This window comes from Gossypium arboreum, chromosome 4 (assembly GCF_025698485.1).
Source record: "Gossypium arboreum isolate Shixiya-1 chromosome 4, ASM2569848v2, whole genome shotgun sequence".
Classification (NCBI taxonomy): Eukaryota; Viridiplantae; Streptophyta; class Magnoliopsida; order Malvales; family Malvaceae; genus Gossypium; species Gossypium arboreum.
The window spans coordinates 98532022-98604110 of NC_069073.1; the positions used below are offsets into that span (position 1 = coordinate 98532022).

The 72089-nt window shown below is 35.7% G+C and overlaps 3 non-coding genes across 3 annotated transcripts; 2 read left to right on the forward strand and 1 right to left on the reverse strand.

Moving 5' to 3' along the window:
* The first annotated feature begins 9161 nt into the window (after positions 1 to 9161).
* LOC128292119 (small nucleolar RNA R71) lies at positions 9162 to 9268 on the forward strand. The gene has a single exon (XR_008282104.1). It is a non-coding gene; the product is annotated as a small nucleolar RNA R71 (small nucleolar RNA).
* Positions 9269 to 35589: 26321 nt separating this feature from the next.
* On the forward strand, positions 35590 to 35696 carry LOC128291991 (small nucleolar RNA R71). Its single transcript, XR_008281975.1, has one exon. It is a non-coding gene; the product is annotated as a small nucleolar RNA R71 (small nucleolar RNA).
* A 15351-nt stretch (positions 35697 to 51047) lies between these two features.
* Positions 51048 to 51154, reverse strand: LOC128292121 (small nucleolar RNA R71). Its single transcript, XR_008282106.1, has one exon. It is a non-coding gene; the product is annotated as a small nucleolar RNA R71 (small nucleolar RNA).
* Positions 51155 to 72089: the final 20935 nt, after the last annotated feature.

Sequence of the window (72089 nt, forward strand, 5' to 3'; positions counted from 1 at the left end):
TCTAGACGAGATCGCGATCGACCCCGTGAGCACACGAGTCACTTCGATCGACAAGTGTTGGAAATGACCGTCGAGATGAAAGCGAGAATGCCGTGATTGTGGTAAATGGCATTCGTGGAGTTGTAGGTTCCATGACCGCTCTGTTACAAGTGCGGGTCAGCTGACCACTTTATCAAAGATTGCCCGAGATTGTCTGAACAGAATGTAAATCAGAGTGGGAAACCGAGTGCTACCACTGCTCGGGGTAGACCATCTAGGATTACGGGCAATGCTAGCGGCGGTCAGAGAGGATCTAGAGATGCTACCACCGGATCTGAGGCTCGTGCTCCTACTAGGGCTTATGCCATATGCGCATGCGAGGATGCTTCCTCGCCAGATGTTATTACCGGTACTTTCACTCTCTTTGATACTAATGTGATTGCTTTGATTGACCCTGGTTCTACTCATTCTTATATATGCGAAACCTTAGCATCCAGTAAGACTCTACCTATTGAGTCTACTGAGTTCGTAATTCGGGTGTCAAATCCCTTGGGTCGTTACGTGCTTGTTGACAAAGTGTGTAAGAAATGCCCCCTAGTAATTCGAGGTTCCTGTTTTCCGGCGGACTTGATGCTTTTGCCATTCGATGAATTTGATGTTATTCTTGGTTTGGATTGGTTGACCGTGCATGATGCGGTTGTGAATTGCAAAAGCAAGACTATTGATTTGAGGTGCACAAATAACGAGATAATTCGAGTTGAGTCTACGGACTTAAAGGGGTTGCCACCGTAATATCGCAATGTTGGCCCGAAATATGTAAGAAAGGGTGCGAAGCATACCTTATGTATGTACTTGATGACAAGGAATTGGAAAAGGAACCCGAATCTGTGCCGGTGGTTTGTGAATACCCGGATGTTTTTCCCAAAGAATTACTAGGTTTACCACCTGTTCGGGAAGTAGAGTTTGGTATTGAGCTTGTACAGGACTACGCCAATTTCGATAGCTCCGTGATCGTATGGCACCAACCGAGTTAAAAGAATTGAAAGCTCGGTTGCAAGAGTTGACGGATAGAGGTTTCGCCGACCAAGTTTCTCACCTTGGGGTGCACCAAGATTGTTTGTGAAAAGAAGGACGGAACCATGGGTTGTGCATTGACTATCGTCAATGAATAAAGTGACGATAAAGAATAAATATCCGTTACCGCGTATTGATGACTTGTTTGATCAACTAAAGGGAGCCTCAGTGTTTTCAAAGATAGATTTGAGATTGGGGTATTACCAGTTGTGAATTCGAGATTCGGATATACCCAAACCGCTTTCAAAACGAGATACGGCCACTCACGAGTTCTTAGTGATGCCGTTTGGGCTCACTAATGCCCCTGCGGTATTTATGGATTTGATGAATCGGATCTTCAGACAGTATTTGGACCGGTTCATAGTTGTGTTCATTGACGACATCTTGGTCTATTCAAGAGACGAGACCGAACATGCTGAGCACCTGAGATTAGTGTTGCAAATTTTACGGGATAAGCAATTATATGCTAAGTTCATGAAGTGTGAGTTACGGTTAGAGAGGTTAGCTTCTTGGGTCACGTGGTATCCGTGATCGGTATTCGAGTTGACCGAGCAAAATTTCAGCCATACTTAATCGGAAGCCTCCAGAAATATTATCGAGGTTCGGAGCTTTTTGGGACTTGCTTAGGTTACTACCGACGGTTTGTAAAGGTTTCTCGATGATAGCCACACCCATGATGAAGCTACTTCAAAAGATGTTAAGTTCGAATGGACGGAAAAATGTCGAAAAGTTTTGATCAATCGAAAACTTATTTGTGGAAGCTCCAATTTTAGTGCAACCCGAATCGTGCAAAGAGTTTGTCATCTATAGTGACGCCTCCCTACTTGGGTTAGGTTGCGTATTGATGCAAGAAGGTCGAGTTGTGGCCTATCGTCGAGACAATTAAAGCCACATGAGAAAAATTATCCGACCCATGATCTCGAATTAGTCGCCATCGATTCGCTTTGAAAATATGGCGACATTACTTATTTGGTGAGAAGTGCCATGTATTTTCGGATCACAAAAGTCTCAAATATTTGATGACTCAAAGAGACTTGAATCGGGACAAAGGCGTTGGCTTGAGTTGTTGAAAGATTATGAGCTGGTCATTGATTATCACCGGAAAGGCTAATGTGGTTGCGGACGCCTTAAGCGAAAATCTTTGCTTGCTTTACGAGCAATGAATGTACACTTGTCTGTTTCTACCCGACAATGTGTTAGTAGCCAATTAAAGGCCAAACCATTATTGATTCATCAAATTCGTGAAGCTCGTAAAGTCGACGATGAGTTGGTTGCAAGACAATTTGAATGTGTTCGAATGTGGAATCGGAGTTTCAAATTGATGATGACGATTGTTTGAGGTACGAAATCGGTTGTGTGTTCCAAGAAATTCGAACTCATTTCGATGATTCGAACGAAGCTCATTGTAGCCGAATGTCAATTCACCCGGGAGTACAAAATGTACCATGACCTAAGACGTCGGTTTTGGTGGCATGGTATGAAACAGACATTTTCGATTTTGTTTCAAGTGTTTAATATGTCGCAAGTGAAGGCGGAACATCAAGTGCCTACGGGTTTGCTCCAACCGATCATGATACCGAATGGAAATGGGATCGAGTAACGATGGATTTTGTATCCGGGCCGCCAAAGGTGTCGGCAAGTAAGAAAGATGCGATTTGGGTCGTTGTTGATAGATTGACTAAGTCGGCTCACTTTATCCCGTACTCACGGATTTTTCAATGGATAAATTAGCTGAATTGTATGTTTCTCAGATTGTGAGATTACACGGGGGTACCTATTTCTATCGTGTCGGATAGAGACCTGAGATTCACCTCACGATTTTGGAAGAAATTGCAAGAAGCTTTGGGTACCAAGCTGCATTTTAGCACCGCTTTTCATCCACAAACAGATGGTCAATTCCAGCGGATAATTCAGATACTTGAGGATATGTTGAGATGCTGCATCCTCGAGTTTAGTGGTTCGTGGGAACGGTATTTACCTTTGATTGAATTCGCTTACAACAATAGTTTTCAGTCAAGTATTAAGATGGCACCTTACGAGGCTTTGTACGGTCGAAAATGCCATACGCTATTGTTTTGGACCAAGCTCGGTGAAAGTAAAATTTTCGGAGTTGATTTGATTAAAGATGCTGAACGGAAAGTAAAAGTAATCCGTGAAAGTCTGAAGGCAGCCACAGATCGCCAGAAGTCATACGCGGATCTGAAACGGAAAGACATTGAGTATCAGGTGGGAGACAAAGTGTTTCTTAAAGTTTCACCTTGGAAAAAGATACTCAGATTTGGGCGTAAGGGTAAATTGAGTCCGAGGTTCATCGGGCCATATGAAATATCCGAACGAGTTGGTCCAGTTGCGTATCGATTGATTTTGCCCCCTGAACTTGAAAAGATTCACGACGTCTTTCATGTTTCGATGCTTGACGCTATAGATCGATCCATCGCACATAATTAGTCCATCGAGGTCGAAATTCAAGCCGATATGAGTTATGAAGAAGAACCGATTCGTATCCTAGCTCGTGAAGTGAAGGAGTTGCGAAACAAAAGGGTTCCATTAGTAAAAGTGTTATGGCTCAAACACGGATGGAAGAAGCTACTTGGGAACCCGAGAACTCTATGAAAGAGCGATACCCAAACCTATTTACGGTAAGATTTTCGGGACGAAAATTTCTTAAGTGGGGAGAGTTGTGACAGCCCTAAAGTGACCCTAGTCGGAAAGCGGTTTGGACCGCTAAACCGAGTCACCAAATTATTTGAATATGATATCTATTGTCTAAAATATGTGATTATGAATGTGTGAAGGTTTTAAGCTTCGATTTAGTAAATTGCATGTGAAATTAGTCGATTGGACTTATGTGTGACACTTTTAAAATGTGATAGGTAAATCTATAAGGATCTACTAGTGCATGTAATCAAAGGGTGGACTTGCATGTCAATTTCCCCTTTTAATTGCTAGTGGCCGCCATGACAAAGGGTGATGGGCAAAACATGTCATAAAACATGTTGTGACAATGGTGTATGTTAGGAAAAAATAAAATAAGGAGTATGGGTAATAAAGAAATGGGGAAAAAAAAGAATGGTGTGAGTGTTCCCCCATTGCCGTGAGTTGAGGAAAGAAGAAAAAAAAAAGTGTCCATCATTTTTCACTTCCTTTGGCTGAAAATTCTAAGGAAGAAAGAAAACAAGTTGTGTTCTTTGGTTCTTCTTGGCTGATTTGAGAGGAGGAAGAAAGGAGTGAAGCAATCGGTCATCTTAGGTCGATATTAAGGTAAGGAAGTTGATACTAGTTCTTGAAATCCTAGTTGATTTTGAGTGAGATATCAAGTTATTATTGGTAACCCATGTTGAAATTGTGGTTTTGGAATAAGTAAGGTTTTCGGCTATGGAGATTAATAAGGGTGATGGTTGTGTTTCATGCTAAATCTTGATGATTATGAGTTCCTTTCTTGGGTCTACCTTAGATCCATGAAGTATATTTTTATTTGGTGTTGTTGGAAGTATCGGCCATGGTATATCCATAAGCATGATTTATGCTTATTGCATGATAGGTAAGATTTGTGTTTTGGATATATGTTTATATTTGGTTAAAATCAACTTGTGATTCGGCTCTTGCACATATATATATATATATATATATATATATGTTTGCACATGATGTATTGGTATGACATATATACTATCTCAAGGTATATATTTACATATGATGATGTTTCGGTTATGAAGTAAATGATTGATGCGTATTGAGTTACAATATGTAATGCGTTAGTTAGTAAAATGTATGCCATTTATGTGTGGTATTAAGTATAAAATTGGCCTCAACATAGACATGCATATTCGACCACATGAGGTGGATTGGTGTGCATGCATTCGGTTAGAGGCAAGCATATTGATGCCTTATCTTGGCTTAGATAATCGGCTAAAAGAGAGTGTGGACTATTGTGTTGAGTTAGATTCATGATTTCGTACATATGTGACTTTAATGTCTAATGAATATATATGGGCTAAGTACCTTGAGTTCCTCTTTTTGATACTCAAATGATTAAATCAATTTATTTGTCAATTTAAGCTCAAGAGCAAAGGGGAACTAAATCCGATAAAGGGAAGGAAAAAGTGGTCGAATAGCCATCGAAATCGTTCGACAACATCCGAGGTAAGTTTTCGAGTAATGGAACTTAGATTACGATTTGATTAGATCATGTTTTAAGCAAATCAAAAGCATGCTCTTTGTGTGTGGCTATTGAGCCGAAATTGCAAGTGTGAAAAGTGCCTTGTGTTCGAGTTTTGCTAATGAAAATGAAATACGAATGTGTCATGATTTATTGATAAATGTGCATGGTTATTCGAATGATGTCCGGCTAAGTCCCAAGGCTTTGTGCTAAGTGACTATATCCGGACTAAGATCCGAAGGCATTCGTGCGAGTTACTAAATCCGAACTAAGATCCGAAGGCATTTGTGCGAGTTACTAAATCCGGGTTAAGTCCCGAAGGCATCTGTGCTAGTTACTATAACCGGGCTATGTCTCGAAGGCATTTGAACGAGTAGCTATATCCGGTTAAACTCCGAAGGTACATGATTCGGGAATAAATGAACTTGCTGTAAAAATTTCAGTTAATACGCTTGTGAAATCCCAACAATGAGGTATGTTTCGTATGTGCTTTGAATTAGTTGAGCCCTTACAAATAAGTATTCGCTCAGCTGATAAATGAGCTACCGGCCTTTGGCTAAGTTGATCTTTGTGTATGAATATAAGGGTTGGTAATGTGAAGTAAGTATGATATTGAGAATTTGTGCATATGAAATTATCTGGTTAGCTACATGAATGCTATACTTTGGTTGTGTTTAAATTCATGGCTCCAACTTACTAAGCATTAAATGCTTACTCCGTTTTCTTTGATTTTCTGTTTTATAGATTTTGGTTCTTCAGCTATCGGACTCTGGATTTTGAAGTCAAGTCGCCCACACTATCAAAGCTCCTTCTTGGTATACTATTTTGGTTGAACTTTGAAATGGCATGTATAGGACTACCCTTTTGTTGTAGGTCATGTACCTTTCGGTTTTGTGTAAATTTGGATAGCCATGCGAAAATGGCTTAAGTATACTTTGGGCATGGTATTATAATCATTGTATGTTGTTCATTAAGAGGTATGGAAATGTTTGGAAACGATTAGCCATTGGGATGGTTAATCATGATCATATTTTGTGCTATTTATGTTAAAGGGCTAGTTGAATCATGGAAACTATGAAATAGGTAAAGCCTACCTTAAAGACAGATGCTGACAGCTGCAGTGACGTGGATGTGAAAAATCACTAAAAATAGTAGGAATAGAATTAAATAGTGAATAAATTATGTAAACGAACCTTGATGAATCTATTTTCATAGGAAAGTAACGAAACGATCATATGAATAGTATGTTAAGAGATATTTAAGTTTTCGAGAGACAGGGCCAGAACAGTTTCTGGATTCCTAGTTCTGACTTGGAAATTCATTATAAATTAACCAGAGATAATTAGAAGTCATTCCATATATTTACAGATTCCTTTTTGAGTCTAGTTTCCTTAGAAGCAAACGGCATCAGTATTGAAGCCCTGTACAGGGAGATATCCAAGTCGTAATGCGCAAAGGTCAGTGTAGTCGATCCCTATAACATGGGAGACTTTAACTAATAAACTGTACTAATTGGCCCGACCAAAAATTCTAGAAAAAAATTTGTAGATGCATATATGAGTCTAGTTTTAGGGAAAAATCACGAAACTGATTTTTGAGTTGTGGAACTCAAGATATGATTTTTAAGATGACAGTGACACAGTTAGCCGGCTGTCTGGAAATTTTTAAAATGAACTGTGCAAGTAAGTGGATTAAGCCCGTTAACCCCTCGTGTCCGACTCCGGCGACAGTCTCGGGTACGAGGTGTTACAGGATGTCAAATTGAATTTATCAAGTTAAAATGTTTCAGTTTATTAGCTTCTGTTTGTCTCTCGTCAATTTCATAATTATTTTCTTGTTAATTTGATTCGTTTAAAAACATATTCTGTAGCGGAAGCTTTTAAAAATATGATATTTAAAGGAAACTGTTTGCATTAAGGTAAAATTTTCTAATTAAACCGAGCTTTTGTTGAATTTTGCAGTTTAAAAGTCCATGAAAACAATTTAAATCCAAAATAAAGGCAAACAGTCCAAAAGTCCCAAATTACATCAAAAATAGGAAACAAAAACCATAAATGAAATTAAAGCAGTTCAATAGACATGTGGTCGTCGTTGAGTCCTCTGCTGCACCAATCTATTTAAGTCTGGGGATTACCTGTACAGATAAAACAAAAAGGGGTGAGTTTACGTAAACTCAGTATGTAGTCCCTACAGAAGACATGCATACAGTCAAATAACAATTGTCAGTCAAACGCAGTCTGGGGCCTAAGCCCATAACATATTCAGATACAGTTTAGACCTTAGCCCATTTAGATATAGTTTAGGCCATAGCCCATTTAGCTACAGTTTAGGCCTTAGCCCATTCAGATACAGTTTTAGGTATAAATTAGTGCCTTAGCCCATCTCAGATACAATATGCATACAGTAACAAAAATCAGTATCCTACCCACCAGTCTCTACACACCATTTTCGACCATCCTTACACACCATATGGGGTTTAAATCACCCACCTAGCCTTACACACCAAGTCTTACTGAACGCGGCACATATCAGTAATATTGCAGCTGAGTTGCCAGATAATAGGCATGAAAGTCTTTTAGTACACTTCCTCCAATAATCAATCCTCCCACCCAAATGTAGATGCAACTAAACATGCTCAATGCAGACATACAGAAATACATGTTTACATGCTAGAATTCAATTATCAGTCATACATGCGGATTAGTAAACATGAAAAAATTTTAACATGCTCAATACATATATTATATATTTAGGTCACACGATTTATGGTCTAAGTAGCACTTACCAACCATATAGTAGGTCCACAGTCGACTTGGGCAACCCGTGCATCCCTAGGAAACATTTTAGCTAAATGGGCCCATACGCGCATGTGATTTGCTTGAGTACGTCTAGGAACTTCTTGAATTGAATCTCCTGCATCTGCATTTGAAGTCTTTGAGGGTAGGGTGGTGGAGGCTTCTTTACTGGAACTGGTTGATTCGTCTTCTATGGCAATTCTGTATCTAATGGATTTGTTAGTTGATCAGAATTAGCTGGTTCTGAAATTTCCTTATCAGGTTTTGCAGTTTTTGATTCTTGTAAAACTGGAATTTCAACACTCGGTTGAACTTCCTCTGAATCTTGAGCGTCAGCTTGCTCCTTTTTAGTTTTGATGGTGTTGGGCTCTACTGTCTTTCCATTCCTTAATGTCAACGCTTTGCAATGCTCCTTCCCCGGATTCCTTGGATTCTCTGTATCATTGGGTAAAGCACCTGGTGGTCGGTTCCTAAGTTCAATAGCAAGCTGGCCCACTTGATTCTCCAAATTCCTTAGAGTGGTATTATTTTTCGCCATGTATGCCTTTAATAAATTCTTTAAGCTATTGGATGATTTAGCTTGAGCTGGTTTCTAAACTTGTTGGGGGAAACTAGGCTGCTGGGTTGGTCTAGGTTGGGCGTAAGTGTTACTAGTTCTAGCCCCTTGGTTACTCCAGGAAAATTTGTGGTGATTTCGCCACGATGGGTTATAGAAATTGGATTGCAGTCCTTGCCTCCCTCAATTTTGGTTCTGGTTACCTATGTAGTACATGGATTCTGGGTTTGATGGACATTCTTCAAACAAATGTCCTTCCCCACAATAGACACAGGTTATATTTTCAAATTGGTTAGGTGGCTGTGCTGCAAAACTATTAGATCGATTAGTAGTAAGATTTTTTAACATTGAGGATATTGGTGATACTTGAAATGCGAGTAAAGTAAGAGCGTCTACTTCATGTATTCCAGCAACTCGTCTTCTTGACACTGCTTGATTGGTTGGCCATTGGTAATTGTTGCTGGCAATCCTCTCAATGATTTCATAAGCCTCGTTATAAGACTTAGAAATAAGAGCACCGTTAGCAAAAGTGTCCACTACCATTCTCGTGTGAGCATTGAGACCATTATAAAATGTCTCAAGTTGGATGCAATGTGGGATTCCATGATGAGGGCATTTTCATAATAAATCTCTGTATCTTTCATATGCCTCATACAAGAACTCATCATCCACTTGTTGGAAGGCAGTGATCTCATTCCTCAACTTAGCATTCTTGCTAGGCGAGAAATACTTCATAAGGAATCTTTCTGCTAACTCTTGCCATGTGGAAATTGAGTTCAGTGACAATGAGTTCAAGTAGGCTCGAGCTCTGTCCCTCAGTGAATATGAGAATAGCTTCAATCGTAATGCCTCTTCGGGTACTCCAGCTAACTTGAAAGAATCACTCACCTTCATAAATAGTCTTAAGTGTAGGTGAGGATCTTCGGTAGGCATTCCACTGAATTGGTCCATTGTTTGAAGCATCTGGAACATGACTGGCTTTAGCTTGAACTATTGTGCCTCAATTTTGGGTCTCCTAATACTAGGGTTAAGATCATTAAATACTGGCACGGCATATTGTCGTAAAGCTCTATCCCTATCATCAGTAATAGGGATAGGATTTTGAGCAGGGTTTGCTCCATTTCCTTGGATCGGATTTTTGAAGTTCATCTCTTCGGTCCTCATCTGATTTGCTTGTTTTCTTCGCTGTCAAAAAGTTCGTTCACTCTCGAGGTCTACAGGGAGTAGTTAATAATTCGGTCAGTACTTATAAACACCTGAAATAATCACAGAAAAATTAATTAAGTTAAAAAAATAAATAGAAAAAATAAACCAAAATGCAAAACTAACAAATTCACAAATAATGACTTTTTAAAACAGTCCCCAGCAACGGCGCCAAAAACTTGGAATGACGGAAATGTGCAAGTGTACACAATCGCAACAAGTAATAAAGTGACAAGTAAATGTCGAGTTATCGTACCCACAGGGACTATGAAAAGAATTATCCATGAATGCAATTTAAAACATTTTGGTGAAGAAAAATATTTTGTTGAAGAGGGTGATTAAAAACTAAGATTTTAAACTAAGTAGCTAAAGAAATAAATCTCAAATGCACGATTTCAAAATATGATTTAATCAAGATGACATAATTGTGTTGATTTAATTACATTTCTTTAACTTAGAATTATTAAGCTCATCCTTATGTTATTACGAATAAATTCATGGCAACTCGGTAATCTGCTAACTTATGAACATATTCACCTTCACACATCCATTCATCTATTAGCATATCCCTATGTTAATTCAAATGATTAAACATATTTTAATAAGCGAACATGTTATTGTACATACATACTTATTAAATTGAACTAATCTCTTGCATATCCCTATGTCAATTCAAATGATTAATTAAATCTAATAAGCACATAAAAGACTATGTCAAGTAACAAGGTATTCTTACCTTGAAACAGTTTAATCACAATAATCTTGCAAGTTATGCAAGGCAAGTGTATCGCCAAATACATTGCTAATTTAACCTTCAGCTACCTTAGAAGAATAAACATGCACAGATTAAGTATTGTGTTCATTAATTACAATTTCAATTCATTTAAGTAATTAATTCATTGGCTATCTCACAATTGTAATGCAAGAATAACTTAGGCATTATTTTACTTAATCAAGCATTTTACCGAGGCATATAACAACATAAACACAATTTTAATAATTTAAGTAGATGAAATGTAATCAAACCAACACAAATTAAATTCAAGCTAAACTAATTAAATTAACCATTCCAACAACATAAATATTCATAGATATGTTCATCATAACAACAACAAAAATTTAAGAGATAGGGAACAAGAATCAAATTCGGTGTTTCTCGTGGCTTGACTAGTTTGCTCTGTCTTCGTTCTTTGTTGTTCTCGCCGATCAAGGCTTCTATGAACACTCAATTGCTGCTCCAAAATGGCTGAAGAAGAACCCTTTTCCAAGGGGAGAAATCAGCACAAGAGCAAGGGACTTGAAATGGGAAAATGAAAGGAGAAAGTGAGAGAGAAGAAGAGAGATATGAATGAATCGAGGTGTGTCTTGAATGATCAGCCAAGGGGGTTTTTATAGCTGAATGTGGTAGCTAAAATTTGCTGAAAATAGCAACCAAAGAGCCACCCCTTGGCTGGCCATCTATGTGGCAAAGTTGATGGCTTCAACTTTGCTAAATATGGCTTGGGACAAATCCATAAAGCCACCGATTGCGGAGGGGTGATCGCGTTATTTTGTGATAGGTTTTCAATATTTATAATTAATCATTCTCGAAACTAACTATTATCGCGATGTAGGCAAGTGTACCTATCGAACAGTAGTATAGTTTTAGCAAGATCAGATTGTCGAACCCAAAGGAACTAAAAGTACTAGTAATGACTGTCTTTTTATTATCTAGCCTAATAATTAGGGGGTTTTGTTTTAACTAACTAATTAACTAATCTAAGAATTCACAGAGAATGAAATTGGGGGATTACTTTTGGAAAACGATTGAATTAAGACAATACCTAAGGAAAAATCCACCTAGACTGTACTTGTTATTCTGGCTCTGAATCGGACGATTTATTCATTTAACTTGTTCTGTAGACTAATAACGTCTAATCCCTAGATTGAATAATTGAGACTTTTCCCTAATTGACACTCAAAGGTTACACTAACTCAATCTATGGATCCTCTTATTAGGTTTCACCCTAACCCGGCAAAATCTTGTCACCCTATGTCTAGGCGCACAAACAACTCCGCTTAATTATGACAAATGTACTCTTAGGCAGGGTATATTCCTCCTCTGAATAAGAACTTATCTTGAATCAGTATCCTGGGATATCAAAACAAGAATTAAGAACACATACTTAAGAACAAGTTAAATATTTATCATACAATTCAGAAAATAATAACAAGATTCGTCTTAGGTTTCCTTCCCCTTAGGTATTTAGGGGTTTTAGTTCATAACTAAATAAGAAAACATCTTAGAATAATAAAGAATACAAAACTTAAAGAAAACCCAAAACTCTTGAAGGGGAAATTGAGGAGAGATCTTCAATCTTGATGGTGAATCCGGCTTCTAAGATAGATCAATCGGCTTTCTTGGAGTAATTTCTTACTCTCTCCGTGTGTGTTCCCCTTTTTCTTCCTCCTCTAGGGTGTATTTATAGGCCTTGGAATGCCTAAGAACCCTCAAAATTATCCTTTTCTAAATTGGACTCAACTTGGGCTCAGCAGGGACACACCCGTGTGACACGCCCGTGTGCGATTACTTCAGGCCGTGGTTGAGCCTGCCAAATTGACACGACCGTGTAGTCTGCCCGTGTAAGGAGGTCTAGGCCGTGTTGATTTTTTACTTTGGCCCATTTTCTCCATTTTTGGCCTGTTTCTCGTTCCTTTCACTCTCCAATGCTCTCCTAAGTATAAAACCTGAAATTAAAGCATTAGGAGCATCAAATTCACCAATTCTAATGGGAAATCATCCATAAAATGCGTTACATATGGGGTAAAAATATGTATAAATTACGATTTATCAAATACCCCCACACTTAAGCATTTGCTTGTCCTCAAGCAAAATTCTGAACTCATAATCAAAATAAATTATTCTCAACTTATAATTTCTATTGATAATATCTCAAAATAATCCACAGGTAATCATACATTGAGAATTCAACTCAATGAACATCAAAGTTTCAAACACTCCAAGTTGAGCATTTTATTTTGAAAACATAGGTGCTCCCCTCGTCTAGGTAATTACCTTGTATTCAAAATGTCACAGAGTTTTACATCCTCACTAAAGATTCACTCAAATTACTCGAGGTGTTTAAGGACAATAAATGAAGCACTCAATAGTCAATAATGAAAAGTCATTACCATAGGCTTGCATGAAAATCAAATCTCCACCACTATAAATTGAGATGATACATCAATCAAAAGATCTTTAGAGGGTTGTAATGAGGCTTGGTTAGGGGGTGTGGTCACAAGCTGAAAGAAAGGGTTAGAATCTAGATTGAGTTGAAAAATTACTTAATTAGAAAAATATTTAATCATCACTTACATACAACATAATTCCTTCTCTAACTATGGAATTTAAATACTAAAGCTTACAAACAAAAGATCACTACTAATATGTATACGTTTTTTTTAAGAACGAGTTAAGTAACATAGACTAACTATTAAGAACAAGACATAGCTAAGCAATTTATTCAACTCAAATCCCAACAAAAATAGGGATCAATTAATTTAGGGGATTTCAACAATAATGGGTTAAGGGTTAATATTAAGGGTAATATAAGAAATGGCTTGTTAGCTCAATGGGGTTTACTAAGGGTTAATCGTGGAGGTGGGCTTTTCATGGCATGAGTGGGTTAATCCTAAGTGCCTTTCTCATTTTGACATATCAAATCAAATGGTGTGGTCTTGACATGCTTAATCAAGCAAGTTCTAGAATAACAGTTCAATACTGACACACTCAAAGCAATAATAAAAGTGAGCATGAAAGAATTAATAGATGCTCAAAAGGCTCAAGAATCTCACAAAAATTATGGCTCTTTGATGTTTAAAACTTATGAATTCTAACTCAAAGTAATACCTAAACTTTGGGGAAACAACCTAAAATTTTAAATTCTTAAAAATCAACTTATCATGCTTGATTCACTAATGTCTTAAGGTTTAAACAATCAATGCATAAATGCGTATGTTTTAATTCAAGATATATCAATCAACATCATAAATCAATCAAAATTTATCTTAAATACGATATAAGAGCTTTTCAAGAGAACAAGGCAGTTATTCAGGGATTTTTTTGATAATGAAATAAATACCCCCCACACTTAAGATGTACATTGCCATCAATGTACAAAGATAGATATTAGAATATAAAAATAAGATAGGGAGAAAAGTGAAACTTCCTGTATGATGAATTCCTTGAACTGGAGTTTTGGAGAGTAATCGGTACGAGAGTGGAGGAGGATACTTCGGCAGTGGTAGAGGTTCATTAGTCCATAAGTCCTGCGCCAAAAGAATATTATATCTAGTGGTAGCTATAGTCGAGGTCGATTAGGACATGGCAGTCGTGGAGAACCTTTCCTGGTGGAGTTTGTAGTTCCTATACGATGATGAGCTTAAGACCTCTATATAACTGTAATAAAATCAGGAACTTTTTAAGGGATATTAGGAAGAATAATTACTCATAAAGAAATAACCGAAATTGATAATTAAAAATAAAATTCTAAAATCAAATAAAAATAAAAAGTAGTTTTAATAAAAATTAAAAACATAAAATAATAACTAAATGTTTTTAAACATCTTCATCGCTGGATGGTTTGCGAGGTGGGGCTGGCGATGAGATGTGGAGCTGCTGACAAATCTATTGTAAAGTAGCATCAATGTTGTCAAATAATTGACAACACTGCTGCTCAAATCGAGTGAGGCCTCAAAGATGTCAGCATATAAAGTTGCCGCATGAACTGGACGAGAGGGTGGTGGTGGCTAAGTCGGTGGGTCCTCGTGCTGTGGAGGGACATCATCAGGAATGTCCTCGTAGGCCTCCTCCTCGATAGGTTGGGCGAGACGATATTGAAGAGGGTAGGTTTCTCGACACTTTTCGATCATCCTCATTCTAAGCATGCTCGAGATGCCTTGTGAAGACATTTGGCCAATGAGGGTTAAGAATGATTCTTGAGCTGCGGTGCTGAGGAGCCCAAAGTGTCGAGCCAACCAAGTAACAAAGGGGCCAATGGAGATGACCCCCTTTCTATGCAGCTCCATCTGGTGCTGAATCGTGAGGGTGATAAAATAGGTAAGGTTGATGATGTGCCCGTGCAACATACACCATAAAAATTAGGCGTCGTGAGTGTTGACAATGTCGGTGCTCTTTCACCTTCCTATAATCGTGTGAGCCAAAATGGCGTGTAGGTACCTCAGAGATGGAGGGAGAGTCGATGCCTTAGAGAGACTAGGATTGTAGGTTGCCCCACCTGGTACTAATACGTCCCAGCATCGTGAAGGAGAACGATAGATGTGGCGGTTGAGAGCATGTAAGTCATTCTCCTCCTTGAATTCCTCCGTATATAAACCCAGCACCGTACTGAATTCTGGGACGTTGAGTTGGCAGACTAATCTGCCTAGGCGAAATTAGACCGTGCCAGGATCATCGTAGTTCATCATCACGGTCTGAAGATGAAATGTGGAGCATAATTCCATCGTAAGCTCGAGATACGTCGGCTCGATGATCCCAAAGAAAAGCTCCCAAGGGTTGGTGGTTAGGAGGGACTGAATCGCTTTAGCCAACTGAACTTGTTCTACCGCAGCCCAGTCGATGTAGCAGCCCGCAATTAAAGGTCAGGCCCAGAGTATTTGGAATAGTTCTTCTTGGGGCTCGATGGAGAACCACAGGAAAGGGTGACGAACTTTCGCGGTAGGACCTGAGGAAAATGACGCTCCCTCCCTTTTCTTTGAAGCAGGGATAGCAGCCTTTTTACCATGTGAAGATGACATGGTACCTACAAATAGAATCATTAAGTCATCTTGATGAGTGGTCAAAGTAAAATGAATACAAATTTTAAATAAAAATCATAATTTCAGCCACAACTATCAACACTTAACAATTTTAATTAAACTAATCCATACTTTTGTGGCGTTACATAATAGTAGGGTGAATAACTAAAAATTTTTTTTTTGCAAAGAATATTGTATGGATGAACAAAAATGTCAACACAAAAGGCATGGGAAACCATGAATATTTACGTAAACTAGTCAAATGGAGTAGAGAAATCACGTAATGAGTAAGAATTTTAACGTGAGAAAGATAATAACTATTCTAGATATAACATTTGTATGATAAAAATAAGAAAGGAACATGAAAAATTTCATATTATTATGATAAATAGCCCTAGAAATCAGTAATAATAAACAAGAAAAGAGTGAACAAACGCTAGAAAGAGGAAAATGGGCGTCAAAAATGGAGTTGGAGGTGGTGCACGGGCGTGGCAAGGAGGGCGTGTGGACTTGCAGCGGCTAGGGTTAGGGTTTTTGGATGAAGAAGACAATGAATAGTGCAGCCTATTTATAGCTTTTGGGGCACACGGCTAGGTAACACGCTCGTGTTCCCCAATTTCAGCCCGTGTGATTCGCGAATTTTGAATTTGGGCGCGTCTGACATTTAGTACACGCCTGTGTTCCTTGGGTGTGTGGGTGCACACGGTCGTGTCGCACGGCCGTGTCTGGTGTTGTTCACTTCTCCCATGCCCGTGTATGTAGACCCACGCCCGTGTCAATCTAACAGGTTCGACCACGGATGCTAGACACAGGTGTGTTGCACGCCGTGCTGTTTTAACAGGTTCACCCACAGTTCTTCCACACGGGCATGTCGCACGCCCGTGTTGTTTTGGCAGGTTCGACCATGGCCATGTCGCACGGCCGTGGCATTTTATCGTAGCCCGTGTTTGGGAAAATTGTTGCCCTATTTTCACACAGCCTCAAGCACGCCTGTGTGCTTGGCCGTGTCTCTGTGGAAGACCTGTATTCAAGAGCTCTATTAGTAAGTTAGGTGTTGAAGAGTAAATTTCAAAAAAGTTAATACAGTTAGTGCTTGGGCAGCCTCCTGAGAAGTGCTTATTTATAGTCTAAGTTCGACTTACCTCTTCGTTGAATGGTCATGGTGGTTCCAGGAGTTTATACTCCTTATTCCTGCTATCAATCTCATCAAAATAAGGTTTTAAACGGGTGTTGTTTACCTTAAAAGTACCAAACTTGGGGTGACTTAACTCAACTGTACAAAATGGAAAAATACTAAGTACCGTACGAGGGATTTCTTCATTCAGTGTGGTAGTGACAATGTGAGGATCTGCGGCATCTAATAAGACTTTATCTCCAACCTTAAGTTGATGTGGGAAGGTGTTGAGATTGATCTGGTGTAGTTCTGGTTTATCATCCATTCTTGGTTTATGCGTCTGCCATTCATCTAGCTCCTCGATTTGTAGCCTTCGTTCTTCATGAGTAGGTCCTCTACTATTGCTTGAGAATGACTCATGTGCTTCCTTCAGACTCATTTCCTGCAAAGTAGGTTGTACCACATTGTCAGTTTTAGTAGAATGGGTTAAACGATCACCTTCAATTTCCAATGTGTTGCCAGAATTGCGAGCTTGAAGGGTGATTGTTTTGTCTCCCACACGGAGTGTGAGTTCACCTGTGCCAACATCAATGATCATTTTAGCAGTTCCTAAAAAAGGCTTTCCTAGAATTAAAGGAGTGTTGCTATCCTCTTCTATGTCTAGAGCAATGAAGTCCACGGGAGATATAAATTTATCAATTTTAACTAGCACATCTTCAATAATACCCCTAGGAAATCTTATAGTTTTATCTGCTAATTGAATGCTCATCCTAGTCTGTTTGGGTTTCCCAAGACCTAATTGTTTGAACATTTTGTAGGACATGACGTTAATACTAGCCCCTAAGTCAGCTAATGCATTATTAACATCTAAACTACCAATTAAGCAAGGAATTGTAAAACTCCCTGGATTTTTTAATTTGGTCGGTAGCTTATTTTGTAGAATAGCTAAGCACACTGCGTTTAGCTCCACATGTGATGCCTCATCCAACTTCTGCTTATTTGCTAAAAGCTCCTTTAAAAATTTCATTGCGTTTGGCATCTGTGATAGAGCTTCAATAAACGGAAGTTACTGTGTACTTTTTTTAAATGTTTAAGGAATTTACCAAATTTTTCATCTGATCGGTCTTTCCTTGTCACGTTGGGGTATGGCACACAAGGTTTATATTCGACATTCACTGATTTGTTTTTATTATGACCTACCTCACCTTGGCCTCTGCTTACCATAGTTTCTTGCCTCGGTTCTGGTTCAGGCTCAACGACTCCTTCGTCATCTTGAATATTAATTGCGTTGAGCTGTTCCCTTGGGTTGGGTTCTGTATTACTTGGCAAGCTACCTTGTGGTCGTTCAGAGATTAGTTTAGAAAGCTGGCCTATCTGAGTTTCGAGCCCTTGGATTGACGCTTGCTAGTTTTTAAGTGTATTTCGGTGTTCTAAAAATGGGTTTCTAACACCGATATAAACTTTGAGAGCATCTTTTCAAGGTTCGGCTTCTTTTCCTGTTGGTAGGGTGGTTGTTGGTAGCCTGGAGGTGGTCTCTAATTTCCTTGGCCTCCCCATGAGAAATTTGGGTGGTTCCTCCAACCTGCATTGTAAGTGTTACTATATGGATTGTTTTGAGATCAAGAACTATTACCCATGTAATTTAACTACTCGTTATCCATGTTGTGGCCATAAGGTTGGTATTCTGAATTGCTTGATCCACCTCCACTTGCTTCGCACTGCATTACTGGGTGAACCTGTGAAGAACTAAGAAAACCATCAATTTTCTTATTCAAGAGTTTTACCTGATTAGAGAGCATGGTGACCGAATCAACGTTATAAACATTGGCTGTTTTCGTTGGTTTTGTCCTCATGACTTGCCACTGATAGTTATTCAGTGATATCTCCTCTATAAACTCATAAGCATCTTCAGGTGTTTTATTATTGATGGTTCCGCCAGCAGCTGCGTCAACCATTTCCCGAGTCGAAGGATTCAGGCCATTATGGAACGTTTGAACCTGAAGCCAAAGCAGTAACCCATGGTAAAGGCACCTTCTCAGTAAGTCCTTGTATCTTTCCCATGCATTATAAAGAGTTTTTAAGTCCATCTGCACAAACGAAGAGATATCGTTACGTAATTTGGCCGTTTTGGCCAGCGGGAAATATTTTAATAGAAATTTTTCAGTTATTTGTTCCCAAGTAGTGATTGACCCTCATGGTAATGAGTTCAACCACTGTTTAGCTTTGTTCCTCAATAAAAAGGGAAACAACCGAAGACGCATGGCATCATCAGAAACGCCATTGATTTTAAATGTATCGTATAGTTCCAAAAAGTTTGCTAAGTGAGAGTTGGGATCTTCATCCTGCAAACCATAAAACTGAACAAACTGTTGTATCATTTGAATTGTGTTAAGTTTTAGTTCAAAAGTATTTGCAGCTACAGCAGGTCTAACTATGCTTGATTCAGTTCCTGTTAAAGAAGGTTTAACATAATCATACATAGCGCATGGAGCAGGATTTTGATTAACTGCAATTACAGGAGGTAGCTGATTGTCTTGGTTTTCAGCCATCTCTTCGGTTGGGGGTTGAGTATCGTCCTCTTGCTCATTCTCTGTGTATCTTAAGCTTCGCCTTATTTCTCTTTGGTTTCTGTGAACTGTGCGATCGATTTCTTTGTCAAAAAGTAGTGGTCCTGACGGGTTTCTTCTAGTCATAAACTATAAAAACCTGCCAAGAGAAAGAAAAAGTAAATTAATAAATAATAAAAAATTAAATTAAATTGAAAGAAAAATAAATGGCAAAAGTAATAAAAATTGAACGTTCCAATATCTTAGTTCTTTGGCAACGGCGCCAAAAACTTGATCGCGTTATTTCGTGATAGGTTTTAAATATTTATAATTAATCGTTCTTGAAACTAACTATTATCGCGATGTAGGCAAGTGTACCTATAGAACAGTAGTATAGTTTTAGCAAGACCGAATTGTCGAACCCAAAGGAACTAAAAGTACTAGTAATGACTGTCTTTTTATTATCTAGCCTAAGAATAAGGGGGTTTTGTTTTAACTAACTAATCAACTAATCTAAGAATTCACAGAAAATGAAATTGGGGGATTACTTTTGGAAAATGATCGATTAAGACAATACCTAAGGAAAAATCCACCTAGACTGTAGTTGTTATTCTGGCTCCGAATCGGACGATTTATTCATTTAACTTGTTCCATAGAGATCCCTAAGTTATGTTATTATCCCTATTCAAGACTAACAACGTCTAATCCCTAGATTGAATAATTGAGACTTTTCTCTAACAAACACCCTAGGGTTGCATTAACTCAATCTATGGATCCCCTTATTAGGTTTCACCCTAATCCGGCAAAATTTTGTCACCCTATGTCTAGGCGCGCAAACAACTCCGCTTAATTATGACAAATGTACTCTTAGATAGGGTCTATTCCTCCTCTGAATAAGAGCTTATCTTGAATCAGTATCCTGGGATATCAAAACAAGAATTAAGAACACATAATTAAGAACAAGTTAAATATTTATCATAAAATTTAGAAAATAATAACAAGATTCATCTTAGGTTTCATTCCCCTTAGGTATTTAGGGGTTTTAGTTCATAACTAAATAAGAAAACATCTTAGAATAATAAAGAATACAAAACATACAGAAAACCCAAAACTCCTAAAGGGAAAATTGAGGAGAGATCTTCAGTCTTGATGATGAATCCGACTTTTGAGACGGATCAATCGGCTTCCTTGGAGTAATTTCTTACTCCCTCCCTGTGTGTTCCCTTTTCTCTTTCTCCTCTAGGGTGTATTTATAGGCCTTGGAACGCCTAAGGGCCCTCAAAATTAGCCTTTTCCGAATTGGACTCAACTTGGGCTCAGTAGGGAGATGCCCGTGTGACACGCCCGTGTGAGATTACTTCAGGCCGTGGTCGAGCCTACCAAATTGACACGACCGTGTGGTCTGCCCGTGTGAGGAGGTCCAGACCGTGTTGATTTCGTACTTTGGCCCATTTTCTCCATTTTTGGCCCGTTTCTTGTTCCGTTTGTTCTCCTATGCTCTCCTAAGTATAAAACATGAAATTAAAGCATTAGGAGCATCGAATTCACCAATTCTAATGGGAAATCATCCATAAAATGCGTTAAACATGGGGTAAAAATATGTATAAATTACGGTTTATCAAGGGACTTGAATGCAACTTTGACAAGTCTTCAAGGGCTCCTTTGCAAGCTTAATTAATCAGCTAATAAGCTGATTTGGGTCAGCATATGGATGGTTTTGGGCTGCCCAATCCTTGGCCAGTGCAGTTCAATTGGTTCAGTTCAACTGGACCACTTTTTTCATAATTAATTAATAATAATTTATTTAGCCCAAAGTAAATTGGGTATAAATTAAAATTAATTATATTATGAATTAATACACATAATTGGACCGTCTTAGGTTGGAAATTAATTCACCTCAATACTTCAAATTGCTTCTCCGTTTTGTGCTTCTGTTAGTGTCTGCCGAGCTATTTTTCGCCCTTTGTGCAAATCTGTCGAAAATAACCAAAATTCATCAAAAATAATTATAAAATTAACTAAATTTCAACATGTCCATATTTTAAGTGCATTTTAATTATTTTATAAAAATTAATTATTTTTCGACAAGAATTTAACCAAATTTGCATGAATTTAAGTTAAAATGGGTATGAAAAAGTGTGTAAATTTTTGTGTTTCCAAGGTAATAGAGACAAAATCAAAAAATAAAGGACTTCTAAATTCAAGAACAAATGAGATGAGAATGAAATAAAACCTACCTATCATTCCTTTTTCCCATCAATTCAAAAAATGAAATAAAATGCTTGACCTTTTTTTTTAATTTTTCTCGAGAAACAAACAGAAAAAACTTACCGATTGTTGCGGCAGAGGAGTGTCGACGGTGATGCAATAGAGGGGATAGTCGACGGTGATGCAGCAAATGGTCAGGGAAACATGTTGGGGTTTTGATTTGGGGAATAAATTTAGGGATTTGGGGAAAATTTTTAGGGGAAATAAATAAGGGATTTTAGAGATATGAGTTGGGGACAAAATTGAACAGAGAAAACCAGTGCCATTTCGTTTAAAATAAAATGATACTTTGCGGTGTTTTTCTCATAACGCCACTAATGTTTGACCTTTTGTGGTGTTTTTCTCATAAACGCTGCTAATGCTTGACCTTTTGCGGCATTTTTTCTCATAAGCACCACTATTGCTTTACATATTGCGGCGTTTTTCTTTTAGTGCCACTAATGTATTATATTTGCGGCATTTTCTGTCTAAATGCCACTAAAAATGCCGCTAAAACATTAAAATCCTGTAGTGTTACTTATCCTCCATATTCATACACAACATGGTTTTAGACTTAACTCAGATCAAACATAAATGTGGTTCAAGCAAGCAATACAACATCAGTGATCACCCAAAAGTCGAGTACAGAGACTCACCTTACTTTCTTTATCCTTGATCGCTTAACTTTTCCAAATGCTAGAGCCTCATTCGTACTAGCAGTTAAGCGTAACAACCATTTATCGGTTAACTTGAAGGTATTCAAACCTTAAAAACCCAAAATCCATGATTATACAGAAACTTTTTAAGAAGTCTTACTTTCCTTTAATCTAAGAGTATAGTGAGATTTAGGGCTTACCAGCTTAACGAATTCTTGGCTTCCTAAACTCCAAGCCCCACATTTACCACCTCATGTAGAGCTTTACTGAACATCTTCTTCTTCTTTGGAGCAACCGAAGAATACGTTGCAAACAAGGAGGAGATTTTTAGCTAAATTTAGGAGGATTCTTTCCTCTCCACACACATATATATAGCCAAAGTTTGCACAGTCTCCTTAGTTCATTTTAGCCAATTACTGCTAATTATGTTGCCTCCCACTAGGAAGATATCTGGTTACAAACTAACTAAACTAGAATTCACATCCAACTAATCACAATTCAGCCACTAAAATTTTTGAATTTCCCAATGAAGCCCGTCAGTTCACCAATCTATAAAATTAAATCCTAAAATTCCTTTAATTTCAGGACATAAGAGAAAATTGAGTACGACATTTAGCATTTCGGTTCTCTTTGTTCAACACTTTGGTGCTCTCTGCTCAGCACTTTAGTGCTCTCTTGGGTGGTGTAGTTAACTGTGTATCCAAATTTAATTTACTTTAGTTCTTCAGGCTAAAATAAAAAAAATAGAAAATAGAAATTAAACATAAATGAAATGGGAGACAAGATTGAATATGAATTCAATTAATATGTTTACAAAATGAGCAAAGTTGAATAGCATGTTAGAAAATGGAATGGATGTACTTGTATATGAATTGAGCACTGCAATCTTATTGTATTAATGAACTAACCTATTGGTTATTTTGTGAAGTAGCATATCTGTGCATAAGGATGCCAAAGCAATGTCATGATTTGTACAATTGTGTTTAAATTACTTAAACTAGTTGAAATGTCAAGGTAAGTTAAGTTAATTTTGCATAGAATTACTAAGTATTTAAAATGCTTACCTGTCATCTTGTTTTTTCCTTGTAAATCGTCAACTTGCATAATAGGTTGGTCGGATCACCATGAAGCTCACACTATCCTATTGTTGATTTGGTAAACTCTTACTCATTTTAAGCTCGGTATTATGGCATGTACCTAGGTGTTATAAATATGAATTTATTTGGAAATGATAGTTTGGTTTGAATCATGGTTAATGGTTAATCTTTGATTCAGTTATTGCTTATATGCATGTATTGTTTAGTAACATGTTTTGGCAACTTGAATTGGCTTATAAATGGTAGATTTGAATATGGGATGATATGGTAAAATGATTATTTTGAATGGTTATTTTGGATGTGCATTGGCTTGATGAAATGATAGTATTCTATGGCTATATGTATGATTATTTAACTAGAAATAGTATAAGTAGATTAAAATTTAATTAATGCCAACTGAGGCATATTGGCTAATTGGTTAGATGTTGGATGATGCTATAGTTTGAGTATGTGAATTAGCAAGTCATGTGTGGTATGGTTGGTATTCAAGTAACATGATAGAGTTATGGTATGCCATAACTAAATGTTGATTTGAATGGCATATTTGAACATGGATTGAAATGGTAAGATGTTGGTTTTAATTGGCTTAAAGGTATGTTAGCATAATTTGAGTTTGTATTAGTGAATTTGATTTGTCCTAGTGTAAATTTATGGCTAATTGATTTGAATGGTGTAAATTAGTTATAATGAAATGTTTAGGTATGTTTTTGGAGTGGTTTGGTGCATGTATAAGCGTGCATTATGTATTAATTATATAAATGGTTGTAGTTCGCATGAAATAGGTACCAAAAGGAAGACTTTTGCAAACTTCACAAAAAGTATCGATTCCTTTGATAAGGGTGTTGGTGCTTTAACAAATTTTCTTGATTTTTAAAACAATAGAATCTTGATAAGGTACCAATACCATGAAGAAGGTATCAATACTTTACTACTAATACCGATACTATTATTTTAATGTTAATTTTTTAAAAAAATTAAAACTAAATTTTGTATCGGTACCAGATGAGGGTATCGATACTTGATCTGGAGATTTTGATAATTTTACAATTTGGTCCCATTTCATGCCTAGTTCTACAAAATAACTTCTGTAAGCTCGATTAAGACCTGGATTCATCTATGTATTATTATATGTAGGTGTTTAGGATATGATTGAATATTTGAATTATTTATTTAAGGTGTATTGGAGCTGAAATTTTAAAAATGTTACAAAAGGTCCCTATTTGATCTCAAGTTGAATTAAAACATTTGTATGTTTGTATTAAAACCTGGGAAAGCATGTTGTTGATGTTTTGTGTTTTATTGCTATTAATTGTATGAATGATGATGTGAAATAATAATATTGTTGTGAATTTTTGTTAGTAGTTGTTCTGGCAAAAGATGTGACATCCTGTAGCTAGGATCCGAAGATCGAGTTGGGTGAAAGGTGTTACTTAAGTTCCATCTTTTTTCCTATTAATTATAGACTCATTTAGTCATGAAGTCATTCCACTATAGTATCATGACTATGCTCTCCCCAACGACATACCATTAAGTAACTCGATCAATGTTTGTCTGATTACCTTGCCATAAGCATGTTACCCTCATATGATATCCTTAATCTATTTGGGATATTATCCATTGTTCCAATATGATCTTATTTTATCTCATGGTAACCATTACATCTATCTTCTTGAAAACTCAATTACTATCAAATAGTGATCAATTCATTCATCACAAAGATGAATAACCCGTGGCCACATTTACTCTTCATCAACCATGTAATGCCAATGTTAGGATATCATTTACCCATGTCTCGGGATATTAATTCCACTATTTTGAATGATGCTACATATTACAGAAGTCATATACCCAACACATCAGTTTTCAATTCCTTACCTATTTGGACTCAGGCTTTTACTTACATCAAAGTATACGAGTCATGCATTTATAGTTTGTCATCCACTCATGATTTAGGTATGGCACACCATGAACATCACAAGTGAATAAATCCATAAACAAATTCAAAATATATTCTTAGTGGGTCTAGTCCGATGTTTTTTTAGTCCAATCGGTCACATCTAGCCTCTATTTTCCAGGAGTCAACTGCTTCGATGCCCAAGACAAGGAATCCCCCCAATTGGACTTGATAAGTGGCATACTAGTCTTTCCATGGGTTTGCACATTTTTTATTAGACTGAGGACATGTTTAGGTTTGTCTACTAATACAAGTTGTCTTTCCGTATTACGATCTGACCACGTAACATCGTTTAGTATTAGTTTAAATACTAAACAACCAGTGAGCCAATATTTGCTTTTATTTTTCTTTGCGTGCAAAACACATATGGGAAAAATTATACAAAATATATTAATGTAATCATTGAATTTGTTTTATTGGCCAATCTATTTAAAAAAATTACAAGTTTACAAATGAATATAATACATTTAGGGCACCAGATCCAACACTATCGTACTATAATGAAAATGTAACATCCCAGCGTGTAGTCCCAAAATAGATTTTTTGGCGGGGTGGTATTCGCCTAAGTACATCTTTTGGTGCCTAGAGCGGGTGTATTCCATTATGTGTGTGTAAGATAATGGTGGTTTAATATCATATTTCCGTGTTTGTTGGTGTAGAATGGCAGTCAAGTAAAAATGTATGTGGAATGAGTTCATGCCTGAGGGGGTAGTGCGCCCTTTTATTTGTAACACTGTGCAAGTTAAGTTGCAAGGTAACCTAGTTAGGAACCAATTGGTTGTAAATCAAGGTACTCAATTAGGTTTCTCAGAAGTTGTAGACCTTTGGAAAAGGTAATTTAAAAAGGATGTAACAATTCAATAAGCATGTGATGCATGTTAAGTTCAACTATGAGTCATGGGTCAAATATATATTATGATATGGACGTGAAAAAAAGGGGAGTTTCTCTTATCTTTCTTCCATTTTAAAAAAACTAAATATATTTTTTGTGATTTCCTTAGAAATGAGTATAGTTCGCTCTTGTTAAGTGAAACTAAGGATTTGAGTTCATTCAGAAGGTTTTTTTACATCCTAGGTAAGCATTATAATATTGCATGTTAACATTTAAAAGAGTAAGCATGTTTTATGTGATTGAGTAGTAAAATGAAGAAATAAGTCTTTGCATGGGGGTCATCCATGCTTAAGATGATTATATATAGTATTTTCAAGAGTTTTAATGGTGTTCCTATGTTTTATATGCAATAATGGCTGCAGTTACTTATTGAAAGTTGAATCTAGACTTTAAGCTATTATCCATGGTGGTCAAGTGAGTCTCTATATTGACTCTTGCATGGGTACTATTCATACCATGATAACTGTGGAAAACTAATTGAATGGCTATGACGAGATCATGAAAGATGTAGTCTGATATGGATGATGTATGAGTAATGTAGAAGTATGGTTGCATCTGAATGTCTGGAATGCATGATGTGAGATGTGTGTTATGTTGGTTTTATATTGTTAGATTCAAATGATTGTGCTTAGTTTGTTTTGATGCATAAAGAGTCTGTAAAGTGAGTTTATGTATGTTCTCGGTAGAGTTGTCTAAAAAAGGTCTATCAGGACTTTAAACATGAACTCTGAAATGAAACTTTGAAAGAAAAGTACATAGTCATGGTACCCTCAAAAAGGAATTAAAGGATGGTGATTACCTAATGGGGTTCTTTGCGTGTCCCAGGATGATGATGGTCAAACCTCACATATTGTGAGTTTAGATAAATCTATGTCGTAAACACATCAGGAAAAAATAAGCCTTTGTGGCGAACTATGAAAGAATAAGCCTTTGTGGCAAAGTACGAAAGAATAAGCCTTTGTGGTAAACTATGAAAGAATAAGCCTTTGTGGTGAACTATGAAAGAATAAGCCTTTGTGGTGAACTACAAAAGAATAAGCCTTTGTGGTGAACTATGAAAGAATAAGCTTTTGTGGTGAACTATGAAAGATTAGCCTTTATGGTGAACTCTGTATTAAGCTATATGGCATATTCCGCATAACCTTTAATCATGATTGAAAGGACTAAAATAAGCTAGAGTGTTTGATGATTTCAAGGTAACAAGTAAATTCAAGAAACGATTGAAGATGATAGTTTGAAGAGATAACGAGATGAATGAACTTTTATTGAAAAAACAAATCAGAATAAAGGTTGCGTCTAATAATTTGAAGAAGGGCATCTGCTTGTAAACAATAATAGATAGGTTAGGTATGAAAAGAAACTTTGAGAAATGGTTTACAAAGAATATAGGTAAGAATCCTTGATCAAGATTAGTTAAAAGAGATTCCTACGAGAATGAAGTTATTGATATATGATGATAATGAATTCAGACTAGGATATAACAAATAGAAGGAATGAAAATGTTTTGCAGTTTGTGTGACACTCATTGTGATAGATAGTGGCTGATGAAATAAGAGAAACTGACGGGACGAACTACCTAGCACTTTACAGAAATCATGACTAAGTTAAAAGATATTATTTCTTACTGGGTTCTTATGAACTTACATGGGGTTACACTTTATGTTTCAGGTAGAGTGTGAGTATGCGTCAAGAGGGATGATGCCAAGACTATGCTGAAAGAAGTGGTGTATCAGGTTATTATGCATACAGAGCAAGTTTAGTGGTGCTTTCAAAGTCTGAAAGGTCACTTAGAAAACCATACATTGGGATAATTGTAACAGATTAGGATTTTGAATTAGATATCTTTGTAATTAAATTATCATGTGCCGCGGTTGTATCTACCTATTGTAAATATATATTTGTGTAATTTAGTTCGATTCTGTATTGATGTGCGTGATAAGTTTTATATTTAGGATTGATCGTACTTGAAAACTAACTATTAGCACGATAAAGGCAAGCGCACCTATCGAATAGTAGTATAGCTTATAGCAAGACTGGAATGTCGAACCCACAGGAACTAAAAGTACTAGTATTAACCTTCTTTTTATTATCTAGCCTAAAAGTAAGGGGATTTGCTTTATCTAAACTAATTAACTAAACTAAGAATGCATAGGAAGTAAATTGGGGAAATACTTTTGGGAAAACTGATTGATTTAGACAATACCCAAGGAAGAATCCACCTAGACTTCACTTGTTATTTGACTCTGAATTAGACGATTTATTCACTTGACTTGATCTATAGAAATCCCTAATTTATATTATTATCTCTCTCGAGACTAACAACGTCTAACCCTAGGTTCATTAATTGAAATCTCTTTCTAATTAAAACCTCTAGTGTTGCATTAACTCGATTTACGGATTCCCTTATTAGGTTTGACCCTAATCCAGCAGATTTATGTCGCCCTATGTCTAGGGGTGCAATCAACTCCGCTTAATTATGCTAGATCTACTCTTAGACAGGGACTTTTCCTCCTCTGAATAAGCACATCAATACTTGAATCAATATCCTGGAATATTAAAGCAAGAATTAAGAACACATAATTGAGAACAAATCAAGTATTTATCATATAATTCAGAAAATAGTAACAAGATCCATCTTAGGTTTCATCCCCCTTAGGTATTTAGGGAATTTAGTTCATATATGTAAAAGAAAACATCTCAGAAGAATAATGACAACAAAACATAAAGAAAACCCAAAAACCCTTGAAGGAAATAGAAAGGAGATCTTCAGTCATGAAGAAGAATCCAACTTCTGAGATGGATCAATCGGCTTTCCTCGAGTAATTCCTTGCCTCCTACTCCATGTCCCCCCTAGATGCCCTTCTAAGGTGTTTATATAGGCTTTAGAATGCTTCCAATCCCTCAAAGGTGGCCTTTTCTAAGTAGAACTAGACTTGGGCTCGACAGGGACACGCCTGTGTGGGGTGGCTTAGGCCGTGTTAGAGTCTGCTAAATGGACACAGGCATGTGGTTTACCCGTGTGAGGAAGTCCAGGTCGTGTTGATTTCCCATGTTGACCCATTTTCTCCATTGTTGGCCCGTTTCTCGCTCTTTTTACTCTCCTATGCTCACCTAAGTATAAAACATAAAATTAAAGGATTAGGAGCATCAAATTCCACAAATCTAATGATAATTCATCCAAAAATGTGCTTAAGCATGGGATAAAATATGTATAAATTACGACTTATCAAATACCCCCACACTTAAGCATTTGCTTATCCTCAAGCAAAATCTTCAATTCACAATTAAGAATTCATTTTTCTCAACTTATAATTCCTATCAATAATATCTTAAAATAATCCATAAGTAATCACACATTGATAATTCAACTAGAAGAACATCAGAGTTTCAAACATTCCAAGTTGAGCATTGTATCACGAAAACATAGGCGTTTCCCCTCATCTAAGTAATCACCTTTGATTCAAAATATCACAAAATTCAACATCCTCACTAAAGATTCACTCAAATCACTTGAGGTGTTTAAGGACAACAAATTTAGCACTCATCAGTCAATATGAAAAGTTATTACCATAGGCTTGCGTAAAAATCAAATCTCCACCATTATATATTGAGATGATGCATCAATCAAAAGGTCTTTAGAGGGTTGTAACGTGGCTTTGGTTAGGGGGTGTGGTCACAAACTGAAAGAGAAGGTTAGAATCGAGATTGAATTGAAAAATTACATAACTAGAAAAATACTAAAGTTAACGAATTACATTCCTAATTAGATGATCCTAGAATTGAGTTTTTCTTCATGGTTAACATCGTTTTAAACCAAGCCTTACATAATTTCGTAATATGCTGGACCATCTCAATTGCAGCAACTTAATTTTTTTTTTAGAACAAATCAAGTAACATAGAACTTTGCTAACTATTAAAAATAAAACATAGCTAAGCAATTTATTCAAATAAAATCTCGACAAAAATAGGGATCAAATTAATTAAGGGGATTTCAACAATAATGGGTTATGGGTTAATATTGAGGGTAAATCAATGAATGGCTTGTTAGGTCAAGGGAGTTCACTAAGGGTTAATTATGAAGGTAGACTTTTATGGAGTGAGTGGGTTAAACCAAAGTGCCTTTATCATCTCGACATATCAAATCAGTGGTGTGGTCTTGACATGCATAATCGAAGCAAGTTCTAGAATAACAAATCAATATTGACGCACTCATAGCAACAATAAAAGTGAGCAAGAAAGAAATAATATATGCTCTAAAGGCTCAAGATCTCACAAAAATTATGGCTTTCTGATGTTAATCCTGTGAATTTCAACTTCAAGATAATACCTAAACTTGGAGGAATAACCTAAAAATTTTTAATTCTCAAAAATCAACTTATTATGCTTGATTCTCTAATTCCTTAAAGTTTAAACAATTAATGCATGAATGCCTATGTTTTAATTCAATACATATCAATAAAAATCATAAATTAATCAACATTCATTCTAATAGTAATATGAGTGAGTGAGAATAAGTCAAAATCCAGGGATATTTCTAATAATGATATAAATAACCCCCCCACACTTAAGATGTACATTGTCCTCAATGTAAAAATATAGATTTATTGAAAAATATAGATATAAGATCATAAGATAAGGAGAGAAGTGAAACTTCTTGAATGTTAAATAGAATCCTTGAATTGGAGTCATGGAAAGTAATCGGCTATGGCAAGGGTGAGATTGGAGGAGGATACTCTGGTGGTGGTAGAGGTTGTTAGTCCACAAGTGCTGCGCCAAAAGAATATTATAACTAGTGGTAGCTATGGTCGTGGTCGAGCAGGGCATAGCAGTCTTGGAGGACCTTTTCCAGTGGAGTTGCAAATTCCTAAGTAATAGTGAGCTTTGGAGCTCATCATAACTGTGACAGGATCAATAATTCTTTAGGAAATATAAAGTAGCATGATTACTCTTAAAAAAATGGCCGAAAACATAAATTGCTTAATATAAATTATAAAACCTAAAGATGAAATAAAAGTAGTATTAAAGAGAAATAAAAAGTAATTTAAAAATCATAAATAAAGATAAAAATAAAAAGTCTTCAAAAATCTTCATCGCCAGATGGTTCGCGAGGTGGAGGTGGCAATGAGATGTGAAGGTGCTGACAAATCTGATGTAAGGTTGCATCAATGTGATCAAAGTGCTGAAAACATTGCTTCTCGAATCAAGTGAGACGCTTAGAGATGTCAGAGAGTGAAGCAGCCGCATGAACTGGACGATGAATAGGTGGTGGTTGAGATGGTGGATCCTCGTGAGGTGGAGGGACATCATTAGTAATGTCCTCTAGGTCCTCCTGCTCGGCTGATTGGACGAGGTGGTACTGAGGAGGATCAAATCCACGTCATCGCTCGATCATCCTTATATGGAGCATAGTCGAGATGCCCTGTGGGGACATCTGACCGATGAGGGTGAGGAAAGATGCTTGCACCAGCGTGTTAGGAGACCGAAGTACCGCGCCAGGTGAGTCACATAAGGGCCGATGTAAAGGACTCCCTTCCTATGCTGCTCTGTCTGATGGAGAATGCTGAGGGTAATAAGATAAGCGAGGTCGAATGCGTGCCCATGTGCCATGCTCCATAAAAAGTAGGCGTCATTAGTGTTGATGACACCGGTACTATCTCGCCGTCCTGTCAGGATATGGGCTAGGATGGCATGTAAGTATCTCAGTGATGGGGCGAGAGCTGATGCCTTGGAGCGGCTAGGGTCATAATTGGCATAAGCAGGGACTAGGGCCTTCCGGCAATTTGAGGGAGAATAGTGGATGTGGCGATGGAGACTGTCAAAGTCGTCGTCGTCCATGAACTCCTCCATTTATAGTCCTAATGCGACACCGAACTCAGGCATGCTCAACTAGCGAACTAAACCGCCAAGATGGAACTGGACCATTCTGGGATCATCAAACTCTGTCATCACTGCTTGAAGGTGGAAGGTCGAATAGAGTTCTAATGTGAGCTCGAGATATGTCGGCTTGACTATCTCGAAGAAGAGCCTCCTGGGTCAGTAGTCAGGAGAGCCCGGACTGCGTCAGCAAGTTGGATCTACTCTAGAGCGGTCCAATCAATCCATCGGCCTGCGCTGATGGGTCTCGCTCGGAGTATCTAAAAAAGTTCCTCTTGGGGTCCCAAGGGAAACTGTAGGAAGAGGTGGCGCACTTCGACAGATGCGCTTGCTGATATGGCTCCGAGTCCCTTCTATTTTTTTGAAGCAGGGAAAGCAGTTTTCTTACCACGTGGATTTGACATGGTGCTTGTGAATAAAAGAGTAAGTCATCAATAATAATTCCTACATCTGCAAGCAAAGTCTGAGTAATCCAAAAATAATGACTTGCTCATAAGATAATATGGACAAAAATTCAAGCATGCTAAAAACAAAACGTGGTGATATTGCACATGAATCAACGGGCTAAATATAAGATGGACAGAGTGCTAATGCTAAACTAAGCGAATGCTAAAAAACCAATCAAGTGATAGTGGATAATACTATTAATAATCCTAATCATGTCGGCAAATCAAGCAAGAGTAAAGATGAATGAAACGACTAAGTAAATATTTATCATTAGTAAAATTGGAAATCACTAAAAATAGATAAGCATGAAAATTATTAACAATGAAAGCAATTATAAGTCAAGAAATTAATAAAAGCAGTAAAAGAAAAAGTAATGGGGTGAAAGGGAAACAAACAACTGATGAACGATGGTGGTGCTTGGCGAAAGAGGGGTGCGACATCGGTGTGTGGCGGATGACGGCGGCGGTGGTACTGGTGTGATGGTAGAGTGTGTGATAAGTGAAGAAAGGAATAAGAAGATGAGAATGTGTAGGGAAGGGAGGACAAGAGAGAAGATTTTGATGTGTATGGAAGAAAAAGGGGGGAGAAAGGGTGGATTTTGGGAGCTTAGGTAGTGACGACGGCAGAGAGTGTGGTGGCTAGGGTTAAGGTATTGGGGAAGGGGATGGTGAATAGTGGGGGTTTATATAGATTTTGGAGCACATGGTCATGGGGCATGGCCAGGTACCCTTATTTTAGCCCGTGTGTTTCGTGGTTTTCAAATTTGAGCGCGTCTAGAATTCGACCCACACTCGTATGCTTTGGGTGTGTTGGTGCACATGGCCGTGTCACACAGCCGTGTCCTACTTCGTTCGCTTCTCCCACGCCCGTGTATATATATGCACGCTCATGTTATTTTGACAGCTTCGACCACGGGTGGTAGGCACGGGCGTGTCGCACGCCCATGTTGATTTGACAGGATTGCCCGCGGCTATGTCTTACTTGGGGAAAACTTTTACTCTATTTTCACATGGCCGTAACGCACGGCCGTGTCACCGCTCATGGTATAGGCACGGCCTAAGGCACGCCCTTGTGCCTGGCTGTGTGGATTTGGAAAACCTGTGTTCAAGGACTCAGTTAATGATTTAGATGTTAAAAACTAAAATTTGAAGAAGTCAACACTGTTAGTGCTCGGGTCTCCCTAGAAGTGCTTATTTAGAGTCTAAGCTCGACTTACCTTTCTGCTGCGTGGTCATAGTGGTGCAAGGAGTTTATACTCCTCATTTATGTTATCAATTTTATCAAAATAATGTTTTAAACGAGTATTGTTTACCTTAAAAGTGTCGAAATTGGGATGAGTTACCTCGACTATATCGTATGGAAAAATGTTAAGTACCACAAAAGGGATTGCTCCATTGGGTTCAGAAGTGGTAACATGAGGGTCTTCCACATCTAATAGTACTTTGTCTCCAACCTTGAGTTGATTTGATAAAACATTGAGTCCGTCATGGCGTGGTTTTGGTTTATCGTGTGTTCTCGGTTTCTGTGTCCGCCATCCATCTAGTTCCTCAATCTATAGCTCTTCATAGATGAGTACTTTGTTGTTACTTGAACATGGCTCATGTATGCTCTTCGAACGTGTTTCCTGCAAAGAAGTTTGCACCACATGATTAGTATTGGTAGCATGATTTATACAACCACCCTCAATATTTGATGTGTTACTCTAATTACAAGCTTGAAGAGTGATTGTTTTATCACCCACACGAAGTGTGAGTTCACCTGTACCAACATCAATAATGGTTCTAGTAGTTGCTAAAAAGGGTTGTCCTAAAATCAAAGGTACGTCACTATCCTCTTCCATGTCTAGAACAACAAATCAATTGAGAATATAAATTTATTGATTTTGACAAGAACATCTTCAATGATACCCCTAGGAAATCTAATGGTTTTATCTGCTAACTGAATGCTCATCCTAGTTTGTTTGGGTTTCTCAAGACCTAGTTGTTTAAACATTTTATAGGGCATGATGTTAATGCTCGCCGCTAAATCAGCCAATGCATTATTAACATCTAAGTTACCAATTAAACAAGGAATCGTAAAACTCCCTGGATCTTTCAATTTGTTGGCCAGTTTATTCTGCAAAATGGCTGACCAAACTTCATTCAACTCCACATACGACGCCTCATCCAACTTTCGTTTATTTGCTAAAAGCTCCTTTAAAAATTTAATTGCGTTTGGCATCTGTGAAAGAGCTTTAATAAATGGTAAGTTAATATGTAATTTCTTTACTAATTTAAGGAATTTACCAAATTGTTCGTCCGTGCGGTCTTTCCTTGTCGCACTGGGATATGGCACGCGAGGTTTGTACTCTTTGCTTACCGATTTTCGCTTACTGTGGTCCACCTCACCTTTACCTTTACTTTCCACAATTCCTTGCCTTGGTTCTGGTTCAGGTTCAACTAACCCTTCTTCATCTCGAACGGTAATTGCATTAAGTTGTTCCCTTGGGTTAGATTCAGTATTACTCGGCAAGCTACCTTGTGGTCATTCAGAAATCAGTTTGGCAACCTGGCCTATCTGAGTTTCGAGCCCTTGGATCGACGTTTGTTGATTCTTAAGTGCTGTCTCGGCATTCTGAAAATGAGTTTCTAACACCGAGATAAATTTCGTTAGAATCTCTTCAAGGTTCAGCTTCTTTTCTTGCTGGTAAGGTGGTTGTTGAAAACCTGAGGGATGTTGTGGCCTTTGATTTCCTTGGCCACCCCACGAGAAGTTGGGATGGTTCCTCCAACTTGCATTATAAATGTTACTGTACGGGTTATTTTGAGATCTAGAATTATTGTTACCCATATATTGAATTTGTTCCTCCTCGGTGCCAGGGTTGAAGGGTAGAAAATCTGGGTTGTGCATTCCTCCATTTGAATCACACCTCATCACTGGATGTACCTGAGTAGAACTATATAAACAATCAATCTTTTTATTTAAAAGTTCTACCTGGTTTGATAGCATAGTGACGCGTCGAGATTGAAAACACCAGCTGCTTTTTTCGGCTTTGTTCTCAATACTTGCCACTGATAGTTATTCAGTGTCATCTCTTCAATAAATTCATAAGCCTCTTCAGGTGTTTTGTTGTTTAAAGTTCCACCGGTGGCTGCGTCGATGAGTTGTCTTGTTGAGGGTTCACACCATTGTAAAAAGTCTGAACCTGTAGCCATAGAGGTGACCCATGGTGAAGACACCTTCTTAATAGGTCCTTGTATCTCTCCCATGCATCATAGAGTGTTTCTAAATCCATCTACACAAAAGAAGAAAGATAATTCCTTAATTTAGCCATTTTAGCCGGCAGAAAGTATTTAAGCAAAAAAATTTCGGTCATTTGTTCCCAAGTGGTGATCGATCCTCGTGGTAATGAGTTCAACCACTGTTTAGCCTTATTCCTCAATAAAAAGGGAAATAATCGAAGGCGAATGGCATCATCAGAAATGCCATTGATCTTAAAGGTGTCGTAGAATTCCAGAAAATTTTCCAAATGAGTGTTTGGATCCTTGTCCTACAAACCATCAAACTGAACAAACTGTTGTATCATTTGAATCATGTTAGGTTTCAATTCAAAATTATTTGCAGCAATAGCAGGTCTAACTATACTCGATTCAGCTCCTGTTAAACTAGGTTTAGCATAATCATACATAGTACGAGGAGCAAGATCCTGATTTATTGGGTTCGCAATAGCCACAGGAGGTAACGGATTATTATGATTATCAGCCATCTCATCGGTTGTGGTTTGAATATCATCCTCTTCCTCTATGTATTGTAGACTTCGCCTTATCTCTCTTCAATTTTTGCGAGCTGTGCTTTCGATCTTACTATCAAAAAGAAGAGGTTCTAACGGGTTTCTTCTAGTCATAAACTATAAAAACCTGCCGGAAGTAAATAAAAGAAAATTTAGTGATATAAACGAAATAAAAATAAAAATTAAATTGCAATAAAACAAATATCTAAAGTAATAAAAATTAAGCATTCCTAATATCTCAGTTCCCCGGCAACGGGGCCAAAAACTTGATGTGCGTGATAAGTTTTATATTTATGATTGATCGTACTTGAAAACTAACTATTAGCACGATAAAGGCAAGCGCACCTATCGAATAGTAGTATAGCTTATAGCAAGACTGGAATGTCGAACCTACAGGAACTAAAAGTACTAGTATTAACCTTCTTTTTATTATCAAGCCTAAAAATAAGGGGATTTTCTTTATCTAAACTAATTAACTAAACTAAGAATGCATAGGAAGTAAATTGGGGAAATACTTTTGGGAAAATTGATTGATTTAGACAATACCCAAGGAAGAATCCACCTAGACTTCACTTGTTATTTGACTCTGAATTAGACAATTTATTCACTTGACTTGATCCGTAGAAATCCCTAATTTATATTATTATCTCTCTCGAGACTAACAACGTCTAACCCTAGGTTGATTAATTGAAATCTTTTTCTAATTAAAACCCCTAGTGTTTCATTAACTCGATCTATGGATTCCCTTATTAGGTTTGACTCTAATTTGGCAGATTTATGTCACCCTATGTCCAGGGGTGCAATCAACTCCGCTTAATTATGCTAGATCTACTCTTAGACAATGACTTTTGTTCCTCTGAATAAGCACATCAATACTTGAATCAATATCCTGGAATATTAAAGCAAGAATTAAGAACACATAATTAAGAACAAATCAAGTATTTATCATATAATTCAGAAAATAGTAACAAGATTTGTCTTAGGTTTCATCCCCCTTAGGTATTTAGGGAATTTCAGAAAATAGTAACAAGATCTGTCTTAGGTTTCATCCCCCTTAGGTATTTAGGGAATTTAGTTCATATATATATAAAAAAACATCTCAGAAGAATAATGACAACAAAACATAAAAAAAACCCAAAAACCTCTAAAGGAAATAGAAGGGAGATCTTCAGTCTTGAAGAAGAATCCGGCTTCTGAGATGGATCAATCGGCTTTCCTCGAGTAATTCCTTGTCTCCTACTCCGTGTCCCCCCTAGGTGCCCTTTTAGGGTGTTTATATAGGCTTTAGAATACTTCCAAACCCTCAAAAGTGGTCTTTTTTTAGTAGAACTAGACTTGGGCTCGACAAGGACACGCCCGTGTAGGGTGGCTTAGGCCGTGTTAGAGTCTGCTAAATAGACACGAGCGTGTGATCTACCCGTGTGAGGAAGTCCAGGCCATGTTGATTTCCCACGTTGACCCATTTTCTCTGTTTTTGGCCCGTTTCTCGCTCTTTTTACTCTCCTATGCTCACCGAAGTATAAAACAAAAAATTAAAGGATTAGGAACATCAAATTTCACAAATCTAATGACAATTCATCCAAAAATGTGCTTAAGCATGGGATAAAATATGTATAAATTATGACTTATCATGTATCTAGTTAACTTGTCAATTAATTTTAATTTGTATAAGTAGAATAAGCTTTGTCTGCATTTGTGTGGTAATACCCAAGATCTGGATTCGAAAATCGAATTGGGTTGAGGGTGCTACAGAATAGATAAATATTGCATTTTTTTCTTTTTTTTTAGTTCAATTTTGTTTCATTCCTCAATTGGGTACGATCCTTAGAATACTTTCGTATTTCATTGTAACAAAAACTATATTACAATTTGAACTGTATACTTGTAGTACATGATATTCCTATTTATATTAGCAAAATTTATATGTCTTAGTGCATGTACACTGAAGAGCGGTCACCTTTATTAATTGATTTCAAACGCATGAGGGAATACACGGATAATTATCTCAATATGCTCACAGGACTCCTATGCCTCTAGAGCTAGTGTTAGTTCCCACAGATGCCCAATGCTCTAGGGTTACTATTTAATTCATCGATGCACCTCATAGACACCCAGTGCTCTGGACCTGATGATATGTTCTCACGAATACCTAGTGCTTTAGGGAGCTATCGAATACATTGGTATGCATTCATAGCCACTCAATGCTTTGGAGCTAGTAATGCTTTCTCACGGGTACCCAGTGCTCTAAAAAACTTATTAACATACGCTCACAAACACCCAATGGTCAGGAGTTAGTAACACATTTTTCTGATGGACATCCAATGCTCTAATCAAACTACTCAATGAATTACCCTCCTATTTTCATTTCATATTACAAGCATACACTTTTACATATATTGTTCATTAATATGACAAGCATAATTATACGCTTTGTATCTATTTATCAATCATACAATCATAACTCATTTATAATTCTCACCACAATATTCATATAAACACACACTCACTATTTACCATTCAATTGCTCAATTAATAACTTAATTACAGTTACTTGACATATAGTAATTTACTCAATGAATATGCGTAACTGAGGGAAAATTATACCAACACAAACTATATTCGGTGTTTGTTGTCCGTTTTCATCTTTCCTTTGTCCCTTGACCTTCTGACCTCGTTTTCAACCTTATTCAATAAACAATGTATATAAAATATTTAAATTCCTATTTATAAACATATAATATTCAATTTAAACCTATTTTGCGTTCTTTTCAATTTAGTCCCTTATAACCTTATTATCCAAAATTTTCATATTTTACCATCTACATGATCGAATCTAAATCTTACTTCGTAATTAAACTTTAAGAACCTCAAATTATTATTTAACAATACATCCCAACATTTTCTCCCTTACAATTAGGTCCCTAACAATTCAATAATGACCATAAAATTCTAATTCAATTCAAATATTCCAAGTTAACCCACTTCACTATCAACATGATCTTACATAAAACTAAGCTTAGTCACCCTTCATCTCATGGTTTCTAGCTTCCCATCATTATGTAACCTTTTATGGAAATTCAAACTAATTCTCAAAATTTCAAAATTTATCAAATGGGTTGGTTACACTAAGTTTTCTACTATCAAAATCTATAAGAATTTGTTAAAAAAATTAACTTACCTTGAATTTTTGGTCGAGAATTGGAGATTAATTTAGCCCCATTTTTTTTCCTTCTCTACATTCTGCTATAGGAGAAAGATGACAAGAGTGTTGTCATTCTCTCCCACTATCTTACATATTTATATATCCAATTTATATTTAAATATAATAATTATTATAAATGGCTATTATTTCATAAATCTCAACATGGTAAATTGATGGCCTTGATTAAGTAAAGCTATTAACCACATTTAATTATGGGAAAATTTCCCTTAGGTCCTTGGTCAAATTAAATCCTAAGGCTTGATTAAATCTTTAATCTAATTTTACTAGTTTAGACCACTTCAATTTAATTCCTGTACTATTTTCTTTAATCCTATTTATAAATAATTTTATAAATGTCATCAATAATTTTCATCATTAACTTATGAATTTTTTTTATTTAGTACTCAGACTATATCAATTCAATAAAATTTGGCCTATCAAATCGATTTTTTTTTACACTGACGAAAATCAGGTCGTTATAGATCGTGTTTGATGCATGAAGTAGACTATAATCTAGCTACCCAAGATTCCTTACTGCAGCAACTTAAAGACTTCTTATATATGGCAATGAATAGACTGACACAAGCAGATGCCAAAAAATGAGTTATTGAATATAAAGTAGTAGATTGGGTATATCTCAAGCTTCATCCTTACTGTCAACAATATGTCATTAAACGAGCTTGTTAATAGCCTGCTAGAAAATTCTATGGGCCATATCTAGTCGAAGAAAAAATTGGACAAGTTTCTTACAAACTCAATGTAACACCCTTAACCCATAACCGTAGCTGGAATAGGGTTATGGAGCATTACCGGAGTTTATAGATCAATTATATTTAATTTATGTCGTTTACTATTCATTTCAAAAAATCAATCACAATCAATCATAATGTCCGCTATATGGGTCCTTGAGACCCAAAATACATATTAAAATCGAGTCATGACTAAACCGAGATCACAGGAATTTTTTTGCAAAATCTCAAAATTTTTCTTAGGTGCAGGGGACACACAACCGTGTGGCTTGTGAGCCTGTGCCCCAGGCCGTGTGGGCATTCGATGTGAGGGACACAGCCGTGTTCCAGCTCGTTCCCTTACCCGTGTAACTCTCTGAATTGGGTCACAGAGCTAGCCACACGCCTATGTGCTAGATCGTGTGGACAATTTAATTTTCAAAAATTAGATACAGGGGTTACATGACCAAGACACAAGCCCGTGAGCTCAATTCTGAGCATTCTGTTTCTCAATTTTTAATATGCAGAAGACACATGGCCAAACCACAGGCCCGTACGCTTGGTCGTGTGTCACACACGGTAGAGACACACACCCGTGTGGACAAAATAAGACAATTTTTCCAAGCCTTATTTTTCACCTTTTTTACCTTACACCTACATGAACACTTCAACATATTTTCAAACCAATTTTGTACATATAAACCAAGCCAGAAACAAGTATTATATATGTTATATTAACACATATGATCAAATGTTTAAATTTCCCCAATTACATTTATGTTTATTTGGAAGTTATTCAATTATACTAACTCAAATCCATTCATCATTTGCTTTATATATATCTTTTACCATTTAGCCATTCCAACATACATCAAACATGATATGGACTTATATAATTACATCAAAATATATTTTCCACTAGCCATTCCAATGGCTAGTTATAACTAAACATTTCATCATTTTACCTAACATAGATTATACATGCCATTATACTAAAATAAGTTTTCTATTTGTAACAAAATAGGATGAAGGATAGTGTGATGATGCTCTGACCGATTTCCAACCCTAGCGAGCTTTTGAGCACTATAAAACAGAGGAAAATTAAATAGAGTAAGCATTCAATGCTTAGTAAGTTCGTATAATAAGAATTTAACTTACCAATCATGTTCGTATAAATAAATATATATAACATGCATCCCAAAACATTTTAGCCAAATGCCTAAGTACAAGATCTCATCAAACAAGTTAGTCTTATAATTCTCATGAATATCAAGAAAATAGAGATGAGCTCATCATATAAAAATTTCCAAGTATTTTAGGGTATCTAAGAGATAACTCATATTTAGCTCATATTTTCTTTCATTAGGAGTTTTATCCATTGAATCATTAAAATATCAATGGATACCTAGATAGTATACTCGAGGTATACAAATCAATAATTTGTCAACTCATGTTCAGGGGTACCCATAAGGGCACATAATTAGGAAGCACACTCTAGAGCCATATATCAATATGCTCATATGAGCCATATACCAGTAAAGAGGTTTGGGTACTACTTCCTCATGGTATCCTCCGATTCCCAGGTAGCCTCTTCTATACCATGTCGTTGCCGAAGAACTTTTACTAAAGCTACCTTTTTATTTCTTAACTCTTTTGTTTCACGTGCTAGGATTTTTATTGGTTCTTCACTGTAACTCATATCAAGATGAATCTCAACTTCTGTTAGAGAAATTACATGTGAAGGACCTGATCAAAATCGTCGCAACATGGACACTTGAAAAAACGTTATGAATTATGTCAAGCTCTGGTGGTAATGCCAGCCGATAAGCAACAAGTCCAATTCTTTCAATAATCTCATATGGCCCGATGAACTTCCTTCCAAGGTGACACTTTCAAGAATACCTTGTCACCGACCTAAAATTCTCTCTTTTCATTGAAGATCGGCATAAGACTTTTGACAATCGAAGTTGCTTTTAAACTATCCCTGAATCACCTTTACCTTTTCTTACATTTACTGGATTAATTTAGCTCCGTGTATCTTTTTCTCACTAAGCTTTGTCCAATACAATTGAGTTCTACATTTACAACCATAAAGAGCCTTATACGGTGCCATTTTAATGCTGGACTGATAACTATTATTGTATGTAAATTTAACCAAAGGCAAATACTTTACTCAATTACTTTTGAATTCTAACACACAGCACTGAAGCATATCTTTTAAAATCTGTATCACACATTCGATTGACCGTTAGTCCGAGGATAAAATGAAGTACTGAAATGTAACGTGTACCTAGAGCTTAGTGCAACTTATTCTAGAATCAAGATGTAAACCGGGGATCTCTATCGGAGATAATGGAGACTGGTACTCCATGCAGTCTGACAATCTCAAAAACATATAATTCAGCCAATCTATCCAAGGAGAAATCCATACATACTTGAATAAAGTGTGCGTAATTTGTTAGACGGTCAATAATTACCCAAATAGCATCTTTCTTTTTCACAGATAAGGGTAATCTAGATACAAAATCCATGGTAACTCTTTGCCATTTCCATTCGGTATGTAATCGGTCGTAATAATCCCGAAGGCACTTGATGTTCAACTTTTACTTGTCGACATATCAAACATTCAGATGCAAATTCGTAAATATCACATTTCATTCCTACCACCAATACATCTTTTTCAAATCCTTATACATGTTGTTACTACTAGGATGAATAAACATTACACCATTCGAGCTTCATACAAAATCTTTTGTATAATTTATGAATTCTTTAACACACATATCCTACTTCTGAATAATAGACAACCATCAGACCCAATATAAAATTCTGAATCAGAATCCAACTCGCATTGTACCTGCCTAGCTTGTAATTCATCGTCACTCTTCTGAGCTTCACAGATTTGTTGCAAGAGTATTGGTTTAGCTTTTCACTCAGCCATGATTGAACCATCGTTTAACAATGACAACCGGGTATTCATTACTCACAAAGCAAACAAATACATTCTGCTTAGGGCATTAGCAACCACATCGGCTTTTCCCGAATAATAGTCAACAACCAGATCATAATCTTTTAATAAATCAAGCCATCTACACTGTCTCAGATTCAAATCTTTTTGCGGTTGATAAACCGTAATTTATACATGTTTTTATCCCATGCTTAGCACATTTATGAATGATTTCTCCTCAGATTTGGTGAATTCGATGCTCCTAATTCTTTAATATCATGTTTTATACTTAGGTGAGCATAGGAGGGAAAAAAGAGCGAGAAATGGGCCAAAAACGGAGAAAACAGGCCAACGTGGGAAATCAGAATGGCTTGGAGTTCCTCACACGGGTAGACCACACGCCCATGCCTATTTAACAGCCTTAAGCACGGTCTTGAAGAAATCACACACGAGCATGTCCCTATCGAGCCCAAGTTTAGTCCTATTCGGAAAACGCTACTTTTGAGGGCTTTTAGGCATTCTAATGCCTATTTAAACACATGAGGAGGCACTTAGAAGAGGACACACAGAGTAGGAGGCAAGGAATTACTCAAGGAAAGCCGATTGATCCATCTCGTGTTGAATTCATCGTCAAGATCAAGATCTCCTTCAATTCCCTTCAGAGTTTTGGGTTTTCTTTATGTTTTGTTATATTTATTCTTTTGAAATGTTTTCTTTCATAATTATGAACTAAACCCCTAAATACCTAAGGGAAAGAAACCTAAGACGGATCTTGTTATTATTATCTGAATTGTATGATAAATATTTGACTTGTTCCTAATTATGTGTTCTTAATTCTTGTTTTAATATTCCGGATATTGATTCAAGTTAATGCGCTTATTCGGAGGAGCAAAAGTCCCTATCTAAGAGTAAATTTTTCGTAATTAAGCGGAGTTGATTGCACGCCTAGAGATAGGGTGACAAGATTTTGCGGATTAGGTGAAACCTAATAAGGAGTCCATAGATCGAGTTAGTGCAACACTAAGGTGTTAATTAGAAAGAGATTTCAATTAATCAACCTAGGTTTAGACATTATTAGTCTCAAGAGAGATAATAATATAACTTAGGGATTTCTACGGATCAAGTCAAACGAATAAATCGTCTGATTCGAGTCAAATAACAAGTGAAGTCTAGGTGGATTTTTCCTTGGGTATTGTCTTAATCAATCGAGTTTTCCCAGCTTTTCCCTAATTTTCTCTATGCACCCTTAGTTTAATTGTGATAACCTAAATTAGGGCCTAATCGAAATAGTGGTTTCGAGACCACAAAATTTGAGATAGAAATAATTATTTTATTATTATTTTGAGGTCTATGATATGATTTCATGATTGTGTGAAAATTTCGTGAAGAAATTTTATGCATAAAGTGCTTAATTTGAAGTTAGGGACTAAATTGAATAACTCATATTTAGCTCATATTTTCTTTCATTAGGAGTTTTATCCATTGAATCATTAAAATATCAATGGATACCTAGATAGTATACTCGAGGTATACAAATCAATAATTTGTCAACTCATGTTCAGGGGTACCCATAAGGGCACATAATTAGGAAGCACACTCTAGAGCCATATATCAATATGCTCATATGAGCCATATACCAGTAAAGAGGTTTGGGTACTACTTCCTCATGGTATCCTCCGATTCCCAGGTAGCCTCTTCTATACCATGTCGTTGCCGAAGAACTTTTACTAAAGCTACCTTTTTATTTCTTAACTCTTTTGTTTCACGTGCTAGGATTTTTATTGGTTCTTCACAGTAACTCATATCAAGATGAATCTCAACTTCATTAGAGAAATTACATGTGAAGGACTGATCAAAATCGTCATAACATGGACACTTGAAAAACGTTATGAATTATGTCAAGCTCTGGTGGTAATGCCAGCCGATAAGCAACAAGTCCAATTCTTTCAATAATCTCATATGGCCCGATGAACTTCCTTCCAAGGTGACACTTTCAAGAATACCTTGTCACCGACCTAAAATTCTCTCTTTTCATTGAAGATCGGCATAAGACTTTTGACAATCAGAAGTTGCTTTTAAACTATCCTGAATCACCTTTACCTTTTCTTCTGTTTTACGGATTAATTTAGCTCCGTGTATCTTTTTCTCACTAAGCTTTGTCCAATACAATTGAGTTCTACATTTACAACCATAAAGAGCCTTATACGGTGCCATTTTAATGCTGGACTGATAACTATTATTGTATGTAAATTTAACCAAAGGCAAATACTTTACTCAATTACTTTTGAATTCTAACACACAGCACTGAAGCATATCTTTTAAAATCTGTATCACACATTCTGATTGACCGTTAGTCTGAGGATAAAATGAAGTACTGAAATGTAACTGTGTACCTAGAGCTTAGTGCAACTTATTCTAGAATCAAGATGTAAACCGGGGATCTCTATCGGAGATAATGGAGACTGGTACTCCATGCAGTCTGACAATCTCAAAAACATATAATTCAGCCAATCTATCCAAGGAGAAATCCATACATACTTGAATAAAGTGTGCAGAATTTGTTAGACGGTCAATAATTACCCAAATAGCATCTTTCTTTTTCACAGATAAGGGTAATCTAGATACAAAATCCATGGTAACTCTTTGCCATTTCCATTCGGTATTGTAACTGGCTGTAATAATCCCGAAGGCACTTGATGTTCAGCTTTTACTTGCTGACATATCAAACATTCAGATGCAAATTCAGAAATATCACATTTCATTCCCGGCCACCAATACATCTTTTTCAAATCCTTATACATGTTGTTACTACTAGGATGAATAAACATTACACCATTGCGAGCTTCATACAAAATCTTTTGTATAATTTATGAATTCTTTAACACACATATCCTACTTCTGAATAATAGACAACCATCAGACCCAATATAAAATTCTGAATCAGAATCCAACTCGCATTGTACCTGCCTAGCTTGTAATTCATCGTCACTCTTCTGAGCTTCACAGATTTGTTGCAAGAGTATTGGTTTAGCTTTTCACTCAGCCATGATTGAACCATCGTTTAACAATGACAACCGGGTATTCATTACTCACAAAGCAAACAAATACATTCGCTTAGGGCATTAGCAACCACATCGGCTTTTCCGAATAATAGTCAACAACCGGATCATAATCTTTTAATAAATCAAGCCATCTACATCTCGATTCAAATCTTTTGCGGTTGATAAACCGTAATTTATACATGTTTTTATCCCATGCTTAGCACATTTATGAATGATTTCTCCTCGATTTGGTGAATTCGATGCTCCTAATTCTTTAATATCATGTTTTATACTTAGGTGAGCATAGGAGGGAAAAAAAAAGAGAAATGGGCCAAAACGGAGAAAACAGCCAACGTGGGAAATCGAATGGCTTGGAGTTCCTCACACGGTAGACCACACGCCCATGCCTATTTAATGACCTTAAGCACGGTCTTGAAGAAATCACACACGAGCATGTCCCTATCGAGCCCAAGTTTAGTCCTATTCGAAAACGCTACTTTTGAGGGCTTTTAGGCATTCTAATGCCTATTTAAACACATGAGGAGGCACTTAGAAGAGGACACACAGAGTAGGAGGCAAGGAATTACTCAAGGAAAGCCGATTGATCCATCTCAGAAGCTGAATTCATCGTCAAGACTGAAGATCTCCCTTCAATTCCCTTCAGGAGTTTTGGGTTTTCTTTATGTTTTGTTATATTTATTCTTTTGAAATGTTTTCTTTCATAATTATGAACTAAACCCCCTAAATACCTAAGGGGAAAGAAACCTAAGACGGATCTTGTTATTATTATCTGAATTGTATGATAAATATTTGACTTGTTCCTAATTATGTGTTCTTAATTCTTGTTTTAATATTCCAGGATATTGATTCAAGTTAATGCGCTTATTCAGAGGAGCAAAAGTCCCTATCTAAGAGTAAATTTTTCGTAATTAAGCGGAGTTGATTGCACGCCTAGAGATAGGGTGACAAGATTTTGCCGGATTAGGGTGAAACCTAATAAGGGAGTCCATAGATCGAGTTAGTGCAACACTAAGGTGTTAATTAGAAAGAGATTTCAATTAATCAACCTAGGTTTAGACATTATTAGTCTCAAGAGAGATAATAATATAACTTAGGGATTTCTACGGATCAAGTCAAACGAATAAATCGTCTGATTCAGAGTCAAATAACAAGTGAAGTCTAGGTGGATTTTTCCTTGGGTATTGTCTTAATCAATCGAGTTTTCCCAAAAGCTTTTCCCTAATTTTCTCTCTATGCACCCTTAGTTTAATTGTGATAACCTAAATTAGGGCCTAATCGAAATAGTGGTTTCGAGACCACAAAATTTGAGATAGAAATAATTATTTTATTATTATTTTGAGGTCTATGATATGATTTCATGATTGTGTGAAAATTTCGTGAAGAAATTTTATGCATAAAGTGCTTAATTTGAAGTTAGGGACTAAATTGAATAAGTTGCAAAACTTGCATTCTAGAAGTTTCTAGTATGAAATTGCTTTGAAATATTAATTAGGAGGTCTTAAATAGAAATTTGACCAATTTCTAAGTTTATGGACAGAAATTGGACATGGATGGAATTTTTGAAAGTTTAGTAAGGAATGGCATTTTGGTCATTTGGATATTAAATGAAATAAAATGGGAAAAACAACACAAAAATGATCATCTTCTCCATAAGTTGCTGCTGAATTTTTCTCTCCACCATATCTAGGGTTTCAACACTTTTAAGCCTTGATTGTAAGTGATTTCCATGCCCGTTTTTAATGTTCTTTACATTTTTGAAATCCTCGTAGCTCGGTTTACCTATTTCTACCAATATTTTGAGCTAGGGTTTATATTTAAAATTTTACCCATGGATGATATGTATGAATTTTGATGTTTTATGGTAGAATATGAAGTTTGAGATTGTGTTAAACAACTTTTGCTAAGTGATTTTTCGTAAAAACGAGTAAAATGACATAATTGGTAAAAATACCTAATATTCATAAGTACATGTTAGAGTGTGAATTTGATGTTTCTATAGAAGGGAAAAACGATCAGCATGTCATAAAACATAAGAAAATAGGATGAGGTTTAATTTACGAGCCTTGGGGCAAAAGTGTAAATATGTGAAAGTTTAGGGGCAAAATGGTAATTTTTCCAAAGTTTATTCTAGGGGCTGTTTTGATGAATGTGTGTATTAAATAAATTAATTTGGTATTATAGATCAAGAAAAAGAGATTCGAGTCGAGATTGGGGGAAAAATAAAGTTTACGAGGAATAGGCTCGACTATTCTCATTTTGTATCGAGGTAAGTTCATATGTAAATATTGTAATATAACTGTTATTTTAAATGATTTAATGCTATTTATACAATATTATGATTGTTATCATGCAATTCTATGCTTTTTGGTCATTGTTGGACAACATGCAAAAATTTTATGAATTATGTGAAAAATGTGAAAGACTACCGAAGTATCGTCATTGGTATTCCAAGGAGAATGGTAAAGAAGTACGAACGAGGAAAGTCCCATTGAACCTTAGGAATAGATTCGGATATTTGGGCATCCAAACTCGTTGATTTGAGTTCGAGTTCACTTATGGATGCGAACATCCGAACTTGTTGAGTTGAGTCTGAGTTCACTTATGGATGCGAACGTCCGAACTCGTTGAGTTGAGTCCGAGTTCACTTACGGATGCGAACGCCTGAGCTCGTTGAGTTGAGTCCGAGTTCGCTTATGGGCGGGTTACATGGTAGCTTGGCAATATATGTGGCACTTATGTGCAAGCTTTCCATGTATTCGAGTTATATTCCGATGTGTTCAACGGGTAAAATTCTAGTGAAATGGAAGAATACTCAAGATGCAAGTGACGTATTGGTAAGTGTTGTGGAATGGGCACTTTGGACAGGTATGTACTTAACCCTCGGGTTGAGACTTGATACGACAACAATAATATGGTAAGATGATGAATGATGAATAGAAATGTGATACATGTTTTGGTGATATTATACTAATGTTGGTTGGTATAATTGCTTTGTTAAGTTATTTGTTATTTGCATGTGGACTTACTAAGCATCTATGCGTACTCCCTCCTTTTCATTCTTTGTAGTTTTTACAAGTCAATTTGGAGATCGGACTATTGAGGCACGCTCACACTATCACTTTGGACAATCGCGGTATAATGACTTGAAATTTTTGGAAATATGCCATGTATAGCATTCCAATCATTTTGTGTGTATAATCTTACGATATGGCCATGGATGGAATGGAAATATTTGAGAATGATTAGCTATTAGAATAGCTAATCAAGTTTATATATGATAACATGTATGCTTTATGTCTTAACTAAACCATGAAAATCCTTGGAAAGGTAAAATTTGCCACAAAAGTAATCAGACAAAGAAAGTGATGTGAATTTGAAAAATCACTAAAACTAGTACAAATGGAATTAAATGATGAATAAGTTATGGAATCGAATCTTGAGTCTATTTTCATATGGAAGAAATGAAACAGGTAAATGAGTTATTTTTTATGAGATATTTAAGTTTTGGTGGAACAAGGTCAGAGTGATCTCTGAATCCCCTATTCTAACTTTAAAAATTCACCATAAATTGTAAAACAAACAATTAGGAGTTTTACATTACATGTATGAAATCCTTATTGAGTATAGTTTTATTAGAAACAAACGGAATAGTCATTGAAACTCTGTACAGGGAGATATCTGATTTATAATACACAGGAGTCAGAGTAGCCAAACCTTGAAACAGGGGAGACTTTAACTAATAAACTGTACTAATTGACCCTACCAAAAATTCTAGGAAAAATTTACTAAGTAGATATATGATTATAGTTTCAAGGAAAATTTACAGAATTGGATTTCAAGTTTCTTAACTCGAGATATGGATTTTTTAGCAACTGTGACGCAGTTAGCCAGCTTGTTTGGAAATTCTAAAATAAATTGTTTGAGCTGTTTAATTAATGAATTAAGTCCGTTAACATCTCGTGCTCGACTCCGACGACGGTCTCGGGTACAGGGGCGTTACATTAGTTAATTAGTTTAGATAAACAAATCCCTTTTATTTTTAGGCTAGATAATAAAAATAAAGTAATTACTAGTACTCTTGGTTCCTTTGGGTTCGACAATCCGGTCTTGCTAAAGCTATACTACTGTTCGATAGGTACACTTTGCTTTTATCGTGATAATAGTTAGTTTCAAGAACGATTAATTATAAATTTTTAAAACCTGTCGTGAATATCACGTATCAAGTTTTTGGCATTGTTACCGAGGAACTTAAGATATTAGGAACACTCAATTTTTATTACTTTATCCATTTTATTGTTATTGCAATTTATTTTAGTTTAATTCCACTTTTCTAACTTTTCTTTTATTTTCTGACAGGTTTTCTAGTTTATGACGAGAAGAAACCCGTCAAGACCATTACTTTCTGATAGTGAGATCGATCACACAGCTCGTAGAAACCGAAGAGAAATAAGACGAAGCTTAAGATATACAAAGGAAGAGCAAGAGGACAATATTCCAACCACAACCAAGGAGATGGCTGAAAATCAGGAAAATTCGCTGCCTTCTGCGATTGCTACTGATCCAATAAATCAGAATCCTGCTCCACGCATTATGTATGATTATGCTAAACCAAATTTAACAGGAACTGAGTCAAGTATAGTTAGGTCTGCTATTTCTACAAATAATTTTGAACTGAAACCTAACACGATTCAAATGATACAACAATTTGTTTAGTTTGATGGTTTGCAAGATGAGGATCCGAACAATCACTTGGCGAATTTTCTGGAGTTTTGTGACACATTTAAAATCAATGGCGTTTTTTACGATGCCCTACGCCTTCAGTTATTTCCCTTTTCATTAAGGAATAAGGCTAAACAGTGGTTGAACTCGTTACCATGAGGGTTAATCCCTACTTGGGAATAAATGACCAAAAAGTTTTTACTAAAATATTTTCCGTCGGCTAAAATGGCTAAATTAAGGAATGATATCTCTTCTTTTATGCAGATGGATCTAGAAACACTCTACGATGCATGGGAGAGATACAAGGATCTGTTGAGAAGGTGCCCTCACCATGGGTTACCACTCTGGCTACAAGTTCAAACTTTTCATAATGGCCTAAATCCTTCAACTAGACAAATGGTTGACGTAGCTACTAGTTGGACTATCAATAATAAGACACCTGAGGATGTTTATGAATTTATAGAAGAGATGTCACTGAGTAATTATCAGTGGTAAGTCATGAGGACAAAGCCAACGAAAGCAACCATCATTTTTAACGTTGATATGATCACCATGCTCTCTAATCAGGTAGAACTTTTGAATAGAAAAATTGACGGTTTTCTTGGTTCTTCACAGGTTCACCCAGTAATGCAATGCAATGCAAGTGGAAGAGGGACGAGCAATTCAGAATACCCACCTTATGGCCACAACATGGAAAACGAGCAATTAAATTATATGGGTAATGATTCTCAACCTCAAAATAATCCCTATAGTAACACTTACAATGCAGGATGGAGGAACCACCCAAATTTCTCATGGGCAGGCCAAGGGAATTAGAGACCACCACCACTTCCAAGCTTCCAACAACCAACTTACAAACAAGAGAAAAAGCCGAACCTTGAGGAGATGCTAACAAAATTCATCTTGGCTTCAAAAACTCGTTTCCAGAATACCGAGACAGCACTTAAGAATCAACAAGTGTCGATCCAAGGGCTCGAAACTCAGATAGGCCAGCTCGCTAAATTGATATTTGAACGACCACAAGGTAGCCTACCGAGTAACACTAAATCTAACCCAAGAGTGCAGCTCAATGCAATTACCATTCAAGATGAGGAAGGGTTAGTTGCACCTGAACCAGAACCGAGGCAAGAAACTGTGGTAAGTAAAGGTAAAGGTGAGGTGGACCACAATGACCAAAAACAGGTAAGTAAAAAGTACAAACCACGTGTACCATACCCCAATGCGACAAGGAAAGACCACTTAGACGAACAATTCGGTAAATTCCTTAAACTTTTAAAGAAATTGCATATTAAATTACAGTTTATTGAGGCTCTTTCACAGATGCTGAACACAGTCAAATTTTTAAAGGAGCTTTTAGCAAATAAACGAAAGTTAGACGAGGCGTCGCATGTGGAGATGAATGCAGTTTGCTCAGCCATTTTGCAGAATAAGCTGGCCAACAAATTGAAAGATCCAGGGAGTTTTACGATTCCTTGTTTAATTGGTAGCTTAGATGTTAATAATTCCTTGGCTGATTTAGGGGCTAGTATCAATGTCATGCCTTACAAAATGTTTAAGAAACTAGGTCTTGGGAAACCCAAACAAACTAGGATAAGCATTCAATTAGCAGATAAAACAATCAGATTTCCTAGGGTATTATTGAAGATATACTCATTAAAATTGACAAATTTATATTCCTAGTTGATTTCGTTATTCTAGACATAGAGGAGGATAGTAACATGCCTTTAATTTTAGGGAAGCCCTTTTTAGCAACTGCTAGAATGATAATTGATGTTGGTACAGGTGAACTCACACTTCATGTGGGTGATGAAACAATCACTCTTCAAGATCGTAATTCAAGTAACACATCAAATATCGAGGGTGATTGTATAAATCGTACTACTAATACTGAGCATGTGGTGAAAACTTCTTTATAGGAAACATGCTCGAAGAGCACACATGAGCTATGTTCGAGTAACGACAAGGGACCTATCTATGAAGAATGAAGGCTACGAGTTGAGGAACTAGATGAATGGCGGACACATAAGTCGAGGACACACGATAAACCAAAACCATGCCATGACGAGCTCAATATCTCACCAAATCAACTCAAGGTTGAAGACAAAGTACTACTAGATGCAGTAGACCCTCGAATTTCCACCTCTAAACCTAATGGAGGAATCTCTCTTACGGTACTTAGCATTTTCCCGTATGGCACAGTCGAGGTAATTCATCCCAAATTCAGTACGTTCAAGGTAAATAATACTAGTCTAAAACCTTATTTTGATGAAATTGATAGCAGGGATGAGGAGTGTAAACTCCTCGAGCCACCATGACTATGTGAAATCGAGGTAAGTCGAGCTTAGACTATAAATAAGTGCCTATCGGGAAGCAACCCAAGCATTGATGGTGTTAACTTCTTTAAATTTTAGTTTTTAACATTTAATTCACTGACTGAGTGACTGAACACAGGATTTCCAGAACCACACGGCCAGGCACACGGGCGTTCCTTAGGCAGTGCCCATACTACGGGAGGCAACACTGCATTGTGATACGGCCGAGTGAAAACAGAGCAAAAACATTTCCCCAACACGGGATTGGATAAGTTGCCACGACCGTACAACATGGTCGTGGGCAAACCTGTCAAATTAACACGGGCGTGCGACACGCCCGTGCCCACTGACCGTGGTTGAACGTGTCAAAACAACACGAGCGTGCACCTGCATACACAGGCGTGGGAGAAGCAAACGAAGAATGACACGGCCGTGCAACATGGCCGTGTGCACCAATGCGCCCAATTTCGAAAACCACGAAATACACAAGTTGAAATGAGGGCATACGGACGTGCCCCATGGTCGTGTGCCTCAATCTCTTTATAAACACCTATTATTTTTTATTTTATTTTTATCTTTATTTATAATTTGAAATTACTTTTTATTTCCCTTTAATACTATTTTTATTTTATAATTTTAATTTGGCTATTTCTTTACGAGTAAATATTGTTTCTTTATATTTTTTAAAAGAAGTTCCTGATTCTATCATAGTTATAAAGAGCTCCAAAGCTCACTATTACTTATGAACTTTCAACTCCACTGGAAAAGGTTCTCTACGACTACCATGTCTTGTCCGACCACCACGATACCCTCTTTTTCTGGGCACTGTGGTTGTGGAACCCAACCTCTACCACCACCGGAGTATCCTCCTCCAATCTCATCATTGCCTTGGCTGATTATTCTCCATACCTCCAATTCAAGGATTTCATTCATCATTCAGGAAGTTTCACTTCTCTCCCTATCTTATGATCTTATATCTATATCATCGTCAATCTAACTTTGTACATTGAGGGAAATGTACATCTTAAGTGTGGGGGGTTGTTTATATCTTTATCAGAAAAATCCCTAAATTTTGTCTTATTCTCATGTGATCTTTTCACATCAGTATTAGAATGAATTTCGATTAATTTATGATCTTTATTGATATGTCTTGAATTAAAACACAGGCATTCATGCATTGATGGTTTAAACTTTAAGGAATTAGAGATCAAGCATGATAAGTTGATTTTTGAAAAAAAATTAAAAAAATAAAAAATATTTAGGTTGTTTCCCCAAGTTTAGGTATTATCTTAAGTTGAAATTCACAGGTTAAACATCAAAAAGCCATATTTGTGTGAGATCTTGAACCTTTAAGAGCATCTATTATTTCTTTCATGCTCACTTTTATTGTTGCTTTGAGTGCGTCAATCTTGATTCGTTATTCTAGAACTTGCTTGATTATGCATGTCAAGACCACACCATTTGATTTGATATGATGAGACGATAAAGGCACTTAGGTTTAACCCACTCACTCCATAAAAGCCTACCTTCACAATTAACTCTTAATGAACCCCCTTGAGCCTAACAACCCATTCATTGATTTACCCTCAACATTAACCCTTAACCCATTATTGTTGAAATCCTCTAAATTAATTTGATCCTTATTTTTTTCGAGATTTGATTTGAGTAAATTACTTAGCTATATTTTATTTTTGATAGATAGCCTATGTTATTTGACTTGTTCTTAAAAAAAAATACAATACATACATATATATTAGTAGTAATTCGTCATTTTTTTTAGCTTAAGTGTTAATTCCATATTCTGAGAAGAAGCTCACTTGTATTCAATTAATGATTAGTTATTTTTCTAGTTAGGTAATTTTTCAATTCAATCTCTATTTTAACCTTTTCTTTCAGCTTGTGACCACGCCCCCTAACCAAATCCACGTTACAACCCTCTAAAGACCTTTTGACTGACGTATCATCTCAATATATAGTGGTGGAGATTTGATTTTCATGCAAGCCTATGGTGATAACTTTTCATATTGACTAATAAGTGCTTCATTTATTGTCCTTAAACACCTCGAGTGATTTGAGTGAATCTTTAGTGAGGATGTTAAACTTTGTGATATTTTGAATCAAAGGTAATCACTTAAATGAGGGGAGACACCTATGTTTTCATAATAAAATGCTCAACTTAGAATGTTTGAAACTTTGATGTTCTTTTAGTTGAATTCTCAATGTATGATTACTTATGGTTTATTTTGATATATTATCGACAGGGATTATAATTTGAGAAGAATTTATTTTGATTATGAGTTGAGGATTTTGCTTGAGGACAAGCAAATGCTTAAGTGTGGTATTTGATAAACCGTAATTTATGCATATTTTTATCACATGCTTAGCACATTTATGAATGATTTCTCCTTAGATTTGGTGAATTCAATGCTCCTAATTCTTTAATTTCATGTTTTATACTTAGGTGAGCATAGGAGGGCAAAAAGAGCGAGAAACGGCCCAAAAATGGAAAAAAATAAGCCAACGTGGGAAATTAGCACGGCCTAGAATTCCTCACATGGGTAGACCATACGTCCGTGCCTATTTAACAGCCTTGAGCACGGTCTTGAATAAATCGCACACGGGTGTGCCCCTATCGAGCCCAAGTTTAGTCCTATTCGGAAAACGCTACTTTTGAGGGCTTTTAGGCATTCTAAAGCCTATTTAAACACCTAATAAGGCACTTAGAAGAGGACACATAGAGTAGGAGGCAAGACATTACTCAAGGAAAGCTAATTGATCCATCTCAGAAGTCGGATTCATCGTCAAGACTGAAGATCTTGCTTCAATTCCCTTCAGGAGTTTTGGGTTTTCTTTATGTTTTGTTATCTTTATTCTTTTGAGATGTTTTCTTTCATAATTATGAACTAAACCCACTAAATACCTAAGGGGAATTAAACCTAAGACAGATCTTGTTATTATTATCTGAATTGTATGATAAATATTTGACTTGTTCTTAATTATGTGTTCTTAATTCTTGTTTTAATATTCCAGGATATTGATTCAAGTTAATGCGCTTATTTAGAGGAGAAAAAGTCCCTGTCTAAGAGTAAATTTGTCATAATTAAGCGGAGTTGATTGCACGCCTAGAGATAGGGTGACAAGATTTTACCGGATTAGGGTGAAACCTAATAAGAGAGTCCATAGATCGAGTTAGTGCAACACTAGGGTGTTAATTAGAAAGAGATTTCAATTAATCAACCTAGGGTTAGACATTATTAGTCTCGAGAGAGATAATAATATAACTTAGAGATTTCTACGGATCAAGTCAAATGAATAAATGGTCTGATTCAGAGTCAAACTAGCACAGGTGCTTTAATCAACAAGGCTTTTAATCTATCAAAACTCTGCCGACGTTAATCAAACCACTCGAATTTTACATCTTTTTGTAGCAATCAAGTCATCGAAGAAGCTATCATTGAAAACCTTTTAACAAACCTTCAATAATAGTAGACTAATCTCAGAAAACTTCTGACTTCAGACATATTTTTCGGTGGTTTCCAATTAATAATAACTGAGATTGTACTCAAATCTACCCTGATACCTTCTACAGACACTATATGCCCAAGGAAACTGACTTCCTAAAGCCAAAATTCACACTTACTGAATTTGGCATATAGTTGTTTCTCACATAAAGTTTGCAGCACAATTCTTAAATGATCAGTATGCTCATTTTCATCTCGGGAATATACCAAAATATCATCAATAAACACCACCACAAATCTATCTAGATACAGTCTGAGAATTCTATTCATTAAACCCATGAATACTGCAGGTGCATTAGTCAGGCCAAATAGCATCACAAGAAACTCATAGTGCCCGTACCTGGTTCTAAAAGCTGTCTTCGATACATCTAAGTCTTTCACTCGTAACTGATAGTATCCAGAACAGATATCTATTTTAGAGAACATAGTGGCACCTTTCATTTGATCAAACAGGTCATCAATTCGAGGCAATGGATACTTGCTTTTTATTGTGACTTTGTTAAGCTGTCTGTAATCAATACATAACCTCAGAGATCTATCTTTCTTTTTTACAAATAAAATCGGTGCAGCCTAAGGCGAAAAATTGGGTTGAGCAAATCCTCTGTCAATAAGTTCTTACAACTGTGCTTTCAACTCTTTTAATTTCGTTGGGGCCATTCTATAAGGTGCTATTGATATTGGAGTTGTTCCTAGAGGAAGATCTATAGAAAATTCCACCTCTCTAACTAGCGATAATCCAGGTAGTTCTTTCAGAAATACATCAGGAAATTCACAAACAACTGGTACTGACTTATATTTTGATCCTGATACTTTAGTATCCAACACATATACAAGATAAGTATCATACCCTTTTCTGACACATTTCTGTGCTGATATTGCTGAAATCAGATTAGACAACCCATCCAGTTTATAGATTCAACCCGGAGCAATTCACCATTCTGACATTTTAACACAATGTATTTCTGTTTATATTTTACCACTGCATCATGTTGGGTTAACCAATCTATTCCCAAAATTACATCAAATTCATCAAAGGGTAGCAACATCAGATCAGCCAAGAAATAATAACCCTTTACCATTAACAGACAACTTTTACAAATTATCTACCATCACAAACTGGCCCAGGGGATTTGAGAATTTAACGACGAATTCAGTGGATTCAACAGATAAATTTTTAACAGACACTAAATTCATGCACATGTATGAATGTGTTGAACCAAGATCAATCAAAGCGGTTATATTAGTATCAAGAAGAGAAAATGTACCAGTAATGACACTTGGTATAGAGGCATCTTCTCTTGCACGAATAGCATATGTCCTTGCCGGTGCTCGTGCTTTAGACTTAACTGTTGAATCTTTTGTTGCACCTCGAATACCACAAACATTTTCAAAGTGACAGGGTGGTCTAGCTCTCGAGCTAGGGTTACTTGGTTTCAGAATCTGAACAATATCATTTTCAATCCTTTTTAGACAATCTTTAAGATAATGGTCAAGAGAACCGCATTTATAGTAGGCTTCACTTCTCATACGGCACTCCCTAAAATGAAATTTATTGCAATGTTTGCATCTAGGTTTAGGGTTACCAACATTTCCAACACTCGTTATAGATGGAGATGGAGATCTCAGATTAGAGAGTTGAAAGCCTCGTTCTATTCCATAATACCCCGTAAATGTAGTAGAACGATTATGGTATTTCTTTGATTTCTTTGAAGCAGATGCTTGTGACTTCCCCATAAATCTCTTACTAGTAATTCGAACTTCTCTCTTTGCTTGCCTCTTCTCTTTGCTTAATTCCTCAACTTTGTGTGCCCGATCAGCCAGTACTACAAATTCCCTTTATTCAAGAATTTCTTTCAATAGCTTGATGTCTTCATTTAATCCTTCTTCAAAACGTTTACACATATCAGCCTCAGTCGGAACCCATTCTCTGGCATACTTGCTTAACCGAATGAATTCCCGCTCGTATTCAGATACTATCATATTTCCTTGTTTAAGCTTTAGAAATTCTTTCTTTTTCTGGTCCAAAAATCTTTCGCTAATATACTTCTTTTTGAATTCTGTTTAGAAAAACTCCCATTAACATTTTCCCTTGGCAAAACAAAAATCAAAGTATCCCACCACTGATAAGCTATGTCTTTCACCAGTGATATAGTACATTTTAGGCGCTCAACTGGTGTGCATGATAATTCATCCAAAACCCTGATTGTATTCTCTAACCAAAATTTAGCCATTTTTGGATCATCTTCAGCAGTAGCCCTAAATTCTTTGGCTCCATATTTACGGATTTTATCTACCGGAGGCTTACCAATTCTAACAGGTTCAACACCTTGTGGCATGTCAGGAACCGATTGAGGAGTAGGAGGGGGAGGTTGTTGTACAGCAGGATTTATGCTTATGAATACTGTGAACCATTCATTCATCATTTGGAAGAAGGTTTCTTTTGCCTCCTCACTTCGGCCCTCAGATACGGGCCTTCTACTACTACTAGATGTAGCCCTTTGAACTGAAGCTTGAGTAGTGCTCTCAGCTTCCTCAGATTCAGCTCTAGCTTGGTTGGATGACATTACTATATGAAAAACATGTTTAAAATGGTCAGGAGATATCACACTATCACAAATTATATAATGGTATGTATAGCTAAACTCGTACTGGCTACGTTAGTCCGAGAATCAACTAAACTGTAGCTCTGACACTAATAAATATAACACCCCTAACCCGTATCTGTAGCTAGAATAGGGTTACAGAGCATTACTAGAGTTTATAGATCAATCAAAGTTCATTTATGTAGTTTACTATTCATTTTCAAAAATCAATCACAATCAATCATAATGTCCCTTATATGGGTCCTTGAGGCCCAAAATACATATTATAATCGAGTCGAGACTAAACCGAGATTACAAAAATTTTTTCTCGAAATCTCAAAATTTTTCTTAGGTGCAGAAGACACACGCCCGTGTGGCTAGGCCGTGTGGCTCACATAGCCAATGACACGCCTGTGCCCCAGGTCGTGTGCGCATTCGATGTGAGTTCTAGCCCGTGTCCTTACCGTGTAACTCTCTAACTTGGGTCACATGGCCAGCCACACGCCTGTGTGCTAGACCGTGTGGACAAAATAATTTTCAAAAATTAGATGCAGGGGTTACACAGCCAAGACACACACCCGTGTCTCTGCCCATGTGCTCAATTCTGAGCATTCTATTTCTCGATTTTTAATATGTAGGGGACACACGGCCAAACCACACGCTCGTGCGCATGGCTGTGTGTCACAACGGTTGAGGTCCGTGTGGACAAAATAACACCATTTTTCTAAGCCTTGTTCATCCTTTTTACCTTGCACCTACATGAATACTTCAACATATTTTCAAACCAATTTGGTACATATAAACCAATCCAAAAACAAGTATTATATATGTTATATTAATACATATGATCAAATGTTTAAATTTCCATAATTACATTTATGTTTATTTGCAAGTTATTCAATTATACTAACTCAAATCCATTCATCATTTCCTTTATATATATCTTTTACCATTTAGCCATTCCAATATACATCAAACATGATATGGCCTTATATAATTACATCAAAATATATTTTCCACTAGCCATTCCAATGGCTAGTTGCAACCAAACATTTCATCGTTTTACCTAACTTCGTTTATACATGTCATTATACTAAAACATGTTTGCTGTTTGTACCAAAATGGGATGAAGGATAGTGTGATGATGCTCCGACTGGTTTCCAACCTTAGCAAGCTTCCAAGAACTATAAAACAAAGGAAAATTAAACAGAGTAAGCATTCAATGCTTAGTAAGTTCGTATATCAAGAATTTAACTTACCAATCATGCTCGTATAAATAAATATATATAGCATGCATCCCAAAACATTTTAGCCAAATGCCTAAGCACAAGTTCTCATCAAACAAGTTAGTCTTATAATTCTCATGAATATCAAGAAAACAGATATGAACACATCATATAAAAATTTCCAAATATTTTAGGGTATCTGAGAGATAATTCATATTTAGCTCTTATTTTATTTCATTAAGAGTTTTATCTGTTGAATCATTGAAATATCGATGGATACCCAGATAGTATACTTGAGGTATACAAATAAATGATCCATCAACTCATGTTTAGGGGTTCCCATAAGGGCACATATCAGGAAGCACACTCTCTAGCTATATATCAGGATGCTCATATGAGCCATGTAATAGAAATCTTATCCGAGTTATATCAGGAAACTCATAAGAGTCTATAATAGGAAGCTTATTGAGCTTAATAGGTAACTCCGAAGAGTTATTATCAGGGAGCTCCGGATAGCATAACAGGGAGTTCAAGCGAGTTATGTCAGTAAGCTCATAAAATCCTATATCAGGACGCTCACGAAGAGCTGCTTTTATGTCCGCAATAAATGCTGGATCACAACCAATCGAATTGTGTAACAGGATGCTCACAAAGAGCTGCGGTAGTGCGCAACATATGCAGGATCACTATCAATCAGGATGCGCGTAGGAACTGTATAACAAGACACTCGAGAGGGCTTATAACGGGATTGCTCGTCTAAGCTATATTCTATTCGCAACATATGTAGGACCACATTCAATATGGGAAATCATGTATCAATTGAATTTCATTATTCAAACGGAACTTAACATTTTCCAGACATTATCGGACCTGTGATTATTTCATACATTTATAACATTTATATGATTCACATAAATACATACCGCACTCAATTCAATCATAAAAGTAAACACAATTTAGTTACACAAACTTACCTCGACACTTGTTTGTATATAATAACCTACTAATTTGTCACCTTTTCTTTTCCTCAATCTAATTCTTTATTTGATCTTTCCAGATCTATATAAATGAATTTAGCATCAATCTAATCCATTTCATACTCAATTGAACTCAATTCACTTCCTACACAAAATTACCATTTTGCCCCTACACTTTTCATAAATGACAATTTTATTCCTAGGCTCGGAAAATAAAATTCATGCAATTTAATCCTTATTCCAAGCGTAATTGGTTTTTACATATCTTAATAACATCCCATGAATTTCACTAAAAATTAGGATTTTTCCATGGGTTTTACAATTTTTTTCAATTTAGTCCCTAAATCATAATTTCATCAAATTCTCTTTGTAAAAGTTGTTTATCTATCAACAATTTTTCATTTTCTACCATAAATTTCAAAATTTCAACATATTCATCCATGGAAAAAATTTCATACTTTGATAACTTCGCAAATTAATCCCCAAAATAGATAAATTAAGCTATTACTAACTCAAAAATATAAAAATCACTAAAAACGAGACATGATTACTTACCCAATTAAGCTTGCTTAATTTCCTTTCTCTTTCCTAGGGTTTCCATGTATTTTGGGGAAGAAGATGATAATAATAACAATAATATGATATTTCTATTTAAATTTATTATCATCCATTAATTTTTCAACATTCCAATTTAGTCCTTTTCTTTTTCTAATTTTTCATGGATGATTCATCAAAAATATCTACTAACTCCATTTAATGGTCTAATTGTCACATAAGGGCCTCAAGTTTTGAATTCCATAGCTAATTAATCCATATAGCTACTAGAATTCAACTTTTGCATTTTATGCAATTTGATTCTTTCCATAATTAAACATGAAATCGATAAAATTTTCTTATCAAAATTTTCATACGTCTTTCCTATCATAATACAGATCATGCAATAATATTAAAATAAATTTTCTTTATGACTCAAATTTTTGGTTTTGAAACCACTATTCCAATTTCACTGAAAACGGGCTATTACATTCAAGCTTCCTCAAGGATCTTTGTTGAAAAATGTCCAATCATGTTGCTAATATGTTTTTGTTAAAGTGAGTACTACTATGATAATTTTGTTGAGTGCATACAGCTTGTATACATGCTGCAGTAATTGTGCATGCTGCAGTAACATATTTTCTATTTTAGTTGTAATGTAATTTAGTTTGGTTGAAAATGAACTTAGTTGTTGATGTTTTGATGGGATTAGAGGATGATTGAGTTGATAAGTTAGCTTATCCCATGTGTACAAGCAATGTTTTAATAGTCCCAATGCTGATTTGTGGGGTTAGTTGAATATTTGGTGATGTATTTTGATTAAAATGTATTGTTTTCATATTGAATGAATAAGCAGGTCAGTTTTGAGCAAACAAATTACTTCCTTGCTATACGTTTGTGAGCAAGTAAATTGTTCTTTGTTTCTTCATGCTTTGTTCAATGTCTTGTTCTCTTCTTTTGTTGTTGTTAAAACCCTAACAATCTTGTATTCATCTAATTTTTCATGTGTCTTTCCTCAAGCCGTAAGTTGGTGATAAAATTGCATCTTGTGATGACTTACAAACTATTGTTGAAGATGGTGACATTCTTGTGAAACTTGAAGCCATACTGGATATCCGTTGGATTAAAAAGGGATCCAAATTTGTTGAGGAAAGTTTGATCAAATGGACAAGGCTCTAGACAAAAGGGAGGAATGGATAAGAAAAAAAAGTCCAAAAGGATGTCTATCAAACGATCCAAGTGTTCATGATGTGCGACTTGATCACCACCTAGATGCTTGCTGCTTGTCGGTTATTTACTTATTTTCTTAGTGGTTGGTTTCATTTGAATTAGTAAGAAACTTGTTGTTCCTATATTTTTGGGAGCATATTGTCTTAAAATGAAAAAAAAAACTCACTAATTTTCCTTTGTATATAGACTTGTTTTTGGTTGAGAATAAAGGTAAGCGAATTTCACATAAACTTATTGTAGTTTGTTCTCACCAAAAGTAGAATATTACTCTTATTTGGCTGTGACTTAGACCTATCATACATATATGTTGTTGACTATTGTTTTAGTAACACATGCTATTGAAGTATATTTCTTTTTGTCTTGGTACATAAAGTTTTTAGACTCTACAAGTAGGGTTAGGGGGTTAATAAGTGTCCTATAGGAATATAGTAAAATATTAAATATATATATTTTGAAAAAAAAAAGACACATTTCAATTTTTTAAGTTTGCTTGTGGAATAAAAAGAAGTACACTACTAATGTACTAAATATTCATGTAATAGTTCGTTTTCAGTGGGGTCAGAAATAATGGATTTGAGATCACAATTCTGACCAATGAGTCAGTAGTTTATTATTTATTTAATATCCATATAGTTATTAAAGTGTCATATTAAAATTTGATTAGGTAATTTTAACGTTGATATGGTTAATTAAAGAAAAAAGACTAAAACGTAAAAACTACCAAAATTAATTGTTATTAGTTGTATGTGTTAAATAGTTACAAAATAATGGTTGGAGGGTTTTATTTAGCAATTATACCTTGTATTTTTAAGTGAACATTTATGTACATGCATTTTATATAGGTTATAAGTTGGTAAGGTTAAAGATGCAATTAAATAATATTTTTAACTTAAACAAAAGATGAATAAGCTATCATCTTCATCTCTTTAATTTGGTAAAAATCGAATCCCCCATTGTTGAATAAGAAAGATTTTGATCAAGCTTCAAGTCACTTGCATGGTATGTGTTTCAATTCCTTTTTTATTGATTTTTATATTTTTGAGATCATTGTAGTTTAATCTAGGTAACCCGAGACTAATTCGTAAAACTGTTAAAGGTTTAAAATTTTGCATTAATAAATTTGTGATGTTTTTGAAGTATGATGATAGATCTATAAGCTTGATAGTTAAATAAAACTATTTTGTAAAGTGGTTTTGGTTTATTTTAAAGTTTAAGGACTAAGTTGTTAAAATAGTAAAGTTGTATGAAATTCTTATGAAAATTTGATAAATATGGGTTATATAAAGACTATAGAAAATTTTGTTAGCATTGATTGGGTTTAATTGAGATAGATTTGAAAGTTTCGAATTTAAGGACTAAACTAAATAAAAGATAAAAGTTGAGGGTAAAAATGTAAAATGACGATTAAGGGTCAAATATATGAATTTAAGTGTTTTAAGATATTTGAATTGATTAATTGAATAAAATTATTATATTTAGACCAAGAAACTGATCAGTCGGTTGATAATAGCGAGAAAATAAAGTCGTTGAGTAGTTGTTGCTGAACTGTTCGTAGCTATTGTGTTTTGGTAAGTTCATGTTATGTTTATTATGTTTGATAATGTCTTAATTAATTATGTGTTTGGTTATATGAACATAAGTGATTATGTGATTTATTGACTATTTATGAAATGGAACAATAGTGGATTGAAACGTAAAGTTTGATCATGTGATGATCTTAGAAAAATAGGATAAGCTCGAGAGAAATTAGTGACTAGTTCGGATACAAATGATATGTCATTAGGGAGTTCCAAGCACTAGTTGTCGATGATTACAGTTTTAGGTACTTTGTATCGGTGTTATAGCGCCAGGCACTCTATACTAGTGATTACAGTTTCAGGTACTATGTACCGATGATGGATACTGTATCGATGGCTTGAGATCTTGCATGTGTTGCGGATTATCTGAAGCTTGTGTGAGCATCATTGTGCATCAGTTAATGTCCCTTTGTCAAGTTGTGTGAGCATTACCCTCTCGTGTATCTGGAGTCAATTTACTATTGTTTTCTGGAGAAAATAGTTAACTATTGACATGGAAATGAAATGAGATGACATGATTAATTATATTTGGTGGATTATATCTTGGTATGTGATTCTTAACATGTTATATATTGGTGCTATGAATTGTTCATGTTTAATCATTTCATATAGTTGGAATGATGAAACAAGAGAGGAATTTTAATTCTATGTTTTGTATGATTTGTAAATTAAATTGGCAGGTATGTAAAGTTATGTTTTATGAACATACTAAGCTTTACGTAAGCTTACTCTATTTAGTTTTCTTCTTTGTAGATTGTCGTCTTGCTGTTGATTGGAAAATTGTTGGAGATCACACTATCCGGCAACACTTTCGGTAGCTATTTGTTTATTTTTGTTTGATTATAAGTGGCATGCAAATCAGGTTTTAGTATGTTTACGTTAATGGGTATCTTGGTGATAAATTGTGTCATTTGAGATGTAAACATGTATTTGGTATTTTTGGTGACTTGAATTGGTAGCTTATCATTTGATGTCTATCTTGAAAAGTTGTTTTGATATGGTCATTTTGTTTGATACTTATTAGATTTTGGTTGGGTTATGTTAGCCTTTAAAACTTGGCTCTAATGGATAATTTTGCTATTTGGAAATTGTAGTCTAGATTATGATTGAATAAGCTTGATAAGTTAGTTATGTTTAGTTTATATGGTTAAAGTTTATATTTGAATTGTGGTGTCAATGAAGGCATACTGGTTAAACCTTTAGGATGTATTAATTGATGCTTATTTTACATGTTGAATTTTTATTTATATGCTTCTTTGAACAAGGTTTTATGTTGTGGAAATAATTGAACTCTTCAACTTATGATTTTTTATCATTTTTAAAAAATTATTGATAAAATGGACTAAGGTATTGATACCTGTAACACCCCTTACCCGTATCCGAAGCCGAAATAGGGTTCGAGGCATTAGCGGACTTACATCATAACATTTAAACACTTTCAAGTCATAAATCTTGCATACAATTTAAAACTTTTAGAAACTTAAAAAATTTTCATCTCTGCAGGGGTCACACGCCCGTGTACCAAGGCCATGTGTCACACACGATCGAGCACACAGGAGTGAAAATAGGCTTGGTTAAAGCCACATTTCTCACCCTCCATAAGCATACATAAACACCACACTCCATGCCATTTCAATACACACATAGGCAATCACAACATGTCAAATTCATATACAAATCAAGCCCTTATATCACAATCCAAATCACTACTCAAAACTCAACCTTAAATATATCCAAAGCAACATATCATTATCAATAATTTTTCCTATCTTCCTTATGCATTTTTCTCAATCTTTCATCACCTAAATCATGCTTCTTAAACATATCAATTCATCATTTATACTTCATACTAAGATATACCAGCACAAAAGCATTATATATACATCACATATATCATTTATCAAACACATACTTTAAGCCAACTTAAATGGCCAATACACATCAACATTTACAAACCAAATCACATGGCTAAAATCACCATTTAAATCATATCATCTTAACACTAGCCTATACATGCCATATATCCAAGCCCCAAAGTGTAAAAATACAGTAAGTTAATAAGCGGATAGTGTGATGCGATCTACATTGACTTCCAACCCAAGCAAACATCCAAGGCACTACAAAACATAGAAAAAACATAAAGTAAGCTTCACAGCTTAGTAAGTTTGTAATTCAAAGAAATAAAGCATATAACTTCAATTTATAAGCATAATCCATTTAAGTCAATCCAACAAGTCTTGGCCTTAGCCTAAACAACATTAGCTTTTAAATTATAAACATCACATGAACTAGCAAATTATCATAAAACATTATGAAATAAGTTTACATTACTTATGTGTATTTACATATCAAGCATATGGCTAAATATCTATAAATCATCCAAAACTCGTTATTTTTCATGCTTTCAATAGCAATTCAAATCTAAGAATTTGCCAATCTTTACCCTTTTCTCATAACCATTGAGCCATAATTTAAATGAATAAAATGGAGCATATCGCAATTCATTTTGACCCAAAAGTCTAACACATAATCATCAACCAAATTTATTATTCAATCACTATTGAAGTGATATAACATAATATATTACCAAACCATTAATCACATTATTATTACATATTCATTTCCACAATGATCATGAACTCACAATTTTCATGGATTCAATACTCAATTGAATTTCCGTACATACCTGTACCATCTCGTACCAATCTCATACTCAATCACATCTTTTATTTACATGTTGAACTATATGGAGTAATATTGGTTACTTGGGAATCTCGCACACTAAGTGCCAATACGTAGCCGAAGCTAACTCAATCACGCACACTAAGTGCCAATGCATAGCCGAAGCTATCTTGATCTCGCACACTAAGTGCCAATGCATAGTCAAAGCTATCCCGATCTTGCACACTAAGTGCCAATGCATAGCCGAAGCTATCTCAAATATTTCCATACAATTATACTCATCAACCATTCGACATAAAGCATTAAAACCCAATTATAATAATGCTTATTAACATACGAACTTACCTGACTAAGTTGTAGAGATACCAAAGTTCAGGGGTATTTTGGTAATTTTTCTATTTTCCTTGATTTTCCACCCAATCTTGATCTAAATTAATAATTTCATTCAATACATTAATTTAGACAATAAAACACTTCATTTCACACAATTTAGTCATTTTTACATTTTTACAAAATTACCCCTAAAGTTTTACTTTTATTCAATTTAGTCCCTGAGCCCAAAACATGCAAATTAACCATTTTTAACACAAAACCAAGCTATCTGAATATTCATAGTATCCAACACAGCCCATTTATGCAACAATTTCACATTAAATCCTTGTACTTTTATCAATTTGACAAATTAGTCCCAAATCAAAAAATTCATCAAAATCACTTAACAAATTACTTTTAAATATAAATCAACATTCCAAATTCATCATCTAACATCAAAAATCACAATATTCATCAATGTAAACTTTCAAAATCTTTAACAATTTTGAAATCGAAGTACGAGCTAGCTAGAATACGAAGCAACGATCTCAAAAACTTAAAAATTATTAAAAACCGAACACAAAACATACCTAAATCAATTCATGCAAGTGCCGAAACTAAGGAAGCTTCAATGGATTTATTTTTCTCCTCAATATTCAGCCAAGAGATACATTTGCATGGCCATTTTATGTTTGGTTTTTATTTATTACATTTTAATATACCATTTAGCTTTTTATCCTTTATAATAATACATAATTTCATATATGCCAAACCACCAATCTCCACTATCATAAAATAATGGTTTAATTAATAAATAGGGACTTCTACTTTAGTGTAACATAGCAAATAAACACTTAAATAATTAGAATGAAACTTTTGCATTTTACGTGATTTAGCCCTTTTTGCTTAATTAAATATCGAAACAATAAAATTTTTCAACGAAACTTTAATACTATCTTATTGCCACTCTGTAATTATTTATAAAAATATTTATGACTCGATTTATAGAAACGAGGTCCCGATACCTCATTTTCTAAACCCACTTGACCTTAGGGTCATACCACTTGAACTTAATAAATCGCTTATAAAACAAAAATCACAATATCAAAAACCTTTTTAAAATCACAATTAACTCGTAAATATTAAATATAATATTTATAAACCTACTCATCGGATTTTGTAGCCCGAAACCACTTTTTTGATGAACCCTAAAAACGGGCTATTACAATACTAGACCAAATGAACAGTTTCAAAAGTTACAGAATTCAATTTTGGTATTGATAATTTTACTCAGTATCGATATTTTTCTAATTTATACTGATACCATGAAAATAATATTGATACCTTGTTTTGGAAAAATGTCAAAATGGTATCGATAAATATTTTTGTAACACCCATAACCCGTATTCAACTCCAAAATAGGGTTATGAAGATTACCGAACTTACTATACTATTAAACACACATTTCACATACATTTTCAATATTCATATAATCATCATTCAACAACATACATATCATCCCTAGTATAAGCCTATGAGGCCTAGAACATGCATTTGGGGTGGTTCGAGACTAAACCAAGAACTCAGGAAATTTTTACCAAACTTAGAAAAAATTTTCAAACTACAGGGAACACAAGCCCATGTGTCTCACATGGCCAAAGACATGCCCGTGTCACAGGCCATGTGGACATTCGAAATGGGATCACATGGTCGTGTTCCTACCCGTTTCTGACCCCATGTAACTCTCTAACTTGGGTCACACGGCCAACACACACACCTGTATGACTAGCCTGTGTGCCCTAAAAATGGCCACACACACCCGTGTGTCAGGCCGTGTGCTAGGCCGTGCCAAACCTATAGGGTATACTGACTTATGCCACATGGCCAAGTTACACGCCCGTGTGCTCGGCCATGTGGAGTATACTGACTTGGTTTCTAATTCAACACCAAGGGACACATGGCCATGTAATCTGACAATCTGTCACACACAGCTGAGACACACGCCCGTGTCTCTGCCCGTGTGGCTAAAAATAAACTATTTACCAAGCCATTTTGCCACCCAATTTGTATACACCTACATAAAACCAAATGGCACCGAAACATAGCATAAATGGGCATCCAGTTCAAGCACAACCAAGACCAAAACATGCCAATTCAATACCAACAACTAACATACTCACAATATCATGTTTTTCCAATTCAAAGCATACAAGTTTCACAATTTCAAAACACTTAATTGGTCACTTTCAATTGTGCACTAATTTACCTAAAACCACATATCTTCATAACTCTTAATGCATTCATATGGTACCTCAATGTACCAATCCACAATAAGGCATACCCTAAGCAATTTGCTACCTTTTATGCTAAGTCTCAACAAGCCATTCAACAAGCAAGTATAAACTACATCAGCAAAGAGTATTAGTACATATATATATATACATCACCATATTTTCCAAAATAAGCCAACTCACATGACTATACACAAACAAAATATTTAACTTTTACAAGCCAACACAAATGGCCAAATACATAATAACATATACCAAAATGACCCAAAGTCCTTATACATGCCATGTGACCAAAACTTAATTTCAAAAGTACCAAGTGATAGTTGGATAGTATGATGAAGTCTCCAACGATCCCGAATTTGGGCTAGCTTTAAAATCACTATAAAACACAGAAAAACAAACGATGTAAGCTATAAAGCTTACTAAGCTCATATGAATTAATAAGCAAACTCTCCATTTATTCATAATTAAATAATATAAAAATAATATGCTACAAGACATTCAAATCAAAATGTTAACTTGTATTCAATCACAACTATAACCATGAACGTATAACTTCCACAAATTCGATGCTCACATAGTTTTCGTACATACCTGTACTGTTACATATATATTCTCACCATTTCATATCTTCAATATACCCGTTGAACCATTTGAAATATAAGTCGGATACTTGAAAGTCTCGCACCCTAAGTGCCAATATCATGGCCCGAAGCCAACTCAATGTAACCCCTAATGACATGTCATTTGTATCTTACTCTATTCCTCAGGTTCAACCGGGATTTCCAATGCCGAATCTTTGTCGAATGTTTCCGCAAGGTCATAATTCACAATTTAGGAAATATTAAGGTATTTAAAATACCATTAAAACAAAGCTTATTACATACGAACTTACCTCAGATGCAAAAACAGCAAAACGATTTGATTAATCCAAAACTTTGTTCTTTCCCCGATCTAAGTTTGTATTTCACTTTTCTTGATCTACATAATATAAAATTTAGCTTATTTATAATCTCTCTATTCAATTTAATCCAAAATACACTTTAAAGCCACTTTACACATTGGCCCCTAATATTTCATATTTTTACAATTTAGTCATTATTTCATAAAATCACAAATTCATACAATTCAACCAAAATCCATGCTAGCCAAATTTCAATTAGGTCCCTATCAGCCCATTTTTCATTTATTTCACAATTTAACCACCAAATTTCAACTTCACAAATTAATCCCTACTTGGACATTTTCCTAAAAATCACTTAACAAATGTTGTTTATCTAACAACAAGCATGCATTTTCTACAATTAAACATCAAAACACACATAGATTCATCAATGGAAAATCCCCAAACTTTTAACAATTTTGCAAAATAGTCCCTGGGCTAGTTAGATTAAGCTGCAACGATCTCAAAAACATAAAAATCATTAAAAACGAGACGAAAATCGTACCTAATGGAGCATAAATTCCTTGGACAAACTTCAACCCTGTCTACGGCTTTTTATTTCTTCAAATTTCGGTGGAAAGATGTTGTAAAGAAGATGATAGGATTTTTTATTTTATTATTACCAACCTTTAATTATTAAAGACCAAATTTAACCTTTTAATTAAATAACAAAAATCACTTAAAAGATGTCCATAAATGTCCACTTAAACAAATAATAGTTTAATTACCACATAAGGACCTCCACTTTAATATTCCATAGCTATTAGACACCTTTAACTATTAGAACATAACTTTTGCACTTTACGCGATTTAGTCTTTTTTATCAAATTAAACACTCAAACGATAAAATTTCTTAACGAAATTTTCACAACATCACATATTCATGCTTTAAACATTAAAATAATTATAAAATAATTATTTTGACTTTAGATTTGTGGTCCTAAAATTACTATTCCGATTTGACCAAAACCGCTATTACAATTTTGTACCGATACTTGTTATAAAATATCGATACTTATTTACTTGGTATCAATATTGATCCAAAGATTTAAAATTTTATAAGTTAGTTCATTTATTTGAACTCGA